At 44.8% G+C, this 72089-nt stretch overlaps 1 long non-coding RNA gene across 2 annotated transcripts; it reads left to right on the top strand.

Moving 5' to 3' along the window:
* Positions 1–28074: 28074 nt before the first annotated feature.
* LOC122433153 lies at positions 28075–52718 on the top strand. 2 transcript variants are annotated; one of them, XR_006267044.1, is made up of 3 exons: positions 28075–37111; positions 38495–38628; positions 52354–52718. It is a non-coding gene; the product is annotated as an uncharacterized LOC122433153 (long non-coding RNA). The 2 variants fall into 2 exon arrangements; XR_006267043.1 differs by lacking the exon at positions 52354–52718 and adding an exon at positions 41457–42365.
* The last annotated feature ends 19371 nt before the right edge of the window (positions 52719–72089 follow it).

Genomic DNA, 72089 nt, shown 5'->3' with positions numbered 1-72089 from the left:
GTTGGGAGAGTAATGTCTCTGCTTTTTAAGATGCTGTCTAGGTTGGTCATAACTTTCCTTCCAAGGAGTAAGCTTCTTTTAATTTCATGGCTGCAATCACCATCCACAGTGATTCTGGAGCCCAGAAAAATAAAGTCAGCCACTGTTTCCACTGTTTCCCCATCTATTTCCCATGAAGTGATGGGACCACATGCCATGATCTTAGTTTTCTGAATGTAGAACTTTAAGCCAACTTTTTCACTCTCCTCTTTCACTTTCAACAAGAGGCTTTTTAGTTCCTCTTCACTTTCTGCCATAAGGGTGGTGTCATCTGCGTATCTGAGGTTATTGATATTTCTCCTGGCAATTTTGATTTCAGCTTGTGCTTCTTCCAGCCCAGCATTTCTCCTGATGTACTCTGCATACAAGTTAAATAAGCAGGGTGACAATATACAGCCTTGACGTACTCCTTTTCCTATTTGGAACCAGTCTGTTGTTCCATGTCCAGTTCTAACTGTTGCTTCCTGATCTGCATACAGGTTTCTCAAGAGGCAGGTCAGGTGGTCTGGTATTCCCATCTCTTTCAGAATTTTCCACAGTTTATTGTGATCCACACAGTCAAAGGCTTTGGCATAGTCAATAAAGCAGAAATAGATGTTTTCCTGGAACTCTCTTGCTTTTTCGATGATACACTGAGTTTAATTCAAACAATTTTACTTGTTCCTTCTTATTTTTTAAAAACTTTATTGCATTACAGTCAATTTTCAATGTTTTGTTAACTCCTGCTGTGACTCAGTTATACATACATATATATACATTCTTTTCCATTATGATTTATCACAGGATATTGAATATAGATCCCTGTGCTATGCAGTTAGGACCTTGCTGTTTATCTTGTTTATTTTTTTAAATGTGATGACTAGGAAGTTTAAAGTCTATGTGGTTTGCATTTGTGCCTCACAGTGTATTTTTATTGAACAGCACTTCCGTAGGAATTTTCCTCTCTTTCTTTATGGAAAAGAGTCAGGGGTACCCAGAGCACATGTCCCGGTGGCTTCCCTGCGTCTTCCTCCGGACCTGCCATCAGTCAGTCTCTGTCCTTTGACAGACGGTGCTGTGGAGCTGGTAAGCGCACAGTGTGGAATCAGATTGCCCAGCCTCAAATCCAGGCTTTGTCTCTTGCTAGCTGTCTGATTTGTGGTGAGTTTCTATATCTCTCTGTGCCTCAGTTTCCTTATCTGTTAAGTGCCTCAGTTTACAGATGGGGTGAGCTACTATATCTCTCTGTGCCTCAGTTTCCTTATCTGTTAAGTGGAGTATTAATAGAAACTACTTCATATGATTTGTATGAAGATACTTTGAGTCAATGTATGAAGCACTTGGGACTGTGTGTGGCTCAGAGGAAACACTGAATTATTGTCAGCTACTTTATTCTCCATTAAAGCCTCCGAGGGAGACAGTCTTTCACTCTCTGCCTCTTAGGAGATTTGGGTGTCATATTTATGTCCCCTTTAAGCATCTTCATTTTCTCTCTCTCCTTCTCTTCCAGTTTTATTTTTTAAATTCAATTTTTATTTTATAGTATAGTTGATGTACAATGTCGTGTTTCAGGGGTACATCGAAGTGAATCAGTTCCGCACATATCCATCTTTCTCAGCTTCTTTTCCCATGTAGGTCATTCCAGAACACTGAGTGGAGTTCCCTGTGGGCCACAGTAGGTCCTTGTTGGTTGCCTTCCAGCTTTAAACAAGCACCACCGAGCTCCGCTTGAAAATTCTGAATATCCTGGGCCTTCAGCTGACTTCTGTATTTGTTCACCTTCTTATGCCCGTCCTGTTCCCCTTGTGCAATGTGTTTTTCTTCAGGAGCATGTGCCACACACATTCTGACCATGTGGTTGAGGACCCAGGGCGGGGAGACAGAAAGGGTCAGGTCGTTTCTACAGGATGGGGAGCAGGGACACCAGTTCCAGGGTCTGGACCAGAGCTGGAGTCCCAGAGAGGGGAACAGTCAGCGCATGCAGTGGGGAGTCAGCAGACAGCGGAAAACTCTTCTAGGGTCTGAGACTGGACGTGCAGAAGAGGAGAAAGTGGGTTCTGGCAGAGTCTCGCTCTGGGGACCCCAACAGAATGAGGCACACTGTCTGAGGGTGGCTTTGGCTCACCGGTAGGCATGGGAATGGCCAAAACCATGCCAACTTGCCTGTATAAATTACAAAAGCCAGTCAGTGGCCTTTTCTCATCTTCCTGAGCCTTTTGACAGCTGACATCCTCACTTTAGGCTTCTAAAGCTGGCATCCTCGCTTTAGGCTTCCTTCTCTCCTCTTGTCATGCAGTGGGTGAGGGGGCCCCCAGGCATTCTGGGACCTCAGTGAGTCAGGCCAGTAGACAACCAGGGGAGGACTAACCTGTCAGGTAACACCTGGATGCAGAATCAACCGAGGAGTGTTGCCTGCAGTCAAATAATCAAGGGACACAGTAGCTGGGGGAAGCGAGACCCGTCCCAGTGAGGCATTTGAATTTGATGTGTGGTGGTGGTGGTTTAGTCGCTAAGTCGTGTCCAACTCTTGTGACCCCATGGACTGTCGCCTGCCAGGCTCCTCTGTCCATGGGGATTCTCCAGGCAAGAATACTGGAGTGGGTTGCTATGTTCTGCTCCAGGGGATCTTCCCGACCCAGGAATTGAACCCAGGTCTCCTGCATTGCAGGGCAGATGATTTACCAACTGAGCTGTGAGGGAAGTCCGAATTTGATGTGGCCTCAGGGTAAATCTGTAGACCAGGCAGGGACTGAGTCCCGGGTGCAACTATTGGGTTGGCCAAAAAGTTCATTCAGGTTTTTCTGTAGCATCTTACTCAGAAAAGCCAGAGAAAGGAAGACCCAGCATCAGTCTGGCCTTTCTATAGGACCATGATTCTCAGATTTTGGCAGCCTCAGAATCACCCAGGGCCCTTAATACCATGTTGCTAGGCCCTGAATCCATCCACCAATGCAGGAGGTGAGGAGACGCAGATTCACCCTCTGATTTGGGAAGATCCCCTGGAGGAGAAAATGGCAACCCACTCCAGTATTCTTGCCTGGAAAAAAATCCCATGGACAGAGGAGCCTGGTGGGCTACAGTCCATGGGGTCACAGGAGTCAGACATGACTGAGCATGCCACAAGGCCCTATCTACAGAATTCCCCAGTCAGGAGGACTGGGCTAGGTCAAGAATGTGCATTCCCAACTCTAGGAATGGCAGGAACGCTTCTGATCCCAGGAGAACCCTCTGGGAGGCATGGCTCAGCCCCTAGGGTGTTCTCAGGGAGGGCCTAGGGTGTTCTTCAGGGAGGCCCTAGGGTGTTCTCAGGGAGGCCCCGAGGGTGTTCTCAGGGAGGCCCGAGGGTGTTCTCAGGGAGGCCCCGAGGGTGTTCTCAGGGAGGCCCCCTATGGTGTTCTCAGGGGAGCCCCCTAGGGTGTTCTCAGGGAGGCCCCAGGGTGTTCTCAGGGGGGCCCCCTAGGGTGTTCTCAGGGAGGCCCCTAGGGTGTTCTCAGGGAGGCACTAGGGTGTTCTCAGGGAGGCCCCTAGAGTGTTCTCAGGGAGGCCCCTAGAGTGTTCTCAGGGAGGCCCCCTAGGGTGTTCTCAGGGAGGCCCCCTAGGGTGTTCTCAGGGAGGCCCTAGAGTGTTCTCAGGGAGGCCCCTAGAGTGTTCTCAGGGAGGCCCTAGGGTGTTCTCAGGGAGGCCCTAGAGTGTTCTCAGGAGGCCCAGGTGTTCTCAGGGAGGCCCAGGGGTTTCTCAGGGGGCCCCTAGAGTTTCTCAGGGAGGCCCTGGGTGTTCTAGGGTAGGCCCTAGTGTTTCAGGGAGGCCCCCAGGTGTTCTCAGGGAGGCCCCCTAGGAGTGTTCTCAGGGAGGCCCTAGAGTGTTCTCAGGGAGGCCCTAGGGTGTTCTCAGGGAGGCCCCCTAGAGTTCTCAGGGAGGCCCCTCAGGGAGGCCCCCTAGGGTGTTCTCAGGGAGGCCCCTAGAGTGTTCTCAGGGAGGCCCCTAGGGTGTTCTCAGGGAGGCCCCCTAGGGTGTTCTCATGGGGGGCCAGGGAGGCCCAGAGTTAGGGTAGAGTGTCTCAGGAAGAGAGCTCAGGAGGCCCCTAGAGTGTTCTTAAGTTCCTCAGGGAGGCCCTAGAGGCCCCCTAGAGTGTTCTCAGGGAGGCCCTAGAGTGTTCTCAGGGAGGCCCTAGAGTGTTCTCAGGGAGGCCCTAGAGTGTTCTCAGGGAGGCCCCTAGAGTGTTCTCAGGGAGGCCCCCTAGAGTGTTCTCAGGGAGGCCCCCTAGAGTGTTCTCAGGGAGGCCCCTAGAGTGTTCTCAGGGAGGCCCCCTAGGGTGTTCTCAGGGAGGCCCTAGAGTGTTCTCAGGGAGGCCCCGAGGGTGTTCTCAGGGAGGCCCCTAGAGTGTTCTCAGGGAGGCCCCCTAGGGTGTTCTCAGGGAGGCCCCCTAGGGTGTTCTCAGGGGGGCCCCTTAGGGTGTTCTCAGGGAGGCCCCAGGGTGTTCTCAGGGAGGCCCTAGAGTGTTCTCAGGGAGGCCCCTAGAGTGTTCTCAGGGAGGCCCCCAGGGTGTTCTCAGGGAGGCCCCTAGAGTGTTCTCAGGGAGGCCCCCTAGAGTAGAGTGTCTAGGGACAGGCCTAGAGTTTCTCAGGGGCCCCAGAGTTGTCTAGGGAGGCCCCCTTAGGGTGTTCTCAGGAGGCCCCCTAGGGTGTCTCGGGAGGCCCTAGAGTGTCTCAGGGAGGCCCTCTCAGGGAGGCCCCTAGGGTGTCTCAGGAGTCTCAGGGAGGCCCCTAGAGTGTTCTCAGGGAGGCCCCCCTAGGGTGTTCTCAGGGAGGCCCCCTAGAGTGTTCTCAGGGAGGCCCCCTAGAGTGTTCTCAGGGAGGCCCTAGGGTGTTCTCAGGGGGGCCCCTAGGGTGTTCTCAGGGAGGCCCCAGGGTGTTCTCAGGGAGGCCCCGAGGGTGTTCTCAGGGAGGCCCCTAGAGTGTTCTCAGGGAGGCCCTAGGGTGTTCTCAGGGAGGCCCCCTAGAGTGTTCTCAGGGAGGCCCTAGGGTGTTCTCAGGGAGGGCCTACGCTGTGCTCAGGGACGCCCCCTAGGGTTGAGGAGCTGAAACCTCCAGCGGGGGCTGCTGGTCTCCCCCCAAGTCAAGTTCGCGGGCCGCACGTGCAGAGAGCCCTTAGGGCGCTAGCCACCCTGAACCCACGCGGCGGCAGGTAGAATCCATGGGGTCACAAAGGGTCGCACGCGGCTGAGCGACTGACACGTGCAGAGAAAATGGTCACCCGCCTCCCTGCGGCGGAGGTTCAGGGCCCCGAACCACGGCCGGACCGCCTCCCCCGCCGCGGGCCCTCACGACACTGCTGCCTCGGACTCTTCTCAGGTTGCTCTGCTCCGCCTTCCCTTCCTCCTCCTCTCGCTTTCACAGACCCGCCTGTTTGCCCCGGGGAAATTTTGTTTCATTGATATAAGTGGACTCTTTCATCATTTACTGATCATGAACATTGTGTTTACAATTTACCCTTTTAAAGTCATGATGTTAGATTTAGCTTTCTAAATCATTTTATGAAGCTGATTTACCATTAATACCAAAACCTAACAAAGAATCAAAACTGAAACACCATCAACTCACTTCTCTTATAGACACAGATGCAGAATTCTTAAATATAATTCCAACAAATAAAATACAGCATTACATTAAAATAGCCATACATTAATATAAATAACCAACAGCTTCCAGAAATTCAGAGATGACATGAGAAAGTATATCAAAGCAATTAGTCACGTTAATAACTGAAAGGAGAAAAAATCAGATGCTGCAAAGGATTTGATAAAAGTCAATATCTATTTTTTTGAAGACTCTTACTAACTTGGGATGAAAGCGACATTCTTATCAACATCTTTGAATGCTTATTCACACAGTACATATGACATGCAATAGCTACCACCTGAAACATCTCTATCAAAGTCAGGATCAAAAGCAGGATCCTCACTTGGCACCTCTTTTATTGAACATTCTTCTGGAATATTTAGTCAAAAGATTTGAAAAAGAAACAAAAAGCGTTGGCCAGATTGTTCTTTGATGGTAATTTTATTACTGACCCCAAGGAATCAGTAGAAAAATTTCAAAAATCATTAAGAGAATCATAAAAAATCAGTATTTTTCCTTTTCCTAGATAATAACCGGATGGAAAATGTAATGATTCCAATCACAGTAATAAAACAGATATAAAATGCTTAGTTGAAAACATAATAAGGAGTATATACAATTTATGTAGGAGACTTACCTGGTGGTGCAGTGGTCAAGAATCTGTTTCCCAAGGCAGGGGACGTGGGTTTGATCCCTGGGGAGGGAACTAACATACCACATGCCATGGGGAAACTAAGGCTGTGAGCTGCCACTAGAGAGGCCTGTGCCCCCAGTGAAGACTGAGCAGAGCCAACCTCCTCCCCAAAGACACTACCCCCCAAAGAAACTCATGTAAACTTTGCCACATGAACAATTGAGTTGAAATATGGAAAATGTATTATGAGTTTTGATCAAAAGACTCAACATTAGAATGTTAATTAGCCCGAAATTAATTTACAATTTTGATGTAATCCTTCTGAAATATTATTGGTAGCTTTGGGGGAAAATGAATTCATAAAAACTTTACATGGAAAAAGTAAATGAATACAAGTATCCAAGAAATTAATAAGAAGGAATGTGTGTGTGTGTGAGATAGTGAGAGAGGGAGAGTATTTGTGTGGACATGAAAGCGTATTTCAGTTACAATACTTAAAATAACAGAGTGCTGACGAAGCATATAGGAATATGACCAGAATAAAATGGACAGATTCAAACCGTCCCAATTCAAGTAGATCATATAACTTAACAGTGACGTTTCAAATCTGATGGCGGAAAATGATTTGCAAATAGTGCCCTGTGAGGTCTTGAAGGCTGATGCGGAAAATTCCCTCCTCTGCTCCTTTCTCCTCACCTCCGGTTCAGTGGACACAGCGCCACTTTTACTTGTAATACATACAGTGGCTTATCATGTAAGATTTTGTTTGAGGAAACTACTCCACTGTTTGAAAAAAGAGTTTAAAAAATCAAATAACTGGGAGTTATTTGGTCAAGAGTTTAGTTATATGGGAAGGAATAAAGTTAAAATTTTGCATTACCAACATGAATTCTAGGTGGATTATGGGCTACATGTTAAAATTTAAATCCATTAGAATACTAAAAAAGACAATGTAAGTAAGTATTTATATGATCTTGGGAGTGGGAAAAGCCAATCTAAGCATATAAACAAAGTAAAAGATTAGAAAATATTGATAGGTTTAATTATCTAAAAATCCAAAGACACTGTATGTCTAAAAGCATCAGAACGGTTATAACTCAAGTGACAGATTGGATAAAACCACCTGTATTATAATATTTTTAAAGTCTTAATAATATGGATAGAGTATCCTTATGTAAGGAAAAACTCAGCAGCCCACTAGAAAAATGGACAGGCAACTGGGAAAGCAAGAAATTCATATGACAAATAAATATAAAGAAATGGCATGACTGGTAGTTGGAAAAATGAAAATAGAAATAGATACTATTTTTGTTTAATCAATTTGGCAATGGCTCAGTGGTAAAGATCAGCCTGAAATGCAGGAGACGCAAGAGATGCATGTTCAATCCCTGGGTTAAGAAGATCCCCTGGAGTAGGAAATGGCAACCCACTCCAGTATTCTTGGCTGGAAAATTCCATGGACAGAGGAGCCTGGCGCGCTGCAGTCTCTTGGTTGCAAAGAGTCGGACAGCACTGACTGAGCACACGCAGCCCAGGGCGAGGGGCTAAGCTGATGGCTCAGCGGTAAAAGCAGAAAGAAAGCCCAGAGGAAGCCCGCACACCTACGGGCGTCTTACCTTTGATAAAGGAGGCGAGGACATACAATGGAAAAAAGACCGTCTCTTCACTAACTGGTGCTGAAAAGCCGCACAGCTACATGTAAAAGAATGAAATTAGCACGCTTTCTAACACCAGACACAAAAATAAACTCAAAATGGGTTAAAGACCTAAATGTAAGACCAGAAACTATAAAACTCTTAGAGGAAAACATAGGCAGGACACTGTGGGACGTAAATTGCAGCAAACCTTCTATGACCCACCTCCTAGAGTCAAAATGAAAATAAAAACAAAAATAAACAACTGGGGCCTCATTAAACTTAAAAAGTGTTTGCATGGGAAAGGAAACCATAAAGGAGATGAAAAGACGACCCTCAGAATGTGATAAAATAATTGCAAATGAAGTAACTGACAAAGGATTAATCCCCCAAATATACAAGTAGGTCATGCAGCTCAATATCAAGCAAACGACCTAACCAAAAAATGGGCAGAATACCTAAACAGACATTTCTCCAAAGAAGACACATAGATGGCCAAGAAACACATGAAAAATATACAGCATCGCTGATTATTAGAGAAATGCAAATCAAAACAAAAATGAGGGATCACTTCACACCAGTCAGAATGGCCATCATCAAAATATCTGCAAACAATAAATGCTGGAGAGGGTGTGGAGAAAAGAGAACCTTCTGTACTGCTGGGGGGATTTACTGGTGGGAATGTAAATGGATACAGCCAGCAGGAGACCAGTGTGGAGATTTCTTTAAAAACTGGGAGTAAAACTACCATATGACCCGACAAACCCACTACTGGGCATATCCTCTGAGAAAACCATAATTTAAAAAAGATACATGTACCCCAGTGTTCATTCCAGCATTGTTTACAATAGCCATGACATCGAAGCCACCTAGATGTCCACTGACAGATGAATGGATAAAGAAGTTGTGGTAATATATACAAAGGAATACTACTCAGCCATAAGAAGGAATGAATCTGAGTCAGTTCTAGCGAGGTGGATGAACCCAGAGCCTGTTATACAGAGTGAGGTAAATCAGAAGGAGAAGAATAAAAATTGTATAATGACACGTGTATGAAATCTAGAAAAACAGTACTGATGAACCTATCTGCAGGGAGAAATAGAGACGCAGACCGTGTCCTCACTTGTGGACACAATGAGGGCAGGAGCGGGTCGGACGAACTGAGAGAGTGGCACTGAAGCACACACGTCACCACGTGTGAGACACACAGCTCGTGGGAAGCTGCCGTAAACACAGGGCGCTCAGCCCGGTCGGGACAACCCGAGGCTGGGGGTGGGGTGAGGGGTGGGAGGGGGGCTCTGCAGGGAGGGGCCACATGCACACTTATGGCTGATCCAACTCATTGCGAGGCAGAAATCAACGCAACCTTGTAAAGCAATCACCTTCCAATTAAAAAAAAAAAAAAACGCTGTACATAGGACTGGAAAAAGAATGAGAGTGTGTATTCAAATGTTGAGTTTTTTTTGGATGTGCCCCATTTTTAAAGTCTTTATTGAATTTGTTACAATATTGCATCTGTTTTATGTGTTGTTGCTTGGCCAGGAGGCATATGATCAAATTCTCTTGGCTCCCCAACTAGGCATGGAACCCCCACTCCTGCCTTGGAAGGTAAAATCTTAACCACTGAATCACCAAGGGAAGTCCTCAGTTTTCTCTAATTTTGAATATTGGATTTTTGGGTGCTTCTTTTTATTCTTTTAGGGATTTTTTATGTTTTCCAAAATTTCTACCACAAACATTTGCTATAGTGTTAATCATAGCATTTTTTTGGAAATTACTTAGCTATGTCATATTTTAGCTTTTACTTAATCCCATAGTGATTTGGGGTTGAGATTCCACCTGTAATCTTATTTCTTTACTTTGTTGTGCTCTGTTGTTACTATCTACATTTTCTTCATAAAGGGAAGATAGCATTTTAATTTTCTGAGACAAATGTGGAGCAAATCACTTACGTCTGTGTTTATAATTTTGCATTTATTGTATGCTTTTGGGAAAACAAACCAAAATAAAGTTTTCCATTTTTCATTAGCTCCATAATTACTTTCTGCAGTATTCTGCCATGATAGCAGAAAGCTTAAAAATGTAATTAAGAAATTCTCAAGCACAGCAGGAATTTTTACTGGAAAAAAAGAACCTTCAATATGCAACTCAATGATCAAGAGAAACTAGACCTTGAAGGCTGTTTCTAAACCTTGACCTCTGAAGGAGAAAGACTCATACATGCACCAAATCTGTGGCAATTATAGTAAAAACAATTCATCTTTTAATCATTACCTTATTATTAGATGCAGCTGTTACAATGGTGATTTCCATATTATTTTTTCCTCAGATACTTGAGTTTGTCTCATTTCATTTTGCAAAGTCTACCTGTTGCACCATCTCAGGGAATCCAAGATGCAGCATAATTGAAAAATCCTGTGTAATTTGGGGGGTTGATTTGATCAAAGGCAGGAGGAAAGCTGGAAACCTGTCCTCACCAGTAGCTACGTACAGTTGAGAGGTTGTATAGCTTTTATCTGCTGAAATCCCCACGTGTCCAAGTTTCTCAACCATAAGTAATCTTGGCTATCCAATTGGAATATGCTTTCTCCCTTGTTTCCTTACAGAAACTTATTGGGACTTAATCTTGCCCCAAATCCCATTGACAAATCTATTTTTGCTGAGTGGTGGATTTCCATTGTTGTTGTTGAGTTGCCAAGTCTGACTCTTTGCAATCCCATGGACTGTAGCTCGCCAGGCTCCTCTGTCCATGGGATTCTCCAGGCAAGAACACTGGAGTGGGTTGCCATTCCCTCCTGCAGGGGATCTTCCTGACCCAGGGATTGAACCCATGTCTCCTGCATTGACAGGTGGATTCTCTGCAACTGAGCCACTGGGGAGCCTGGCGGATCTCCATACTCTCTGCTATTAGCTGAGATCTGTTTCCAAACCAGATGGACCGAGTTTCATGAGACTCATCCATTGACTTTCCTGAACCACTGACGACTGAAAGTGCTGAGTAGACTCTTTGGGTGTCCATGTCAACCACATCAAATTCACACTTTCTTAAGACATATGTATACCCACAGCTGATTCATGTTGACACATGGCAGAAACCAACCCAATATTGTACAGTAGTTATCTTCTGATTAAAAATAAACAAATAGATTAAAAAAAAAAAAAAGAAATCTTTAGTGTGGACTGCTGACCACCAGCTTCAGTGCCTGCCCCAGGTGGAAGCGGCTCCCCTGCTCCGGTCCTGTCTGAGTCAGGCAACGACTTTCTCTCCCTGCTCCCCTGCTGACCCCCTCCCCAGCCTCCTGCCAGCCTTCATCTAGAGCTGATGCGGCCTGAAGTATGGCCCCCCTTTTTTCAGGATATTGAAGTGTGGTTTTAAAAGGAGCAATTGGTAAAGTTCTAGAGAAAAAAATGTCTATATTGTTCTTTAAAATAAGCTATGTAATATTTTGGGCTTCCCAGGGAAAGGGCTAGTGGTAAAGAATCTGCCTGCCAATGCGGGAGATGTAAGAGATGGGGATTCCATCCCTGGGTCAGGAAGATCCCGTAGAGAAGGGACTGGCTACCCGCTCCAGTATTCTTGCCTGGAGAACCCCAAGGACAGAGGATCCTGGTGGGCTACAGTCCATGGGGCTGCAGAGAGTTGGCATGACTGAGCTACTGAGTACACACACACATAATATTTTACAATGGTAATAGAGATTACATAAATCTGAGTAGTTCTTTTTTTTTTTTTTTTTTACCATGGAAGGTGGGGGGAGGTCAGACTAACCTCCTAATATCCAGGATAAAGTCTCACTATTTTAGCTCCTTTGGAGGGCATAGGGGGAAATTGGTCATTTAGAGACAATTTTATTTCATAAAGTAGTGTGATAGTTAAATAACTGTTTTAGATAAAGCCTGCACATTTCAATGGACAAATAAATAGATAATGTCAGAGATATTTATTACAAAAATCTATCCTCATATTTTATTTAGTCAGAGTCGTTCATAACCTTAAGGAAAAAAACTGCTGGCTTGAAACGTTCATAAAGTAACAAACAAATACCCTTGGGCGGAGAGTCTACCCACATAAATTGATTTCTAAATAAAGATTCAATTTAGATTTAAAAGTCTTGTATGCACCCAGAGGTACCTATTACATCTGTAATTTCCTTGTGGGGTTCTGGTGCCTGATTCTGCTGCCATCAACTTCTTACTAGCTGCTTTCACATGGAAGAAGCAAAGCTTCCAATTAGCACAGCTTTTTTAACGAACATGTGTTGGAAATCCCTGCCACTATATATCTTACAGTGATCTTTATCAACCCCCCCCTTTTTTTCTTTTTTTTTTTTGCTTTTACTGTTTGGGATCACCTAGCCTTAGATTATGATACTCCTGAGATAAAATTAAAAAATGAGAAAATATATATATTTTTTCTATTCATTGGGAAATACCATGATAGCCTTGGATCTTGGTTGGATTAAATTTTAAACATGCACAGTTATTATTATCAGACATTATTTTCAGCTTGGTCGTGAACCTTCCATACTCCTGAGGGTGCAGGTGATGCTGAAAGCTTTCGGAGCGGAGCCGCACCCCGAGTGGGTGCCTCGCCCAGGGTCCTCGCCCCCGCAGCGGATCCTCTGGGAGAGCCGCGGAGCCTGCAGGGCATGGGACCATCTCGGGGCCACACTGCTTTCACGCGGGGCCACTTTTCTTCATCCCCCTGCATTCCTGGTGGCGCAGTGGGAAAGAATCTGTCTGCCAAGGCCGGAGGCGCAGATTCGATCCCTGAGCCGGGAAGATCCCCTGGAGGAGGAGACGGCAACCCGCTCCAGTATTGTCGGAAATCCCACAGACAGAACCTGGAGGGTTACCATCCATGGGGTCGCAAAGACGTCGGGCACAACTTAGTGACTGAACAACGGTAACAACACCTCTGCTTTCATCAGGGATAATAAGAACACCCTCTTGAGTATCTATGTGATTTTTCCCCTTGACATCAGTCCTGGAGTACATGAACCACATGCTTCTCTCACTTCGAGTCACGCGTTTCCAATTCATTAACACAGCCCGAAGGGCAGGTGTTCTGTTGGCTGCCTGGCTGAACCTCAGCCCTGCACAAACTTTTGGCCCAGCTTGGCCTTTGTGCTGACTTCCGCAGGAAATGGAGTCATGTTGGGCACATCCCAGGGTTTGTAATTTTGTGGAAGGTGGGCAGGGTTCTGGCAGGAGGTGCATTGCAGGGTGTCTCATTTGAGAGGTTCTCATCACACTTCTCTCTTCCCGAGTCTTCCTTCTGCTGGTCTCACTGCCAAGAGGGGTCCTTGCTGCCCTTTATCCATGTCAGCTGTTCCTCTCCCATACCCCGCTCTGTTCAGGGTTAATCACTCAGCAGACAGTGAAAATGAACGTGAAGTCAAGGATGCGTCCTCCGGATGTTTCTGTCTAGGCCTGGAGGAGTAACCAGTGCATCACAGTGAACTCTCAGTAAATATTTGAGGGATAAATAAATGAACAGACTGTTAGTCACTCAGTCGTGTTTGACTCTTTGCGACCCCATGAACTGTAGCCTGCCAGACACCTCTGTCTGTTCGATTTCCCAGCAAAAATACTGGAGTGGGTTGCCATTCCCTTCTCCAGGGGATCTTCTGGACCCAGGGATTGAACCTGGGTCTCCTGCTCAGCAGGCAGATTCTTTACTATATGAGCCACCAGGAGATGCCATTAACTGTGAAGATTTACTCTTTTCACTTTGAAAGGAGTGGAGAGTTTCTTCTTTGCGTTCTTTCCTGGTTTATCTCTATTGTTATCAGTGTTTATGGTAGTAAGGTGAAGTGGGAAAGTAAAGCAATTCAAATATTTAAAGAGCAAATCATATTGAGGGAATCTGTTAATTCACTCCTTCAGCCAATAATTTCTGAGAGCCTCCTGGGGGCTGGCAAAAACTCTCCTTGACCGAACTTTAGCCCAGCTCCTCCAAGCCCTCTCTTCTTCTGTCTTTGTTTTGGTCATGCTGCAGGGCTTATGGGATCTCAGTTCCCTGACCAGGGATTGAACCCACGCCCCCTGCATTAGAAGTGCAAAGTGTAACCACTGGGCCACCAGGGTCAAACCACCAAGCCCTTCCCTTGACTAGCTTTAGCCTTGGTCCTCATCCCATCTGTGGTCTGCTGAACCCAGTCTTAGCAAAGCATCCTGCCAACTCATCCCCTATACCCTTGATATCTGATCACCCTGGCCTGCCTTCAGCAAGAATCCTGTTAGGTCAGTTTATCAAGAATCCCTCACCCTGAGATCTCCTCTTAGTAATTTTCCATTTTCTATCCCCCACCTTCAACATGCTCACTGATGGTAAATTCCCAGCTGTCTTTGCCATATTTGGAGTTAAGCTCCTTCTCTGTTGCAACACCCATATTGAGATTGTCTCAAATGAGTGTCTTCTCTCCTGTTTTAACAAATGTCAGAATAATTCTTTAGTTAACAGTGTCAGGCAAAACAGATAAGTCACTAGTTTTCATGGAGCTTAAATTCTAGCTGATGTAGAGAGAAAATAAGCAAAAAACCAAAACTAAAAGAAAAAAGCATAAAACCAACATAAAAAAATAACAAGTGGATTAAGGCTTCCCTTTATGTGGATGGAGGGCTTCTTTAGCTTGGGCTTTCACAGAGGACCTCTCTGAGGAGAAGACCTGTCAGCTGAAAGCTGGAAGACAAAGCCATCACGGAGGATGGGAAAAAAGGTCCTGCAAGGCCCAGAGCAAGGCTGGTGCGACCCCCCGGAGATGGACCAAGTGGAGCCCTGGGGACACCCTGGAATGCAGGGTAAGGAGGAGGGTCGCCCAGGTGCCACCAGGAAGTGAACAGTAGTCAGGCCATGATGAGCTGTGAAGGCTGGGTAAGGGGTTTGGGAAATCAGATTGATTATATTTACAGCCAAAGATGGAAAAGCCCTATACAGTCAGCAAAAATAAGACCGGGAGCTGACTGTGGCTCAGATCATGAACTCCTCATTGCCAAATTCAGACCTAAATTGAAGAAAATAGGGAAAACTGCTAAACCACTCAGGTTGAATCTAAATCAAATCCCTTATGATTACATAGTGGAAGTGACAAATAGATTCAAGAGATTAGATCTGATAGACAGAGTGCCTGAAGAAATATGGATGGAGGTTCGTGACATTGTATAGGAGGCAGTGATCAAGACCATCCGCATGAAAAAGAAATGCAAAAAGGGAAAATGGCTGTCTGAGGAGGCCTTACAAATAGCTGAGAAAAGAAAGGAAGTGAAAAGCAAAGGAGAAAAGGAAAGATATACCCATTTGAATGCAGAATTCCAAAGAATAGCAAGGAGAGATAAGAAAGCCTTCCTCAGTGATCAGTGCAAAGAAACAGAGGGAAACAATAGAAAGAGAAAGACTAGAGATCTCTTCAAGAAAAGTAGAGACATCAAGGGAACATTTCATGCAAAGATGGGCTCAATAAATAATAGAAACGGTGTGGACCTAACAGAAGCAGAAGATATTAAAAAGAGGTGGCAAGAATACACAGAAGAACTGTACAAAAAAGATCTTCATGACCTAGATAATCACGATGGTGTGATCACTCACCTAGATCCAGACATCCTGGAATGTGAAGTCAAGTGGGCCTTAGGAAGCATCACTATGAACAAAGCTAGTGGAGGTGATGGAATTCCAATTGAGCTATTTCAAATCCTGAAAGATGACGCTGTGAAAGTGCTGCACCCAATATACCAGCAAATCTGGAAAACTCAGCAGTGGCCACAGGACTGGAAAAGGTCAGTTTTCATTCCAATCCCATAGCAAAGGCAATGCCAAAGATTGCTCAAACTACCACGTAATGGCACTCATCTCACACGCTAGCAAAGTAATGTTCAAAATTCTCCAAGCTAGGCTTTAATAGAACATGAACCATGAACTTCCAGATGTTCAAGCTGGATTTAGAAAAGGCAAAGGAACCAGAGATCAAATTGCCAACATCTGCTGGATCATTGAAAAAGCAAGAGAGTTCCAGAAAAACATTTACTTCTTCTTTATTGACTATACCAAAGTCTTTGACTGTGTGGATCACAACAAGCTGTGGAAAATTCTTCAAGAGATGGGAATACCAGACCACCTGACCTGCCTCTTGAGAAATCTGTATGCAGGTAAAAAAGTAACTGTTAGAACTGGACATGGAAAAAAAGACTGGTTCCTAATAGGAAAAGGAGCATGTCAAGGCTATATATTGTCACTCTGTTTATTTAACTTAGATGCAGACTACATCATGAGAAACGCTGGGCTGGATGAAGCACAAGCTGGAATCAAGATTGCTGGGAGAAATATCAGTAACCTCAGATATGCAGATGACACCACCCTTACAAAAGAAAGGGAAGAACTGAAGAGCCTCTTGATCAAAGTGAAAGAGGAGAGTGAAAAAGTTGGCTTAAAACACAACATTAAAAAGACTAAGATCTTGGCATCCAGTGCCATCACTTCATGGCAGATAGATGGGAAAACAATGGAAACAGTGACAGACTTTATTTTGGGGGGTCCAAAATCACTGCAGATGGTGACTGCAGCCATGAAATTAAAAGACGTTTGCTCTTTGGAAGGAAAGTTATGACCAACCTAGACAGCATATTCAAAAGCAGAGACATTACTTTGCCAACAAAAGTCTGTCTAGTCAAAGCTATGGTTTTTTCAGTAGTCATGTATGGATGTGAGAGTTGGACTATAAAGAAAGCTGAGCGCAGAAGAATGGATGCTTTTGAACCGTGGTGTTGAAGACTCTTGAGAGTCCCTTGGACTGCAAGGAGCTCCAACCAGTCCATCCTGAAGGAAATCAGTCCTGAATATTCATTGGAAGGACTGATGCTGAAGCTGAAACTCCAATACTTTGGCCACCTGATGCAAAGAACTGACTCACTGGAAAAGACCCTGATGCTGGGAAAGATTGAAGGTGGGAGGAGAAGGGGATGACAGAAGATGAGAGGGTTGGATGGCATCACTGACTTGATGGACGTGAGTTTGAGTAAGCTCTGGGAGCTGGTGATGGACAGGGAGGCCTGGTGTGCTGCAGTCCATGGGGTCGCAAAGAGTCGGACACTACTGAGCGGCTGAACTGAACTGAAATGAAGGAGTTTGGAGTTTGTTTCATGTAAGGTTATTGTGGTCTTAAAATATTTGCGTGTCTTCTGAGTCTGTCACATTCTGTCGCTGTTGGTGGTGGGTCTGAGAAATTGTCAGACTTCTTCTTCTCACTTCTACTGAAGCCTCTCCCTCCCTGGAGTTACTGGTTTACGTAAGATGACTCAAAGAAGAGAATTATTGCACAGGGATACCACTGTTTTCTTGGTTGTCTTTAATGCTCTGTGGCACAGTAAAAAAAAAAGAATATAGAAAAATAGCCATTATGAAGGTTTTGCTTGGTTGCTTTTAATTGTTTCTTATACCATCAGCTTTTCTCTGGGACCCCTTACCTCCGTGAGGGTCTTTCATAATAAAAGATAGTCTATTAATTGTTTTCTCTCTGCTTGCCTAGTCCTTGCTGATATGAGAAAATATTGAATGTTTTAAGCCATCCCTACTAAGTTTCATAACCTGGTCATTCTAAACATTTACCTTTTAATTTCATTTTCTCACATTCTTAATTCTTCCTAATTATTGTTAGAAAAGATTGTCTGCTTACTGTGTCCTTTTTCAAAGAATCTACATATCTAAGTTCATGATGTTATCATCATTCAACAATTCATATCATTTTCAAAAAATTTCAGAAGTCTTGTAATAGCCTATTTACTTGAAGAGCTTACTACTGTATGAAGTTTTTGTGAACTATTGGATTCTAATAGGCATTTTTCCCTGAGTCATCAGATGGTTATATGTTTGTTTAACTTTATAAGAAACAGCTGAACAGCTTTCCAAAGCAGGACCATATTTTCCTTCCATCAGCTAAATCTGATGTGCTAGGAATACCGCACCCTGTAGGACAGGGTTATAGAGTTGCCTGGGCGGCATGCTTCAGGGAGGGTTATCTCTGCAAGGTGTCAATGTGTTGACCCATGAGACGTGTGTGTGTGTGTGTGTGTGTCTGTGTGTGCACACGCTCAGTCACTCAGTTGTGTCTGACTGTTTGCAACCCCCTGGATGGTAGTCTGCCAGGCCCCTCCGTCCATCAGATTCTCCAGGCAAGAATACTGAAGTGGGTTGCCCTTTCCTTCTCCAGATCTTCCTGACCCAGGGATTGAACCCATGTCTTTTGCATGTCCAGCATTGGCAGGCAGATTCTTTACCACTGTACCACCTGGAAAGCCCCCTTCTAAGTGGTCCAAATTCTTCTTTTTGAAAATCACTCTTCATTTCACTCTTTTAAATAAAAGAGTAGGTAAACTGAGAATGAACTTGTGTCTAATCTTGTATGAGGTGCTAAGGAGGGGCAAAGAATTGCACGTTCTCTGTGGCCCAGCTAGTTATGTCTGATGACTCCTTCCAGGGCAGGAGCAGAGAATTAAACTCATGTTTGGTTTATTCTGTTTTTTTCCCTCTGGTTTTGTCATGCGTAACAATGAGGTTGAAAGAAGGTTAGAAGTAATACTGCTTAGAACTACAATCGATGCCAAGCTTTAGTCATCACTGTTTTAATATTTAGGGCTGAAAGTACTCTGGCAAGTTGCTTTTACAGATGAAGAACATAAAACCCATGGCAGAAAGTAACTTGTCAAGGTCATTCATCTCATTGTTTACCCCAGCCAAGGCTAAAACTCAAATCCTGACTCATCTGTTTAGTACTCGTTTTGATTCTACTTAAGAATATCCATTATCAGTTCTCTGAATAAGCCTGGAATTTTCTTCATAGTTCTTTGTGAAAAACGTGCTTTTGTTCAGAAGTACAGGTAGTAAAAGATAGAAATTGTTCAAATAGATTTTTAAAAATTGTTGTAAAATAAAAAGACACTTGTAAAATAGTTTCATGAAGTAACTGGGTCTGAAAAGTTTTGAATTCCCCCCTCCTCCTCAATCTATATGATGTTTTTATGCTGTTGCCATGGGAGTGCATATGTTAGCTGCCAAAAACCTGAAACAGATCTTGGATGTTAAGCAGGTAAGATTAAGTCATAGCATTTAATTCTTGTTGAACAAAATGTGACATCTATTTGAAGCACCATGTATTTCTGTTCTTTCCATGCATCTGGGAAATTTAGACACCTTTACTGGCCTATTCAGATGCAAGAGTAGTTTTCCAAAGTCCACATTTGTGGGAGCCCTCAAAGTGGTTTTTCCAAGAAGGCTTAAAAAGCAATCCTTCAGGCTAGAACTTTTCAAGCACTGTTTACTTTCATATCAAGAAAACCATCTGTGGTCTCTGAATAAACAAACGCCATTTGATTTTATCACACTGTTGAGTGTGTGGTTCAGTGTACTATAACCACAGAATTAGGAAGTGGATGACAAGTGATTTTTTTTCAAGAGCTCATGGGCTTTGAAATAAAACCAATAAAACCCTAAAGCTGCAAATAGTTTTCATATCTTACTTAGAACGGTTCTAGGAATTAAACCATGTACTAGTATCCTCTGTAGGGTGAAGTCTTGTATAATCTTCCATTTTATGAACTGTCCATTCAACTTCAACTCCATCCAGCTATTTGGATCTTTGGCTTTTTCAGAACACGTAGTGGGGGAGACTAGCTTTCCCTGTGGGAACCTCCTATATTTCCATGTGGGCAGAGTGCCTTTGCTCCCAAGGGATGTTGCCTGCACCATTGTATGCACATTCCTCTTCAATGGAAAATAATAGACATCTCTCCCATGCTTAATGAACTGATAAATTAAACGGAACTTGACCTAGCATGTGTAAATATGAGTAAGTACATTAACCAGTAAGCCTATCGAGACGACGATAAATCTGGCTCATGTTTTCTCCAGGTCCATCTAAATCAGGGGTCAGGAACCCTTTTCTGGAAAGGACCAGATATTAAATATTTCTGGCTCTGCGGGCCATATGGTCTCTGTCACAAATACTCGTCTCTGCTGTGCCAAAGCCTCCACAGACAATATGTAAACAAATGGATGTGGCTGTGTTCCAGGGAAACTTTATTTACAGAGACAGGTGGCGCGCCCACAGGCTGTAGCTGGCTAACCGCTGGTCCAGCTGCCAGGATCGCGCTGTAAAGGCATGCAGGCAGGACCCGATAAAGGGAGGACCCAAGCCTCAGGAGTCCTTTGGGCTTTTATTTTGGCATTTTTCTGCCTTTGTCCATGGAGTCAAGGTATCTCTATTTCCCAGTCTTCCACGAGGATGATGTGAAAGTCTCTTCCATGTTTGTTCAGGAGAGAAAGCAGGGGCCTTGAGAGGCAATCCACTTCTGTCTATGCTGTGTTCTGTAGAGCTTAGCATGCTGCCCAGGATTAATAAATGTTAAATAACAATCATTTTTCAATTCACTGCCCTACCCTCTATGGAGTCTCGTTTGGCACCCTCAGAGGTGTTAAACGACGTCGCTCTTACAACATTCCATTACATGTTGTCCGCAGCACCTTGCTGAGAAATCGCACACAGGAGAGGGTTAACTGCAGAGCCGTCAGAGTTCCCGACAGCTTGTTTCTGCACAGGTTTGGCTTCTCTTATGTAAAGATTAAAAAACCCCTACAGAGCCGGTAAAAGGAGCAGCACACGTGGAACCGCCGAGGCACACCTCACCAGAGGCGCTTCCCTGAGAGTCAGAATCTCAGGGAAGGGGGTCGAGGATCCAAGCGGGGCTCTGCCTGCCCAGTGACGACGTATCTCATGGCTCTGGGGGAGGGACGGCGAATCCTTCTCAGACACGGACAACGTCATCTAAGAAACAGAAAGCTTTCTTTCACGACTGACTCAAGAACTTCACTTTCACAACCTCACCTAGACAGATCCCCTCTGGAGTAGGAGATGACAACCCTCTCCAGAATTCTTGCCTGGAGAATTCTATGGACAGAGAAGCCTGGCGGGCTCCAGTCCATGGGGGTCACAAAGAGCTGGACATGGCTGAGCGCACACACACAAATACACACACTAGAAAGATCCAAGTTAGTAGTCTTATGTTTTGCATTTGCTCTGAAGATGAGCTTTTTTCTTTTTCTTAAATTTTTATTGAGTTATAGTCAATTTACAGTGTTGTGTTAGTTTCAAGGGTAAGGCAAAATGATTCTGTTGTCCATATACATGCATTCATCCTTTTACGGATTCTTTTCCCATGTCAGTCATTGCAGAATATTGAGTGAAGTGCTCTGTGCTGTAGGTCCTCTTTGATTATCGATTTTATATATAGTAGCATGTACATGTCAGTCCCGAACCTCCTAATTTACCCCTCCCGCCTTGCTTCTCCTTTGGAATCCATAAGTTTGATTTCGAGATCTGTGAGTGTTTCCGTTTCCTACACAAGTTGCTTTGTATCATTCTTTCAGATTCCACATGTGAGTGAGAGCACTGATATTTGTCTTTTCATCGTGAACGTGATTTTTCTTTTCCTCTGTTCTTACTGCCGTGGTTCATATTGTCATTCTGATGTCCTCCCGGATTCTTTGCTTCAGCTGGACGTGTGCCCAAAGCAGCAGGAGACATTGTCCCATAAAGCCAGAACATTTTATAAGTCCTGGCAGGAAAGTTTATTACTTCATCCCTAAACAGCACAGAGAGCAGCCGGGGAGCTCCCGGGAGGAGAGCGGCCGAGGGGCTCATCCGGGGGAAGCGCTGACAGTCGCGGTGCGGAGTCGGCCCCAGGCTGAGCCGCTGCAGCTGCGTGCCCTGGGTGGTGATGAGCAGGATGGGCAGTGAGGGCCTTGGTGCCCTGAGTCAGGATGGAGGTACTGTGTGACAGACACACCCAACCATCAGGCAGGACTGGGGCCCACCAGGAAGACTCTGCGAGTTGAATTCAGATAAGTGATTTTGACAGTCTTAATACAAAATAGCATGGCTGGTAAGACACAAGTTTATATATATATATACTTTTTTGGGAATTCTTTTCCATTATGTTAGTTGCTCAGTCGTGTCCATGTGTCTGACTCTTTTGCGACCCCATGGACTGTAATCCGCCAGGCTCCTCTGTCCATGGGCTTTTCCAGGCAAGAACACTGGAGTGGTATGGTACTGGCACAAAGACAGAAATATAGATCAATGGAACAGAATAGAAAGCCCAGAGATAAATCCACGAACCTAAGGACACCTTATCTTCGACAAAGGAGGCAAGAATATACAATGGAAAAAAGACAACCTCTTTAACAAGTGGTGCTGGGAAAACTGGTCAACCACTTGTAAGAGAATGAAACTAGAACACTCTCTAACACCATACACAAAAATAAACTCAAAATGGATTAAAGATCTAAATGTAAGACCAGAAACTATAAAACTCCTAGAGGAGAACACAGGCAAAACACTCTCCGACATAAATCACAGCAAGATCCTCTATGACCCACCTCCCAGAATATTGGAAATAAAAGCAAAACTAAACAAATGGGACCTAATGAAACTTAAAAGCTTTTGCACTACAAAGGAAACTATAAGTAAGGTGAAAAGACAGCCCTCAGATTGGGAGAAAATAATAGCAAATGAAGAAACAGACAAAGGATTAATCTCAAAAATATACAAGCAACTCCTGCAGCTCAATTCCAGAAAAATAAATGACCCAATCAAAAAATGGGCCAAAGAACTAAACAGACATTTCTCCAAAGAAGACATACAGATGGCTAACAAACACATGAAAAGATGCTCAACATCACTCATTATCAGAGAAATGCAAATCAAAACCACAATGAGGTACCATTACACGCCAGTCAGGATGGCTGCTATCCAAAAGTCTACAAGCAATAAATGCTGGAGAGGGTGTGGAGAAAAGGGAACCCTCTTACACTGTTGGTGGGAATGCAAACTAGTACAGCCGCTATGGAGAACAGTGTGGAGATTTCTTAAAAAACTGGAAATAGAACTGCCATATGACCCAGCAATCCCACTTCTGGGCATACACACTGAGGAAACCAGATCGGAAAGAGACACGTGCACCCCAATGTTCATCGCAGCACTGTTTATAATAGCCAGGACATGGAAGCAACCTAGATGCCCATCAGCAGATGAATGGATAAGGAAGCTGTGGTACATATACACCATGGAATATTACTCAGCCATTAAAAAGAATTCATTTGAATCAGTTCTAATGAGATGGATGAAACTGGAGCCCATTATACAGAGTGAAGTAAGCCAGATAGATAAAGACCAATACAGTATACTAACGCATATATATGGAATTTAGAAAGATGGTAACAATAACCCTATATGCAAAACAGAAAAAGAGACACAGATGTACAGAACAGAATTTTGGACTCTGGGAGAAGGCGAGGGTGGGATGTTTAGAAGAACAGCATCGAAACATGTATATTATCTATAGTGAAACAGATCACCAGCCCAGGCTGGATGCATGAGACAAGTGCTCGGGCCTGGTGCACTGGGAAGACCCAGAGGAATTGGGTGGAGAGGGAGGTGGGAGGGGGGATCGGGATGGGGAATACATGTAAATCCATGGCTGATTCATGTCAATGTATGACAAAAAGCACTACAATATTGTAAAGTAATTAGCCTCCAACTAATTAAAAAAAAAAAAAGAACACTGGAGTGGGCTGCCATTTCCTTCTCCAGGGGATCTTCCCGACCCAGGGACGGACCCTGGGTCTCCTGCCTTGCAGGCAGACTGTACGGGCTGAGCCCCGGGGGAAGCATCTTCACAGTGGAGCGCCCTGGGCCCAGGAGGCGGGCTGTCCTTCAACACTGACCACAGCTCCCTGCGCTGCACAGTAAGCCCTGGGTTTTTCTAACGTCAGCCCCGAACTCCCGGTTTATCCCTCCCCGCCGTTTTCCCCTTTGGTAACAGGTTTATTTTCTATGTCTGTAAATATATTAAAAGATCATTAAAAGACATATAAAGTGTTTTTTTTTTTCTTCTGATTGAAGAATCCCTGGCCCTGAGGTAGACCGCCCAGACCTAACGCAGGCTGACAGTGGGCTTGTTTCAGCCGGGGCTGCTTGCTGGGTTCCGCCCGCCCTTCAGATTCACTGAAATAAACCTGCGCTCTGTCCTTCCTGAAACTGTCAGCAGACTGTTACTGACACGCTGAAGATCCCTCGGTGCTGTCTGTTTCGTTACGGCATCAGCAGGGGCCTGTGCTTACCATCAGGCTCTCCTGTGTTTGCCCTAAAGGATAAAGACGTTTAAGCACCAAATAACATGCTCCAAGTATTTTATTAAAAAGAGGAGGAAATGACATTTATTTATTAAAAAAGTTACATCTGTTTTGAATGTTTCTCCAAAGAAGACATACAGGTGGCTAGCAAACGCATGAAAAGATGCTCAACATAGCTTATTATTAGAGAAATGCAGATCAAAACCACAATGCGATGTCACCTCACATGGATCAGAATGGCCATCATCAAAAAATCTATAAACTGTAAATGCTGGAGAGGATGTGGAGAAAAGGGAACTCTCTTGCACTGTTGGTGGGAATGTAAATTGATACAACCACTATGGAAGACCGTATGGAGATTCCTTAAAAAACTAGGAATAAAATGACCATCTGACCCAACAATTCCACTACTGGGTGCATACCCTGAGAAAAGCATAATTCAAAAAGACACATGTACCCCAGTGTTCACTGCAGCGCTATTTACAATAGCTAGGGCATGGAAGCAACCTAGATGTTCATCGACAGATTAACAGATAAAGAAGCTGTGATACATATGAACAATGGAATATTACTCAGCCATAAACGGGAATGAATTTGAGTCAGTACTAATGAGGTGAACGAACCTAGAGCCGATTGTACAGAGTGAGGTATATCAGAAAGAGAAGATCAAATGTTGTGTATTAATGCATATATACGGAGTCTAGAAAGATCATACTGATGAAGCTATTTGCGGGGCAGCGATGGAGACGCAGACATAGAGAACAGAATTACAGACCTGGGGAGCAGGAGATGGAGAAGTTGGGGCAAATGGCAAGAGCGTCATGGAAACATATGCACTACCATCTGTAAAACAGAGAGCCAGTGGGATTTGATGTATGACACGGGAAACTCAAACTGGGGCTCTGAGACAACCTAGAGGGGTGGGATGGGGTGGGAGGTGGGAGGGAGGCTCAAGAGGGCGGGGACATGTGTATACCTTTGGCTGAGTCAATGGTATGTTAGAAACCTATGCAATATTGTAAAGCAATTATTGTTCAATTAAAAATAATTTTAAAAAGTTATGTCTGTTTTGCCACCAGCAACAGCCATGGTGAAGAGTCTTTTATATGACCTTCAGGTTCTTTTGTGAATTAGAAAGCAAGCACAGCTGATCACGTGGACGTTTTCTGTTTCTCCTCTCCCTCCCCTCCTGTCCCACGACAGTTACGTTAGTGGGTGTATCAGCGAGGGGCCCCACTGGGGGCGGATGAGGTGCAGAGTCTTCAGTGAAGAGCTGCTTAAACAGGCGTGGGCAGAGTGTAGAAAATCACAAGGACGTCAGGGTGCTGATGCCCTTGGCCCAAGGGGAGAGAGCGAGCAGGTCCCAGACTCCAGAGGAGAGAAGGTACAGGTCAGCAGCCTCGAAAGGAGCTGTGCCCTCTGCTTGAGGGACATGCCTGCCTGAGGCGGGGCTCAGGACACAGGAGCGGATGGACACCCCAGCTCCACCTCTCTCCTGCCCTCTGACTGCTTGTCAGACTCCCTGGGTCTGCACCCAGCCCGGAACCAGAGGCACTTGTGGTCCATACAGACCACACTCCCAAGGCAGGGAGGATGCTGGGAAATGGACCAGCGAGGCCGAATGCGGCAAAGACACAGCAGCGTGGACCCTGGACGCGTGCTGACCCTTGACCTTAGGCATGAAAGTGTGATAAACAGTATATCGGGGCCCTTCTTCTCTATAAAAGGCCAGACAGGAAACATGTTTGATTTTGTAGGCCACATATAGTCATTGTCATACATTCTTCTTTTTAAATTTCTTTTTGTTGTTCAGTTGCTAAGTCATGTCTAACTCTTCGCGACGCTATGGACTACAGCACAAGCAACCCTGTCCTTCACTGTCTCTCGGAGTTCACGTTCATTGAGTTGGTGATGCTATCTAACCATCTCATCCTCTGTCATCCCTTGGAGTCCTTTCAGTCCAAGGGACTCTTGAGAGTCTTCTCTGGCACCAGAATTTGAAAGCGTCAATTCTTTGGTGCTCAGTCTTCTTTAGCATCCAACTCTCACAACCTGTACATGATTATATGGACATTTGTTGGCAAAGCAATGTCTCTGCTTTTTAATATGCTGTCTAGGTTTGTCATAGCTTTCCTTCCAAGAAGCAGGCATCTTTTAATTTTATGGCCGCAGTCACTGTCTGCAGTGATTTTGGAGCCCAAGAACATAAAATATGTCACTGTTTTCACTTTTCCCCTTATATTTGCCATGAAGACTTGGGACCAGATGTCATGATCTTAGTTTTATGAGTGTTGAGATTCAAGTCAGCTTTTTTACTCTCCTCTTTCACTTTCATCAAGAGTTCTTAGTTCCTCTTCACTTTCTGCCATAAGGGTGGTGTCATCTGCGTATCTGAGGTTGTTGATATTTCTCCTGGAAATCTTGATTCCAACTTGTGCTTAGTTCAGCCTGGCGTTTCACATGATGCACTCCGCATACAAGTTAAATATGCAGAGTGACAATATACAGCCTTGATGTACTCCTTTCCTAATTTTGAACCAGTCCATTGTTCCAAGACCAGTTCTAACTGTTGCTTTTTGACCTGCTTACAAGTTTTTCAGGAGATAGGTAAGGTGGTCTGGTATTCCTGTCTCTTTCAGAATTTTTCACAGTTTGTTGTGATCCACACAGTCCAGGCTTTGGCATAGTCGATAAAGCAGAAATAGATGTTTTTCTGGAGTTCCCCTGCTTTTTCCACAATCCAACTAATGATAGCTGTATGATCTGTGGTTCCTCTTCCTTTTCTAAATCCAGCTTGAACATCTGGAATTTCTTGGTTCACGTACTGCTGAAACCTGGCTTGAAGGCTTTTGAGCACTACCTTGCTAGCCTGTGAAATGAGCACGATTGTACCGCAGTTTGAGCGTTCTTTGGCATTGCCTTTCTTTGGGATTGGAATGAAAACTGACCTTTTCCAGTCCTGTGGCCACTGCTAAGGTTTCTAAATTTGCTGACATATTGAATGCAGCACTTTAATAGCATCATCTTTTAGGATTTGAAGTGGTTCAGCTAGAACTCGACCACTTCCACTAGCTTTGTTCATAGTAATGCTTCCTAGGGCCCACTTGACTTCACACCCCGGGATGTCTGACTGTAGGTGAGTGACCACATCATCAAGGTTATCTGGGTCATTAAGGCCTTCTTTGTATAGTTCTTTTATGTATTCTTGCCACCTCTTCTTAATCTCTTCTGCTTCTGTTAGGTCCTTACCATTTCTCTCCTTTATTGTGCCCATCCTTGCATGAAATGTTAATTTTTACAAAGCTTTAAAAATGTAAAAACCATCCTTAGCTTGTAGGCGGTATAAAAACAGATCATGGCCTTGACTGAGTCCACGGTCTGTGGTTTGCTGACCCCTAGCATATATTACTCATCTTGTGTGTTAAAAATGTTTGCATGGTTTATATGACACCCTTCTTTTCCAGTGCTCTGCAACAAATGTCACAGACTTAATGGCTTACAAGAATACCCAATTTATTAGTCACATGGTTCTGTAGGTCAAGTTCCAGATAGGCGCACAAATGAACACTTAAGTAGAAGCAATTGATATCTTCGTTAGTGGCTTTCATGCTGGAAATCTACTAGAGAGATTTTTGTCCATGGGACTTGCCAACGAGCAACAGTTTACTGAACCAGACACAAGGCTGAATTTAGCCATTGTCAAGAGTGAATGTCAGACAGAGGAAACGAACTTCTGGTTATTAAAGGGGAAAGAGTCGGGGGAGGGATGAATTAGGAGTTTGAGATTAACAGATACACTCTACTAAATGTAAAATAGATAACCAACAAGGACCTACTTTATAGCTCAGAGAACTATACTCAATATCTTGTAATAATCTACAAAGGAAAAGATTTTGAATAACGAATATACATGTGTATATATATGTGGGTGTGTGTGTGCGTACACACTCAGTTGCATCACTGGGTCGAACCCACATCTTGCATCTCCTGCATTGGCAGGCACATTCTTTATATATAATTATGTAATTTTATTATAAATATATATATTACCTATATATATTATAAATATATCAACCTCTGACATTTGTACACGTGAAACTAACATAACATTGTAAACCAAATATACTTCAAAAAGAAAGAATAATATGAAGCTGAAAACATATAAAAATAGATGATATCCTTAAGCCAAAAAAAGAATGAACGCATGACACTGCTGTGAGAATGCATATGTTCTGTTCACGCAGGTAGCACTAACCGCCTTGGAACCAGCATGATGGTGATCCTTGTGCTGGGGGACCTCCCACCAGTGATGGAAAGATGTTGGTCATTCTCTGAAAATGCCTGAAACAGATGATAACAGAAACGCGAGAACTGGGATGTTTTCTCTTGGGGTAGGCTGACAGGGTACCTAGAAGGCAGTAAGGAAGCTCTGAATGAAACTGGATTAAACAGAGGAGCTGTGTTTATCTCACAGGGTAGGAAGTCCCAGTAGCGCTCTGGAGCAGGGGTGGACGATCTGCGTGCCCATGCAAGGAGACATAAGAGACGTGGGCGCCTTCCCCGGGTCGGAAAGGTGCCCTGGAGACGAGAGGCAGCCCACTGCAGTGTTCTTGCCTGGAGAAGCCCGCGGACAGAGGAGCCCGGTGGGCTGCAGTCCACGGGGCTGCTGAAGGGTCGGACACGGCTGAGCACTGCCCCGCACGGCAGCGGGGGAAGTTCCAGGAGGTTCAGAGGAGTCAGCAGCCGCCGGGTGTGGTCAAGGACCCAGGGACTTTCTGCCTCTTCATTCCGCCCTCCTCAGTGCTGGTTTTTCCTCAGGTTTCAGCAAAATGGCTGGAGTAGTTCCAGATCTCGTGTTCAGACAGAGAAATTTCAGGCATAAGGGTCTGCCTCTCTTTTAGAGGAGAAGAAGCTTCCCCCAGAACACCCCTCCCTTAGCAGGATACTTTTCATATCTCACTGGCCAGAGCTGAGCTGTGTGCCAGCTTCTGAACCAAACTCTGCCAGCGGGAGTGACAGCACCGTTAGACCATGAAGTTTATTTCTAGAACTGGAGTCGGTTTTCCCCGAGACGCTCAGCTGCTTGCAGAAGTGATGGGCATCTGCACAAAGGCAGAGCTCGTTAGGGGAAAGCAGGGGCTGGACAGAGCAAAGGCTGCAGGCCGAGAGCGGTCCCCTCTGCACCCGGCCTTTGCTAACACATGTCCACCGCTTTCTTAATGTATGTTCAACGTGCCCATGGCCCACACTACATACAAGTTCTCTACAATTATGTAGAAGCTGATGTGCAATCATCTAGGTGATATAGCTTTATACTTCAAAGGTATTTAAGCAGTTTTCATTTCAGTTTTGCAGGTTTCTCTTCATATTTTAGAGTCAAGACATCTTTCATCAGAGGTTCTTCCAGAGCTGGCAGACTATGGACCCCGTGACTATGGGACCACTTTCTGGCTGGAAGTAGGGTAACGAAGACAGAACTTGAGTCATTCATAGGTGGTGAAATACATGCTCATCTATCTGTTTTGAGTACAAAGAGAAGGATCATTTTCTTGTGCAGGGAAACAACTCTTTTATTTCACAATTCATGATAAAGCTCAAAATACAAAATTCTGAAGGTAACACTTCAAGTTTTACAAAAACCACATTGACAGCTTTCAAAAGTGGGAGGATAAGAACAAGAACCATGGACATCACGGAAGTATTAATAGGCAAGGAGAGCCTGGGACACTAAGCTAAGCTGTTCTTGGTGCATTTGTGCAAAGTCGCCTCATTCGTGTCTGAGTCTTTGCGACCCTGTGGACTGTAGCCCTCCAGGCTCCTCTGTCTGTGGGATTCTCCAGGCAAGGATGCTGGAGTGGTTGCCAGGCCCTCCTCCAGGGGATCTTCCCAACCCAAGGACTGAACCTGCATCTCTTAGGTCTGCTGCATTGGCAGGTGGGTTCTTTACCACGAGCAACACCTGGTGGGTAGGTTCTAAGTGGTAGATCTTACACCAAGCCCACTGCACGCGTTAACTCCATACCTATTTAGTGAGCAATGCTATGTGGCAACATACCCGAAAGACATGGTGAGGGATTTAAAAAAGCATGTAATCAAAATTATTTTTCCTAAGGAGGCTGCCATCTTGAAAAGAAGGATCGATGTGATTTGGACTATTTAATGTTCAAATTCAGTTGAAACTTTCTGATATAGGCTTGTATGTACCAAAGAGGTTTTGTTTTCTGCTCTTAGGACCTCCTCCTTTGCACAGTAGTTAATGTTTTTTTGCTTTGATATTTTTATTGATGTAGAGTTGATTTACAATGTTGTGTTGATTTCCACTATACAGCAAAGTGATTCCATTGTACATATACACATTCTTTTTCAATATTCTTTTCTATTATGGTCTATCATATGGATACAGCTCCCTCTGCTCTACGGTAGGACGTTGTTGTTTTTTCCATCCTATATATAAAGGCGTACGTCTGCCAACCACAGCCTCCCACTCCATCCCCCCATTCCTCACCCCTTGGCGGCCCCCAGGCTGTTCCTGTGTCTATGGGCCTGTTTCTGTTTCCTGGATGTGTTCCTTTGTGTCATATTTTAGATTCTACATATAAGCAGTATCATATGATATTTGCTTTTCTCTTTGTAACTTACTTCACACAGTACGACAGTCTCTAGGCCCACCCACGTTGCTGCAAACGGTGTTATTTCACTGAGTAATAGTCCTCTGTGTACATGTACCACATCTCCTTTATCCATTCTCCCACGGATAGACACTTGGATTGTTCCCATGTCTTGGCTGTCGCACAACAGTTACCTTTCAGCTGCACCTGTGTCTCCCTTACTGACGGGGGAGCTCTTCAAGGGTAAGGATTATGCTTTCCATATCTTTTAGTGCCTAGAAGAGTACCCTGCACAGAGAATGTCATAAAGCCTACGTTGCTGCTGCTAAGTCACTTCAGTCGTGTCTGACTCTGTGCGACCCCATAGACGGCAGCTCACCAGGCTCCGCCATCCCTCGGATTCTCCAGGCAAGAACATTGGAGTGGGTTGCCATTTCCTTCTCTACATTAAGTGCATAGAAAATAATATGGCACCTGGCTCCAAAACTGACCAGCTAACCAGCCAGGCAAACCCAAGCAGAACATCCCCAAAGAGCTGAATGTGCTTTATTGCTCCCTCGGGGCAGACTTGTTAGGCAACTGAACTGAAATTAAAGAGCACTGGCTTTTAAGAACATACATACATATATGTCACATATGTCATATGTAGCTGTACCTAACTGTTCTCGTTTGAACGTGTTGGCTTTTCTCTCCCAGAGCAGAGCTCCGGAGATCCGTAAGGGGAACCTGTCTCGCGTAAAGGACGCCGCGTCACCAAGGGGGTTGAAGCGGATCGGCCGTCTCCACCCCAAGCCGGGCGCGCCTGGCTGCTCCTCCCGGTTCTCTTCCCTGCGTGTGTAAAAACCGTTAGAGCAGTTTGCTCCCCGCTGAGCTAGAATCAATTTAAAGCAGATTTTACATATTTATTTAAAGTGGGCCGTAATGCATTTTGGAGCCCGTATTGATTCCTCTTGTCTTCGTGATGACGTCCCTGACCGCTGCCTTGGTGGTGCTGCAATTGCTCGGTGAAGTAATAGGTCCTCAGATGCTGTCGGCGCCTACTCTTTTTATGTTGCAATTGCTTGATAATAATTCGATTGTGTCTCTGCCTGATGTTTTAATACTCCTGTCTTCCAGATTGCTCTTACTGAAGAGGTGTTTACCCCAGTGGGTTGCTACACTCTTATAAAAACAGACAAAGCAGGGAGGCATGTGGCTGCACACACTTCTTTGTGTGACACTTGTCTGGGCTGACTTTTGCAGACATCCTATGGAAGTTCCAGTTGTCTATTGCTATGTAACAAACCACCCCAAATTTTAGTAGCATAAAGCAACAGCCATTTTACCATGCTTGTGGATTTTTATGGGCGTTTCAAGGATCGACAAAGGGCAGAGCAAGCATTTGTCTCTACTCCGTGAAGCTCGGTGCCCCTGTGAGGAAGGCTCAGACAGCTGGGGTGACATTGATAGCTAGGTGCTGAAAGTATCCGGAGGCTTCTTCCATCACGGGTCCGGCTCATGGGCTCTGATGACCTGAAAACCGAGCTCTCCTCGGTCTCTCCTAACGCGCGTGCCATGTGGCCTCTGCACGTGGCTGGGGCTTCCTCCCAGAGCGGTGGCCTAGAGTATTTGCTCTTTCTTACACTTCGGGGCTCCACGAGTAAGCGTTCCAGGGAACAAAAAGGACGCTGCATGACTTTCTCTGACTTAGCCTCCAAAGTCACAGAGTATCACTTTTGCTGTACTGTTTTGGTTACAAGTGAGCCTCTCAAGCTAGCCCAGATTCAATGGGAGGGAAGTTAGACTCTTAACTCTAGATGGGAGGAGCATCAAAAAATTGGTTGCCATCTTTAAAATCTTTACAATGAATGCTTTATCCTATTGTTGAATCTGGTTTCCATCATTCTGAATTTAAGAAAAATATTTATTGGTTAACAAGCAAGTTCTTTAGCAACTATTAAAACATAGTAAGGTGTGATAAGGAGCAAGATAACAGGAAAAAAAAAACACCTTCTTGTCTTACAAAGAAGCTTGCAATTTAATCACAAAGGTGGTATGGAAATATATAAAAACCTGAATAACAAGTTTACAAAGGAATGTATCAAGGAGTACAAATCAATATGCTCTAGAACTCTACAGTAATAGTTGTGGAATTTTTATAAGATGCAAATATTTTAGATCTCACTTAAGTGAATGTATCTAAGATAACTACTTTTCGCTAGTGGCTGAGTTGGTAAAGAATCTGCCTGCAATGTGGGAGACCTGGCTTCGATCCCTGGGCTGGGAAGATCCTCTGGAGTGGGGCATGGCAACCCTCTCCAGTATTCTTGCCTGGAGAATCCCATGGACAAAGGAGTCTGGCGGGCTACAGTCCATGGGGTCATGACTGAGTGACTAAGCACGCAAGCACAGGAGCGAATATTCCCGAAGAAACCTTTGCAAAGCTCAGAGACTCGAAGAAGTCTATGAAAGGAGTCAGAGAATAGAGGAGCTTTGAGTTGGATGGAACTTCATAGACTATTTATTCTAAATGTTTTAATATATAGCTGGAGAACTGAAATTCACAAATTCATTATCACAGGCAGTCCTGGAAGGAGGAACGAATACTGTCTTACTCAGCTGGGAATAAGCATGGGAAACATAACTTCTAGGGGTTTCTTGCCTTCTTGCACTGCCTAGGACATCAGTGGTAAGAACAGAAGCATGGGACACATAACTTCTGTACGTTTCAGTTAAATCTTAAATTAGGTCAGTCTGATTTTATCAGTTAGCTTTGGCTGTTATGCTACGGTAACAAATCGCCCCCAGATTTCAGCGACCTTCCTTCTTGCTTGTGCTGCGGGTCCAGGCTGGGTCAGACTTGGCTCGCCTTGGTCAAGATCTTTGCTCCAGGGCTGGGTCCACCGAGAAGCCTCTATTTGAGACACTGCTGGTTGACAGAGAGGTAAAGAGATCGTGGTGAAAGAATACGGGCTCTTAAAGCTTCTACTTGGAAGTCACAGGCTTAGTCTAACATCAGAGGAGCAAAAGGTATGACTTCTCTCCAGGGAAGGGCTTGCCTGCAGGGAGGGGCAGTAAGTATTTTGAAGAAGAATGCATCACAGTGATTGGGGTACAAGTGTTTAGTGAACAGGAGCACGCCAGTGAGTGCAAGCGACTCTTGATCACCTCAAAGCCCATCAGTCAGTCAAGGGTGGGAATGAGGCTGTGACTCAGATTGCTCGAAACCCAGGTCAGCGTGCTGTCTCTGAAACGAGTCACTGACGGCTTTCCTTCATCTTTCTGCTCAGCATTTGTTTAAGGACTGTCAGTCAGCGCAGTCACCGTGCCGAGGACATGGACTCTTTTCCTAAGGGTGAGGCTGGTCCTGCTCCTTCTCTTCCCTTTCCTCTCCTTCCTCCGCCTTTAACTCCTCTTCTCCTCCTCCTTCTTCTGTTTTTCAGCAGCATGTATTATAAGCAATGTTGCAACTTTCATTTTGATTCATTATTTTATACTACACGTCAGAAAGTCGTGTCTTTAACTTTTAAAAAAAAATTTAATTTTATTTAAGTTTACTGTTTTGCCCACCTCATGTGGCATGTTTCCCCAACCAAGAATCGAACCTCTGCCCCACTCTGTTCTGTGTGGAAGCAAAGAGTCCTAACCGCTGAACCCCCAGGGAAATCCCTGATTTTTTATTTTATATTCGACGCTAGTGGATTTATAACGCTGTGTTAGTTTTAGGTGTACAGCAAAGTGGTTCCATTATATACATGTGTCTATCCTTTTACAGATTCTTTTTCCGTTTATGTCCTTATAGGATGTTGAGCTGAGTTCCCTGTGCTACACAGCCGGTCCTTGTTGGTTATTGATTTTAAATACAGCGGTGTGTACCTGTCATTCCCAAACTCCCCGCAAATCAGCCAGTACAACCTTATGTATTTTATATGTGAAGAGGGGACTTCCACTGTAAACCTTTTATTTTTTTACTGACAGAATTTGTCCTTGAAAATATGTAAATTGCATTACTAGCTACATGTCTCCCATAATTTCCTTGCTTGTCTCTAAATTATGTTTCGAGGAGGCATGATAGATGATGTATGATTTTCTATGTTTTCTGGAAGAGTTAGATGCAGAGATCTTGGAAACTGTTGTGCTCACGTCCTTCTTTGTCAACTAATCCGGGCATCCAAGCTTGAGGGGGAGCAGTGTGGCCAAGATGACAGAGTATGAAGGCCTCACCTCTCACAGGCCCCCAAATTACAACAGAGAAACTACTAGTGAGAAAAACTGGAAGTCTTGCCAGAAAGGTGTTCCGCACCTAGAGATACAAGGAAGCAATCACACCAGACAGGTGAGGGGCGTGGGCTGTGGCACAGCCGAGACTCCCAGCTCCAGGTAAGTGACATGCAACGGGAGGATCCTGACAACTGCAGAACGTCTCCTCCAGGAGTGAGCCGTCCGAGCCCCACACAGGGCTTTGTAGCCTGGGGGGTCCTGCCCTGGGAAGACAAGCCCCCAGAACCTCTGGCTCTGACGGCCAGTGGAGCTTGCACAAGGAGAGCTGGAGGGCTGTAGGAAACAGATGCTTCTTTCGAAAAGGTCTTCTGTAAAACCTTGCAAACTCTGAGTCCCGGTGCAAGGCCTGAATTGAAAGGATCCACGGGTCAGACCCGCCTGCTGATCTTGGAGTGCTTACCAGAGAGGCAGGAGGTGACTGGGTCTCTCCTTGGGGACACAGATGCTCATGGCAGCCATTCTTGGGAGCTTGTCCAGCCACAAGCACGCTGGTGTAGCAAGTGTCATTTTGGAGTTCCCCTCCTAGCCTGTTACCATGAGGGCTTTCCCACCAGAGGCCCAGGACCCTGCCCCAGTCCACCAGCAGGCCAACCCCAGCCCTGGGGCCCCCCGTCTCCTGCAGCCAGCTCCCTGGGCCCCAGCTCCACCTACAAATGGCCAGGTGGCTTCTGCAAGGGGAAGGCATTGCAGCAGACTGGGCCACTGTAGATGGCCTCCATGACAGACGGGCCCACGGCGAGCACGCGGGGCAGCCCGAGAGCTCAGAGCTCTGGGGATGAGAGGAATGTGCATTTGGGCTCCAGAGGATGTTTCCTGAGGAAGACCACTTCCGCAAGAGCAGGAAATGTAACGGAACCACCTGATAGAGACAGAAACAGACCCAGGAAAATCATGTGACTGAGGACTATTTTCCAAGTGAAGGAACAAGTTAAAACCCTTGGAGAAGAATTAAGTGAAGTGGAGATTAGCAGTCTACCCAAAAAAAAAAAAAAAGAGTTCAAGATAATGATCACAAAGATGCTCTTGAGTTTGGGAGAAAAAGGGACCATACTGCCTAAAGCCATCTGCAGATTCAATGCAATCCCTATCAAAATACCAATGGTACTTTTACAGAACTAGAAAAAAAAAATAATTCTGAAATTTGTATGGAAACACAAAGACCCCAAATGACCAGAACAATTTTGAGAAGAAAGAACGAAGCTGGAGGGATCATGGGGCCTGATTTCAAACTATACTGCAAAGCTATTATCATCAAAGGAGTTGAGGCTGGCACAAAAGCAGACACATAGATCAATGCAACAGAGAGCCCAGAAATAAACCCTCAATTATATGGTCGCTTAATCTACGATAAAAGAGGCAAGAATATATATCTGTCAGAATGGCTGTCATCAAAAAGACAACAAATAGGTGTTGATGCAAATGCGGAGATAATGTTGGTGGAACTGTAAATTGGTGAAACTACTGTGGAAAACAATGTGGCGTTTCATCAAAAAATTAAAAACAGAACCACCATATGGCCCATCCATTTCACTTCTAGGTATTATTGGAAGAAAACAAAAGCACTATTTGAGTACTTGTGTGTACTCTGATGTTCACTGCATCATATTACAATAGTCAATGGAATGGCCAACGCGGAAGCTTTTCATCAAGTGGTTGATTAGATGAAGGAGACGTGGAGTGTTACTGAGCCCCAGAAAAGAAGCAAATCTTGCCATTTGAGACACCATGGATGGACCTAGAGGGTGTTATGCTAAGTAAAATGAATGAAACAGAGAAAGCCAAATACTACATGATTTCACTTATATTTGGAATATAAAAAACAAGCAAATGAACAAACGTAACAAAACCGAAACAGACTAGTCGTTACAGAGAAGAAACAGTGCGCTGCAGAAGGGCAGGGCGGGTGGCTGAGGAATGAGTGGAAAAGGTGAGGGGGACTAAGAGCAGCTCACCTGCAGCTGAAAAGTGAACGAACCGCAGGGTGAGACGTACATCGTGCGGAACGGAGTCAGTCATATCGTAACAGCTTTGTGCGGTGAGAGTTGGGAGCGAGACTTATCTTGGTGATCGCTTGGAATGTTTACAAACAGCCAATCACTGTGTTGTGCATCTGGACAGAACACAGTGTGAACAGTCGATACTTCAGTTAAAAAAGAAAGGTAATTGAGAACAGAGAACCTTTGCAATTTACTTAATATCATTGCCTGGCTTTAATCTTAGGATAATAGTCAATTCCACTAGCTTTTAATGCTAAATACCTTCTTTCTATGTTTGCTGGCCTAAATTTGTTTTACCCTTTCCAAACAAACAAAAACTTAAAGAAAATGCTTGCTGTTGGAGCTGATCTGCAGGATCAATCAGGTTGTTTGCCAGACTAGAAGAGCCGTGGTGTTTTGACCCTCAGAGCACTTTTGTTGGAAACCTTTCATGTGGTGTCACCAGCTGCTTCCAGATGCAACATCCGTCCATTGAAGCAACGTCTGTCCGTTCACCAGTGAGCGTTTGAAGCCCACTCCCTCTCCCCTCCTGCTTTACGCAGACTGGAGGGGGCAGAACTCACCTGCTCTTTCCAAGGGCAGGTGAACTGAGTTCTGGCTTTTAGCTGTAGATGGTTACTGCTGCTGCTGCTGCTAAGTCGCTTCAGTCATATTTGACTCTGTGTGACCCCACAGACAGCAGCCCACCAGGCTCCCCCATCCCTGGGAGTCTCCAGGCAAGAACACTGGAGTGGGTTGCCATTTCCTTCTCCAATGCATGAAAGTGCAAAGTGAAAGTGAAGTCACTCAGTCGTGTCTGACTCCTAGCAACCCCATGGACTGCAGCCTACCAGGCTCCTCCATCCATGGGATTTTCCAGGCAAGAGTCCTAGAGTGGGGTGCCATTGCCTTCTCCGTTAGATGGTTGGGTAAGTTGCAATATGGCTGTCACCCACTAGCCCTGTGGTGACCTACAAGTAGGAACTTTTATGTATTTTGCTAAGAAAACATAAATCCCATGAACCTTTTAGCATTGCCAAAAGCCAAACTGTGAAAAACCTTTCAAATCGACATTAAAAAACCATTGCAACACTCTTTTCACATCAGTCAGTGAATTATAAAGGGAGGGGTATTAACTTTAACAGCCCAGCTTTCCCTTCACGCACCCCCCTGCCACCCCACCCCAGACACATTCAAAAGGCAAGTTCATGCTAAGATGCCATGATTTTCACAAGGTAATAAACAAGGGACAAAGTATCAGGCCACTTCTTGTTTGAAGAGTAATACGGTCCCTATTGACCCATTAGCTCCCTTCTCAGTTCAAATTTCAATGTGTTTTCTCAAATGGTCCTGCATTTGACATGTGGGAGTAACATCTGCAGGGAGCAGCCTGCTAAGCTTTTGGAGCGAGCAGAATCTGTCGCAGCAGCAAGCTGACGTCCAGGATCACTCACAGGAGCTGGGAGCTGGCTAATGAACGATGCTCTGCAGTGATCCACGCCCGCGCCTGCACTCCCCAGGGGCCTCAGGAGCCGTTACTGTAACTGTTTCCCTCTGTCTTTGCAGGAAAAAGACCAAAGTATGCCACGGCTCTGGAAAACCATCCGGAGTCCGGAGTCCATGTTTATTTACAGCTTCTAAGAGAAAGATATAAAGGAAACGTTGGAGTACTACGCCGAACATTAACCTGGTTACAATTGGTGGGTGCCTTTAGAATATCACTGCTGTGCGTTAAAATTAATTTTAGACTTGATCTAAGAGCTTTAGAGTTATTTAGCTTCTGCTTTATATTATCTAGGAGGAAAGGAACAGAACTGATAGCAACTTCAATTTTTCTTTATGCTCGCCTATTCCCCTGGCATGAAGACTATTGTGCTTCTGTTTCTTGTATTCTTCACTCAGTTTGCATTCAGCTTCTATGTATAAACCTGAGCTTATTCTAAGATGGTGGGGAACAAAGAGACAACTTCAGTACTTCTGGATTTATTTTACGTAGCATCTGTCAAGAAAATGCTATATCTCTATCTGTATATAACATTATACACATGTATGTATTATATATACATTTTTAAAATACACTTAATAGAAACTGGAGATTTTGAGTGCCCAAAGTAAAACCTCAAGAGCTTGCCCAAATTCTGAGATCATGGGATGGACTAGGAGCTACTTCTCCAGATGCATTATAGCATATAGGAGTGGGGTTTCCCGGCAGTGAAATGGGACAAAATCCCAAGAAGCAGATTTTAAACAAAGGGAAAAGGAAAGAGGTGAGAGAGTGTGAGCAGTTAGCTCGAGCTGTGTAACAAACAGAACATGTTCCATGGCTCTCTGGCCGGGGCAGTCCTGCTGAGCTCCGGTTGGCTGGTGTGGCCTTGGCCCCAGGCTGCAGGCTCCATTCCCCTCTGACCAGGTGTCTCAATCTCCTGGGGCCAGTGGGCTGCCCAGAGCTTGTTCATTTCATGGTGACAGTAGATGCTCAAGGGCATAGCCCAGCTGCACCAGTCTCTGCAAACATCATGCTTGCTAACATCCCACTGGCCAAAGCGAGTCTCATGGTCCCTTGCAAAGTCAAGGGGGTGGGTATATAGTTCTCCTGTAAGTGGAGAGAGAGGAGTGGCTATTAGATAAAAATTGATCCAGTCTTCCACAAATGATCTGCATGAAATCCTGAATATATTGTTCTTTTATCTTGTGGTAAGAGGCTGACTTGATGCCTTAGTTGTTCAGATGAGGCTAGAGAGATAGGGAGGGACTCGTAGGTCATGTAAATAACAAAAACAGCAGTCACAACAATGATGCATGACATCTATCATACATCTAAGGTAGGATGCCATAGGTCATGCTAATAATAAGTAATAATAGTAAAAGTAGCATACATACTTACTATGCCTTAGACATTGTTCTAAGCATTTTATAAAAATTAACACATTTAATTCTCACATCAACCCTATGAAGTAGATGCAGTTTTTAGATGAGGAAAATGAGACATGTAGAAATGAGGTGACTTGCCCAGGGTCACTAACTCTACAAAGTGGTGAGCAGAGATTTAAATCCAAGTGGTCTGTCTTGAAAGTCTGTGTTCACAACCCTTCCCCTCCTCCTATGGTTTTGTGAGCTGTGGGCTGACACAGTCTAATTTACATTTTGAAAGATCATTTTAGATTTTTTTTGGTAGGAAGAAACGAGAAAAATGTGAAAGCGATGCTATCTGTTAGAATGTTTTTTCTCAAAGTGTGGTCCTTGGCAGCAAGTCTACTATTCCCCCATGCACGACAAAGTCGATGTAGAAACGGACAGGAAGTGTGTAGGAACTTTTAGAGAAAATTTGACATTGTTTCAAGACTCAAGTGCATGATCATTTTCCTAGTAATCCGTTTTTATTGAACGTTACAAAAGTGTGGGTTCATAAGGGATTGGAAATTCAGCACAAAACAGAACAAAACAAAAAGAAAAAATGAAAACCAACTTCTCCTTCAGCCTCAGAACCCTTGGGAAGAAGGTGAGTGTCTTCATCCAGGCTTGTGTTTAGTGACCATGCCTTCAACCAGGATGGAGTTTGTAGAGATCAAGAGAAGTGGATGGATTGGGTGAAAATTTGAAGGGTGGATCTGTTCTAATTATCAACCTCTCACAGAGATTAAGAAGGAGGTCAGATTTAGTCAGACCAGCATGCTATGGGTAGCAGTGGTTTTAAGGAAAAATTATAAAGGAATACAATTCTATTTCGAATCCAGGAAGTAGAAACTTAGAGGAAAATTTTGGTGGTTTTCAGGGTGGGTGCAATGTTTGTTTACTGTTTTAGGGTGTTCAGCTTGGTTTGCCTGGGACTTTCCCAGTCTGGGCCCTGGGACCACATTGTAAAAGTCCCTTCAAGTCCCAAGCAAGCCCAGATGGTTGGTCAAACCTTGATTTTTTTTTTTTTTTTCAAACCTTGATTTTATATTGTAAATTTTATTTTTATATTAATACCTATCTTTTCCCACTTTGCTAGGACCCATCTGGTGAGGCTCTCCACTCTTGGAATAATGGCATGAGAGAGGAGGATTTAGTAAGGTCTCCTTAGAAGAGATTTCAAAAGTGGAAAAGCTACAAGAGACAGGACTAAAATCAGATGCTAATTATTCAGATAGCTCCTGGAGTCTTTTTTCTGCAACCTGGTTTCACACACAGTCTTGACTCTGCTGATTCCTCCTTTTCCAGAGGGCAGAGAAAGCAGCAGAGGAAATGACTGGGTTACTCGTGGGAACTGGTTGGGAGTGTGAGTGTGCTGGGCATTGAAAGAGGGTGTGAGAGGATGTGAGTGTCAGCTCAGAGTGCGTGCAAGTGGAGAGACAGAACATGGCGGCAGGGACCTGTGACCGCCCTTCGGCCTTTTAGAGAGGCCTAATTAGCTAACGTGCTTCGGTCCCGGGGCTGTTTCAGCTGCCGGTTCTGCCGTACAGATCCGGTCCTCACGAGAGGCCGAGTCTTGGCTTTTGAATGTGACATTTCTACTTTCTCTTGGACCATATCTTTGTTCTCGCCTTAGGGGACTGTCTTCTTTTGGAGGACCAGATATATCTCCTAAATCCCATATGCATATTAGGGATCTGCTGAAAAGGATCGTGCCAAACCATGATCTCATCACCTTTTCTCAAGGGCCAAGAGTGAATCTGGGACTAAGCCCGCACCTGTACTTAGCCTGGTCTCACCATCATTTGAGGTCTCCTCCCTGGGCCCTTGCCCCCTTAGCCCTCACACATACTGCCCATCTTGGTCACCTATTTCCATCCTCGGGGGTGAAGATGATGCTTCATCTGGCTTTGAGCGTGTACCCACTAAGCAAAACCTCCGGGCCTAGAAACTCTTGAATACTGACACCAGCTGCAATCAATACTCTTCGGACATTCAATGCTAGGTCACTGGTTACTCCTCTTCAAGGGCCAGCCCCCCTGCTGGACCGGGTCTCCTGCCACAGAACTGGTTTCCTCGCTTTTCCACCATGTATGCATTCGCAGGGTCCAGCATGGCCCCCCGCGCCCCAGTGATGACAGCTGGACCTTACAAAATGCAGAGGACAACAATCAGCTGTGTAGCTACCAGGCGGAGGAGGACGAGGGCAGCTGCCAGGACATATGGTACAAGAGCATCGAAAACAGAGGGGGCAGGACGGCTTAACGCCGTATGTGCTTCTGGCTTCCCTCTTAAGAATAACTGTCACCTGTGGTTAGGAGAGGAGTGATGCCTGGGGCAGATGATGAGTGATAAGAGGGCACCTCGGTGTCTAAAAGGAAATTGTCATACGTTCGAGGAAATTCCTCCAGGGTACTGACAGAGTTTTCATATGGGGCGATTTAATCTTTTTTCATTTGTATCAATATGCATTTTTATAGTATAAGTAATACATTAATATAATGTACTATTAGTATATTATAACAATATACTAATGTATACTGGCTGACTGTGATGAGTTCTTTCAACTCTAACATCCAGTGATACCTGTCCCCAAAGCGTTGCTGCCTGGATGAGTTTGCTAATGGTGCTCAACAAAATCTTTCTGTTGTTCTTATCCATTTAATAGCTTTATCCTCAACTCTGGAGACTTAGGGCTTCCCTGGTGGCTCAGATGGTAAAGAGTCTGCCTGTAGTGTGGGACACTGGGATTCGATCCCCAGATGGGGAAGATCCCCTGTGGAAGGAAGTGGCAGCCCACTCCAGTATTCTTGCCTGGAGAATCCCAAGGACGGAGGAGCCTCACAGGCTATAGTCCATGGGGTGGCAAAGAGTCGGACACAGCTGAGCAACTAACACTTTCACTTTCTGGAGACTTAGAAGTTGGTAACATTATCAAAGACATGTGTGGAGAGATGGGTAATATACAAGACTGCAGAATCAGGCATTCAAGAGCATCTCAGGGGACTCCGATAAGAGACCAAAACAAATAAGGTAAAACTTAACAAGGATTATTTAAAGTCTAGCATTTGGGGGTAAAAAAAATCAATTGTACAAGTGCAGAAGGACGGTAATCAGGTCTGACAGCAAATTATGTGAAAAAGACTTGAGGGTTTGAGTTGATTACAAGATCAATATGAGCCAACAGTGTTTCCCTTATAAAAACAAAACCAAAAGGTATCAAGTGCAATCTCAGGCCATGTTTGTATAAATATAGTCCTAGTAATGGACATAATAGTCTTAGGAAACTTTGCACCATGAGGAGAATATGAGAAGTATTTTGGTTTCGTCTTAAGCATTTTATTTGGTTGAGATTGTCACATTTTAAGAGGAGCATTAGATACTAGGCAAAATGTTGAGGATACCAGAAATGATTCATTTTTGCAAACTATGTGTTTTAGATACTGACAGTGTTCTTGGCCCTGTCCTGGGTGTTAGGGGTGTACCAGTGAACAAGTGTATCCCTGCGTGCGTGCTAAGTCACTTTAGTCGTGTCTTTACAACTCCATGGACCGTAGCCTGTCAGGCTCCTCTGTCCATGGCATTCTCCAGGCCAGAACACTGAAGTGGGTTGCCATTCCCTTCTCCAGGGGATCTGCCCAACCCTGGGATAGATCTCACATCTCTTATGTCTTCTGAGTTGGCAGGGGGGTTTTGTACCACTAGTACCACCTGGGAAGCCCAAATAAACATACCAAAATGGCACACCAAAATCCATGCCATCTGGAATTATCAAAGGAAGTGGGGATAACTTACTTTGAAAAGGAATTTACGTATATATATGTATATATATAAATTGTATATAAATATATATATATATTTCCCTCTCATAAACTGGCATTTTGAAAGCCGTTTTTGTTTCTTCTGGGCTGTTCTGGGTCTTTGCTGCTGTGCGTGGACTCTCTCTGGTTGCAAAGGGGGGGACTGCTCTGGCTGTGTGAACGGGCTCCTCGCGCGGCAGCTTCTCTTGTTGCAGAGAACGGGCTCGGACACGCAGGCTGCAGCAGTTGCAGCTGCCGGGCTCTAGAGCACAGTCTCAGTGGCTGAACCTCCCTGGGCTTCGCTGCTCCGTGGCATATGGGATCCTCCTGGATCAGAGACCAAACCTGTGTCTCCTGCATTGGGCAGGAAAATTCTTTACCATGGAGCCACCGGGGAAGCCCCTGGAATATTTAATGATGTTTGGTTATCACACACATTTCGAGCAGTACAGAAAGTTGAGAAGAAGTGGGAAAAGATCGCTCATAATCCCACTATTCATTGGTACTCATATTTTCTCCCGCTTTTACTCTATGCCATTCTTCAAGAACCCAGAGCCGGTGTGGAGAGAGGCGTGAGTGCTTTGCGTGGCCATATCTGGACCATCTTTATCATTTTCATCCACAATGAGCGGGTCAGAACTGGCACAAAACCTGTGAAGGAAGTGTAGCCTTACCTTAGTCCAAGAATTTTTTAAAAATGTATTTTCTACTATAATCAGGGACCATTTGTTGCATCCTTGGCATTCTAATTGGCTTTGTTTTGGTCGTGATTTGGTGTACCTGCTATTAGAAACATCATTCTTTATTTAAAATTATTTTTCAGATCAGAACGAGTTAGGTCGCCTCTTTTTATAGTTGCCATTTTCTCTTGACAGCTTTTACAGAGTTGTGTTCGGGCTGATTTTGACTCCTGGGATAGCTGAGTACTTCACCTCCTCATTTCCTTCAGCGATCCTGACTTGGGTGGTTTTTATAGGCTGCGCCTAGTGAACGTGGCACTGCTGTCTGGGCTCTTGAGATTGCTTTGACATCCGAGGAGGAAGCTTATGATCGCCCTTCCCTCTAGCCCCCAAGTCTCCCTTTCCAGTCTCACTCACTGTTTCTCTGCTTCTTCAGTTGTGCTGTAATAACGTCTTCTCTTACACGCAACTCCAACTTGTCACTTTCAGAGACCAACCACGTTCCCACCTTCTGTGGGCTGATCACTGATCCTCTTCAGTTCCTCCAGACGGGGCTGTTGAATTGGATCCCTCCACGCTTCATTAAGGGGATGACAGGACGTCTCTCCTGAAACTTTAAACTTGGGGGATTTCCCAAAGCTTGCAAAATAGCATTTAATGGAGGGTAACTGCAGCACCCCAATTTAAAGACAAAGTTAACCAAATCCTTTCAATGATAGACACAAGAGAACTTCCTTGTTTCCAAAACAGTGTTGTGGCTTAATAACCTAACAGGTTGTTCTTAACGAAGTAGTGATAATGAGATATTTGACCTGTAGTTCTTTAGAAACATTTTTCAGTATAATCTGTGTGATATGCCTGCATTTGTGTTCATTTTAGTCCAGACACCAGAGGGAGCTGCTGAATGACACCCGCCAGGATGACTGGTCAGCATTTAATCAAGGGGCTACCTTCCAGAGATAGCTGCTCTGAGCAGTTCACTAGGTGTTGATTTCTGATCGGATACCACAGGCTTTGTTAATGAGTACAGGATGGGCTGGAAGTAGACTTTTTTTTGGTGAAATTAGTGGTCAAGATAGAGGAACTGTCTAGAAGACAGCCCCCACTGTTGCATGAACAGGGCGAGGCTGAAATTCAGCTAGGACACGTTTGGAGCGCTTACGCTGGTGGTTTTTAGTCAGCATCCTTTCTCCTTGGGTGATTGGACTGTATGTGATGTTGAATATGTGAGCGTTACATCTTGGAACAAGGGATAAGGATGAGAGAACCCACAGTCCGTAACCTTCGGGATGCCAACAGACTCTCTGCCTTGGGCTAATTTTAATTTTTTAAGAAGTGTATTATGTATTTTCCTTTTGGCATGCTGGATCTTCCTTGCCGCCTGGGCTTTTCGTTGGTCGTGGCCAGCAGGGGCTGCTCTCGGCGGCAGGGCAGGGCGTTCCCGCGCGCAGGCTCTCTGGGCAGAGCCCAGGCTTCCTCTGGGCTCCTCCGGACCTGTGCCCCGCGGGCTCGGGGCGGCACTTGGGCTCCGCAGCGCAGGCTTGTGGCTGTGGCGCGGGGGCTGAGCTACTTCTCAGCCCGTGGGGTCTTCCCGGCTGGAACCCGTGTCTGCTGCACCAGCAGGCAGCTTCCTCACCGCTGGGCCCCCGGGGAGGCCCTCTGCACTGGGCGATACAACACTGCGTGATCACAGCTGTTAGCAGCCCGGAACATCACCCGGAGTGCGGTTTGGAGGCTGTCCTTCCTCCACCCAGTAACTGGAAAGTTGCTGGCTGCCTAGCTTTGTCTGAGAATTACAGGAGTCCGGGTGTTTGATTTGCAGCATACTGGCTTGGGAAGGACGTTACTATAAGGTGCTGTTAGACCTCTATAAAGACAGAGAGCTGGGATTTCATCCAGTTTAAAGACAGGGTACATGAGTGTATTGGGACAGCCTGCTAATTAAAATGGTAAGGTTCTGTCAGACACTTGCTTTCTTTGTTACCTTGTAGGGAGATTTTAAGACAACCTAGAGCTGGCTCCTGTCTCTAATTAGGGACTCTTCCCCTGCAGTCTCTGGACGTTTTGTGCAGGTAGAATTCAGAGTCCATGGTCTTGGATGCGAAGGCAATTCCGTCCTCATCTTCACTAACTCTAACTGAAATATAGAATTTCCTCCAGGTATGAGGGTAGGCAATACACCCTGGTGTTGCTAACTTCCCTTTGTCACGAACAGAAGTCACATTTGTTCTCACGGCATTGCTGACGTTGTAGATATCTCAACGTGTTATTTAATCTCATTATTACTTTGAAATTACAGCAGTAGTAGAGCCACTAGTAGGTTCAGTTTTAATTTATTAATAGGGACTCTTTGTATTTTTATATCACAAATAGTTAAAAAATTTTCAGCAACTGTATTTCAATATATTTTGCTTTCTTTTTAATCCCTATGCCTTTTACTTTATGCATTTAAAAATGTCATTCTGAGAAGACATAAAAATGATTAAGAACATCTGCTGTCTAAAGGCAATTGATATACATATTTTCAAAATATGAAGTATAGTTAATTTATAGTGTTATGTTAGTTTCAAGTGTACGGCAAAATGATAGTTTTATATACATGTATATTTTTCAGATTCTTTTTTATTATAGGTTATTACAAGATAGGGAATATAGTTCATTGCCTTGAATGCATAAAGATGTATGTGTGTGTATATATACATGTATATATATATACACACACAGACACACACACACACACGATGAAATAGTACTCATCCGTAACAAAGAATGAAATGTTCCCAATTACAGCAACATGGATAGACCTAGGATCATCATACTAAGTGAAATAGGGCAGTTGATATTTGCAGCAAAACCCCTACTAGTTGTTCACGACTAAACTGACAAAAGTCAGTTCCCAGCAGTGGATGATCTACAAGGTGAATAAGAGAGTAAGAGAATAAGGCTTATGGAAACAATGTGGTCGTAGATTAGAGCCCTCATATTGTACCTGGGGTGGATGATTCTAGGCTGGGTTAGAGACATATCAAGGTTCTAGCATCTGAGGAAGTACCTCTGGGGCTGGGGCATAGCTGCATGCCTGGGACAAGACCTGTCCCCATGCTTGGAGGGGAGGAAGATGGCGTGTGTCTACTTTCTTTTCCTGCCATGCAGTCTTGCTTTCATATTTCAATTTAATTTTTTCATGACAGCTTTTTATTCTCTATTTTTATTTTTTAAGATTGAAGTAGAGTTGGTTTATAATGTATTAGTTGTAGGTATACAGTAAAGTGATTCAGTCACATATGCATATGTGTATATATATGTGTGTGTGTATGTATGTGTGTGTGTATATACATATACTTTTTCAGATTTTTTTCCCATATAGGTTATAACAAAATATTGAGTAGAGTTCCCTGTGCTATGCAGCAGGTCCTTGTTGGTTATCCATCTTATACACAGTAGTGTGTGTATGCTAATCCATACTCCTGGTTTATCCCTCCCTGACTTCCCCTCTGGTAACCATAAGCTTGTTCTCTATGTCTGTGAGTCTGTTTCTGTCTTGTGAAGAAGTTCATTTGTATCATTTTTTAATGATAGAGTCTTTTATGATTTGTCTTTCTCTGTTTTCAGATAGTTTTAAACACCATCATGTAAATGTGTTTATCTAATTTCTAGATTGAGAAGGTACTAATTTCGGAAAATGTGTTGAGAAGGAGACACCCCTTTCCACCTATTCTACTTTTGGGTTAGACATTCTGGGAAGTAAATAAAGTCTATGGGACTATAGGGAATGTCTTTCAAGATGTTTTACAGAATGGCTTTCTATTTTAAAGGATAGAAAGAAAGTCTTTATTGAGTTTGTTGTAACATTGCTTCTGCTTTATGGTTTGGGATTTTGACTGGGAGGCATGTGGGATGAGTTCCCTGACCAGGTGTTCAACCCACACCCTCTGTGTTGGAAGGCGAGGTCTTAGCCCCTGGACTGCCAGGTTGTCCATCCATTTCACTTTTCAACTTATGAAAACGCTGGGCTTAACCAGCTGAACTGATCTTACAACTCACTTCTATGTCAGAACCTGAAGTTTGAAAAAAATATTAGCCTAGGTCAGGTTGGTTTTTTGATTTCTAGACGTAGTTCAGAAATGACACGCTCCATTGTCTCTTCCTGTCTCTGCAGCACTTAGTTGTGAAACAAATTGAGTGAAGGAAGGGGCTAGCTGGACGACCTGACGTTAAGTACTTCCTAAATGCTAATAACATTACATGTTTTGTTATCTTGTCTACGCCTCTAGCCAGTCTCGAGGAGTAGAAAAATCTCAGCTTCATAAAGGCTCAAGCGCTCTCTCCTTTTTCTTTTTCGCTTCCGTGTCCCCAGCACAGGGAAGAATGACTGCTATATACCAGGCACTCAGTAACGAAGTTGAATTGCTCTCCTCACCTCCAGGAATTCTGAAGTTCAGAGGCTGTGTGACTCCCTCAGTGTCTCAGGGGATCAAGGAGGGCCCTGCGGCTAAGAGCATCTGCCCAATCCGCAGGTGGTGGGCGCGCGCCGCGAGCGGGCCCTGTGCGGTGGGGCGGTGTCGCGTGCTGGGACACCGGTGCGGCGGGAGGACAGGCCGGGCCCTTCGCTCGGTTCCTGCGTCTGGACAAGTGTCTCCCTGAGCAACAAAATACAGAGCGACTCTAAGGGGCTAAAAGTAACTCAGCGCATGTGCAGTTGGAGCAAATTACGGACAAAAGGTACAAAAAGGCCAAAAAGCCCGACTGCCGCTTCTGAAGCGTCAGGAGCATGAGCAGGGCACTGCGCATGCGCCCGGCACTCAGCACCCCCAGAGGGAGGGCGGGCCCCCGGGGACACCCCTCCAGCCCCAGCCCTGGACACCCCCCCCCCTCACCCACACAAGGAAGAAAGCTCGCCCCTCCTCGGGGAGTGAGCAGGGGAAACTCGTATTTGCTCTCACTCCCTCTGCTGCAGCAGGGCCCAAAGCCTTGCCTGAGCTTCTTGTCTGGCCTCTAGTCATTTGCTGCTGATTAAGGGGAACAGGAGCCCCGATTGGTAATTGGTCTAACACCCTGTTTCCAAATCAGATCTGGTCCTGAAAGCTTGGGCCATGTTTTTATATGTTTGATTAGTCGTTCATGCCGAGGCAGTCAAACCTGAGAGCATATGAATAACTTTGGTGACAAATCATATATTTTGACTAAAAATTTTCCCCATCACCACCCAAAAACAAATATATAACTCTCCCCTTGGCAGACTGGCTTTTGCAGTTATCATGCCTCTGACTTTACTAGAACTGGGGACTCACTAGGTAAACACAGTCCAAGTCATCCAAGGGGTAGGTCTGAAGACGGGGCACACCCTGGCGGTTCTTCAACAAGGTCTAACCTGGTGGCATGAAGTCTCTGGGATAAGGTCACTGTTTATGCTTGAAGAAGGCAGAGACCTTCTCTACATCAAGACCTAAGCTTTCCAAATAAAATCATTCTGGCCAAGAGAAACACTGAGACAAATTCCCAGCATCTTCTTTCTGCCATCTCTTAGAAAGTGTTGGCAAGGGGCTTTCTCCAATAAAGATGGCACGGCCGCCATCTGGGTTAGAGCCCCTGCCCCGTTGCCTAACAACAGGCGGCTTTCCGCCCCAGTGATGGGCAGGGGTGGGCAAGGGGACCAACACATTCAACGGCCACTCACAGGCTTCTGAGACGGAGCAGCTCAGAAACTGCCCAAGCGGTACTGCGTCTAGCCACCTGAAGAGAAATTTGATTAATGGCTTCGGAAAGTTTGATGGTAGCATCCAAGCTGAGAATACAGTTATCAGGATGTGAGGCTGGCAAATTGCCTCTGGCTGAGCCTGGGTTGAGCGTCAGAGGACACTCAAGGCATAGTGACTGGTGTCTTACACCTTTATTTTCTGTTTTTGCATGCAGTCCATTTATTGGGGTGAGTTCTTAGAATCCATCTCTATTGAAGGAGTGAAGGAGACAGGCTTGTGTAGGGAGAGTAGTTGGATTGCAATACAAAACAAGGGCCTCGGTTAATCCTGTGTGAACTCCAGCTGGAGGAGCCTTCAGAGGGATCTTGAATTGAGGAGGGGATGGTGGGTCTTTCTACTGTGATAGTCACAGAAGTGGCAACCCACTCTAGCACTCTTGCCTGGAAAATCCCAGGGACAGAGGAGCCTGGCAGGCTACAGTCCATGGGATTGCAAGAGTTGGACATGACTTAGCGACTAAACCAAAACCAGAACATATATTTAGATGCCATTTCCACCTTAGACTAGTTTCTCACTAGTTTCCCTGCATGTTTAGAAGAGGTAGGTGGTACGATCCCCCACTGCAGGACTGCAACGTTCACTCTCCCAGTTGCCTGGAGGGTTGGCTGCCTCCAACCAACCAGCCAGTCCCTCTCTGGGACTTGTCCTTGGTCAAAGATGGATGCCTCCCAAGGTCATATTCCTTCTGAGAGCAGCTTACATTTACAAATCTGTATCTGTCTTATGCCTTTAAATGTGGGTTCCCACGGGCTTAATGCCTGGTGTAAGGTACAGTTTTGGATACTGAGACCATCAAAATCAGAGCGTTTGTGTTTATGGCTCAGTGCACTTCATTCTCAGAAAGATCTTTGGGAGAAATGAATAACCAAAATCTGATGAATAAAAAAATCCATGTGAAAGGACTTGAGCTTCCTCAGGACATATTTTCCTGGAGAAATGCTGTCCCCGTGTCATCAGTTTCTATGGCGGGGCTCCACCTGCACTAGAGGTCAGAGACAGGACCAGGGCCAGTCTTCTCTGACCACACAAGGGCTCATCTCTGGCTGAGTAAAAAGAAGCTGTTAAGAGATACTTCGGATCTCTTACAGGTTCAGTTTCTGAGCCCTTCCGCTTTGCCTGCTTGTTCCAGGCAGTGCTCCTGGACCTCCTGGACCTTGCCTTCTGGGGAGGGCCGCCTAGACCATCGCGCCATTATCCAGTTCGGTGCATTGACGGGCGCCCAGTGTCCAGTCTCTGCCTCTGTCTCTTTGGTTTTCATTTCTTCCATGAACAGCCCCCAAGCGCTTTATAGCGACATTCGGGTTTGATTTCCCGTAACTGGGCTTTTACCAAGAGTCCCTATTTGGTGACGGTTTGCGCTAGGATTTGGGACTCAGAAATGTACGTTAGCATTTCCTTCCTTTGACAGTACTGCTGCCATGCTGATAAATAGAAGGGACCAAGCCTTCTCTAAAGTCTACCGTGTGTCGGCCTGCACCAGAGGCTCCAAGGGAATGCACTGAAACAGAAATTGGCCCAAAAAATATGTATTTTCAATCATAGGTGTTTGTCACCTATTGGTAATCTTGTGCATCATGATGGCAATGTTGTGTGTTTTAATGTGACTTTAAATATCTGTGTCTATCTATCAGAGATGATCAAGGCTTTTGAACTATTTTTATGAACCTTGGGATACTTACAAGATGATACAATGTTTCTGTTCTTTTCTCACATGCTTGAAGTTTATTTGTTTTTGGCCAGTTAGGCTTGCTTATCTTGTTTGCCAGTCTTTCATGAATTTAAGTTTTGTCTCCAGCTCCAAGTTTTCCAGAGGCAAACTCTTAAAATGGGTGCTTCCAACTACCAGTTCTTATAATGATAAATTTTATGTGTGCTAGTGTGGTTTTACACATTATATTTTATGTATTGAAAACCACAGTTTTGGAGACCTATGCCTCCATTTTCTCTATCATCTTGCTTTTTAAGATCCAAAATTCGTTTTTACCTGATGATGGTAACTTTTTTAGATAAAGTCTCACCGTTTTGATAGCATATTTCTTCTACATATAACAGCTTTAATAAGAAAAGTTTATCAAAAAAGCAGGTTTGAAGGAATAACAATTTTTGGATGCCTATATCTGAAAACAACATTAGATTATTAATGTTATTTTAACATTTGTAGATCAAGTATTTCAATATCGACAGGCATTGTTGAGTTTTTTATTTTAAGCATATTCTCTTGGCCTATCAGGTGGCTATAACAACAGTGCCACAGACCCAGTGGCTTATAAACAACAAACGTTTATTTCTCACAGTGCCAGATGCTGAGATGCCAAAGATCAAGCTGCCTGCAGATCTGACGTCTGGTGAAGAGCCCTCCTCCTAGCCCATAGACAACTGTCTTTTTGCTGTGTCTTCACGTGGCAGATGGAAGAAGGGAGTTCTCTTCTCTAAGAGTCCCACCCTCACGACCTAATCACCCTCCAAATGCACTCACATTAGGGGTTAAGATTTAGCATGTGAACATTCAATCTATAGCATACACCAGTATTGACTTTGACTTGATATTACCATTTTCTCTTGAGTAATCTGGTGTAAAGGCAAAAGTGCCATCACTGTTACCATTGCAAGTTTAAAAATTTTAAAGTCACTTCATTGTACAGCTGGAACCAACACAATATTGTAGCATAATATATACTTCATTAAAAAATAAATGAATTTTTTAAAAGAAAGCTGTTTTCTATCTCTAAACTTGGTGCTTTGCACACTTTATCTTACCACTATACCAAATATAGCAGGAATTATTGTGTGCATTTCACAGGAAAGAAAATTAAGGCTCAGAGAAGTGAATTAACTTCTCAGGGGTCTCTGACACAAATCAAGACAAAAGGCAAGAGTGAGACTGAATTCTTATGCATTTGAACGCTGTTCTTCAAATCTCTTAAAAAGCATGGTGACCTTCTTCAGTTTGACAGGTTCTCACAACAAGTTTAGATGATTCCACTCAGATGGACTGCATACCACTTAGAGCTCCGTGTTCTGTCCCATCTCTCAGGGCTCCTGGGTTTAGGTGCCCACAGGGGTAACCTGCGTGATAAGATGTTCTGTGATGGTGGCTATAGACCAAATGCTTGTGTCCTCAGCCCGAATCCATGTGTTGCCATCTAGCGGATGACTTGATGGCATTAGGAGGTGTGCCCAGGCTGAAGCCCTGGGCTCTGGTATTAAGAAGATGGTCGCCATCCTCCTGGCCAGTTATCTCTTCCTTCATCTTGTCTCCTCTATTTCTGTTTCACTTGGTTTCACACTTCACTCCATACCCACTGACTTGACGTTTTTTTACTGGCAATGCATTTGGGGCTGACTACACCCACTTGATAGAATATGGATGTCAAAGGGATCCCACCCAGGGGTAAGGGAACTTCTGTACTTGTCCACTAGCTCTTATCTGTCATGGTTTGAGGGCTGGGAGAAGCATGCATTCCCAGCATCTGTTGCCTATAGGGACGTACAGATGTGAGCAGTAAGGAGCTGGCTGGTGTGCCTGGGCATTTGAAATGCAAAAGAGATGAGACTCCAATGCTGAGCACGTCTACTACCTGTGGGTCTCCTGAAGTAGCATTTAATTATTTAGGTAGTGAATATATACAGTCTATCTAAAGACGTCTCCAGGAGGAGAAGATTAGAAAAAGGATGTCAATATTAGAAGGTGAAGATCGTTGGGGGACATATAGGGAAAACTTTTTAGGGCATTTTCTTTTGCTTATACACATAAGCATAGTATTCTTCTGCCATCAGACATGTTTTTTCCCCCTGTACCAAGTAATCGTCTGTGACATCAGCTGGATGTCCTGCAATTTAATTAAATTCTGATACTGATCTGAGTTAGTGCAGCCCCATACGTTAAGGGATAACCCCGTAAGAGTGCCCTCATTTTAAAAGTCAATAGTAAGTAGTAAGTCTCCAGGTTACTCTCAATTTCTGATTTGGCTACAAGTCAGAGGTCCTAAGACCCCTCCTTGGATTGAATCACATGGTAGAACTGCTCAAAGAACTCAGGAAAACATATTCAGCAGTTTAGTGTATAATAAAGGCTATGATAAAGCATACAGATGAATAGCCAGATGAAGAGATGCGTACAGGAAGACTGGAAGGGTCCCAAGCAGCTCTTGACCCTGTGGGGCTGGCGCGCCCCACCCCTCTGGCACGCAGATCTGTTCAACACCCTGGAGGCTCTCTGAACCCCATACTTCAGGGCTTTTTGTGGCGGTTTCATCATGAACTATTAGCTCAGTTCTCAGCCCCTCTCCACTCTTTGGGGACTGTTCACAGCAAGTCTAGGGGTTACACAGGCTAATGCCATGGTCTGTTACAAACACCTATCCTAGCAGGTTGCTGTGAGAATTAAACGTTACACACACATAGTATCCCAAAATTTATAATTTCTTAGAGCTAACATCAATGGGGATACTACCAGTTGCTAATGGACATGATTCTTGGAGGGAGGCAATCATGAGACCATAAGTTAGAGAAGACCAGTATCCCGAAGGGTTCCACTGGGTATATTTTTAAGAGACTGCATTAGGATTTTGGCCGTCATCTAAAATATATGGGTTTCTTGGCTCCGTTTATATCAACCCTATTCTCCTAAACCTTAACAGACATTTAGCGATCCTGATATTAAATTCAAGAATAAAGCAAATACCAGTCCATTTATTTAAGAGGGAGAAAGAATCAATTGGATTTACATGCATAAGACGAGAAACAGAGGGAGCCGGGTTCTAACCCTGTTATAAATGGAGAACTTGGGTGGGGAAGGCGCACACAGATTAATTCATAAGATCCTGCCAACAATGCTACTTTAAAAATAGCGCTTACAGGCTCTGTGGCAAAACAAAAGGGAAACCAGTGGAAGGGCTCCAGCCTTAGGTTTGTAAAACCACCGGAGCGCATCCAGTACACAGAGGCACATTCCGACCTGGAACCACGCCTCCTCCCCCACACTCTTGCACCATCCTACGCATCCCAGTGCTTACAAAACTATTCAAACTTGGTTTACGAAACCACGACCTCAACCCACACTCACCGCAGCCACAGCGTCTTATCTCCCTTCCTTTGGCCGTTTCCCAATAGCCTGACTTCTGCCTGCCTTCGCAGGCCTCGCGAGTCAGAGCAAAGCTTGTCTTCAGAAGAGTCGTCCAGAAAGGACGGCACATAGGATGGAGCCTGTGTCGCGGCGTTCATGACCTCCGTCCATATTTGGATCCATTCTTCAGCTTCCAAAGGAATATGAGTCAACCAGTTAGGAATCCCTACGGTGGCGTCCTTTGTTTATTCCAAATATTTTGAATGCGATTTTATGCCAAGCAATGTGCCAAGCACCGTGGGTACAGCAGGACATGGTCCCAGCTCTGTCTCTTAGGGGGAGTCTGGCAGGGAGAGAAATAGGTACACAGGGGTGCCAGCACCGCACACACACACAGGAAGCGGGCCGGGCAGGAGTGGTCGGCAAAGGCTCCTTGAAGAAGGTGACTCTTCCCCTTCCTCTGTGAAGTGAAGGTGGAGAAGGCAGATGTGAGAGGGATGGAGGGAATCACGGATGCAAAGTCCTGGGGGTAGAAGTCCATGTTAATTTGCCAGCGAGGCTCTTTTGAGAGTTAGGAGGGCAGAGTATCCACGGGTCCTGAAATCCTGACCCACAAACTGTAGGGGTTAAGGAAGCCCAGCAGTGCTGGTAGAGGCAACGGACTGAGACCAGGGTGAGTTATCCTGGGCAGGCAGAGTATGTTTGAAGTTTGAGTTTGAATGTCTTAGGAACTGTGGGTTTTTGTTTTGTTTTGCAGTTTGCCCCCATTGCTGATAGTTTCTAGTGCTGTCAATGAGTGGTTTACAAATTACGCTACCTCCCTGACCCCTGGGAGATCCTGACCCCTAGTCTCTGTCATCTCCTTGATTTTTAATATAAAGAGCCTAGCTGCTAGATACACGGATCATTCATCCATTGAAAAAATAATGATTTTGAAACTATGACGGGGACTAGACATAAACTGATTATTTTGGCTTTCATGTACCTTACATTCTGAAATACAAGGCAGATAAGTAAATAAGCAAATGGGTGTATAATATTTAAATTATGACAAATGTTTCGAGGGTATATTGTCACTGTGCTTATTTAACTTATATGCAGAGAACATCATGACAAATGCTGGGCTGGATGAAGCACAAGCTGGAATCAAGATTGCTGGGAGAAATGTCATTTACCTCAGATATGCAGATGACATCATGCTTATGGCAGAAAGTGAAGAAGAACTAAAGAGCCTCTTGATGAAAGTGAAAGAGGAGAGTGAAAAAGTTGGCTTAAAGCTCAACATTCAGAAAACTAAGATCATGGCATCTGGTCCCATCACTTCATGGCAAATAGATGAGGAAACAATGAAAACAGTGACAGGCTTTATTTTTTGGGCTCCAAAATCACTGCAGATGGTGACTGCAGCCATGAAATCAAAAGACACTTGCTCTCTGGAAGAAAAGCTATGACCAAACCAGACAGCATATTACAAAGCAGAGACATTACTTTGCCAACAAAGGTTCATCTAGTCAAAGCTATGGTTTTTCCAGTGGTCATGTATGGATGTGAGAGCTGGACTATAAAGAAAGCTGAGCACAAAAGAACTGATGCTTCTGAACTACGGTGTTGGAAAAGACTCTGATAGTCCCTTGCACTGCAAGGAAATGAAACCAGTCAACTCTAAAGGAGATCAACCTTGAATACTCATTGGAAGGATTGATGCTGAAGCTGAAGCTCCAGTACTTTGGCCACCTCATGCGAAGAGTTGACTCATTGGAAAAGACCCTGATGCTGGGAGGGATTGGGGGCAGGAGGTGAAGGGGATGACAGAGGATGAGATGGTTGGATGGCATCAGCGACTCGATGGACATGAGTTTGAGTAAACTCCAGGAGTTGGTGATGGACAGGGAGCCTGATGTACTGAAGTCCATGGGGTCGCAAGGAGTCAGACACAACTGAGCGACTGAACTGAAGTGAATTGAACTGAGATGTAATAAAGGTCTGCATTAGACTCTCTGAGGGAGAACATTCAAGCAGAGACTGGATGAGAAGAGTCTTTGGAAGAGTGTGGAGGAAATGTTTTCCAGGCAGCAAAGGTGAACAGGCTGGGACTTGCACAAAGGTGCTTCTGCTCACCGAGCCACGCACCCTGGGACTGGGCGGGGTCTGGCCAGAGGGAGGGGTGTGCCCGTTACAGAACGAGGAGCAGACGCCCCTGGAGAAGGCCCTGGCTAGGGAACAAAAGACAGTAGATCTTTGCACCTGGGAGAACGTTTGTCCCTTTAAAGTAAAAGAAACACTTGGGAGGGTAGAGCTGGGGCACAGATCACGCTGCTGATATTGTGGGAAGTCCAGTTAATGCTGAGGAAGGCAGTCTGTGGAGACCAGGGTGGCAAGGATACAGCAGGGAAGGTCTCTACTTGGAAGACCCAGTGAGACACATCATCCGGCTTCTGGGTAGATCAGTGCCCTGGGAAGCCAACACGTGGTGATACAAAGAATCTAAGGAACAACGCCAGCCTCAGGCTGATGGATCCTGGCAGATACTGGTCTCAAGCTCCATGGGAAAGAGGAAGGAAATAGAGGGGAAATGTACAAAACTAAGTAACAGAGCAGAAACCCAGTCACCAGAACTGGGTCCTAGGACCAGAGGAGGAATAGGACAAAGCTTTCTGGTCTTGGTGTTACTGGTTTCAGGGCCTTTAAGATCTTTTCATATGGAAATTCAAGGAGAACAAAGCTTGGTTTGCACAAAGGGATTAAACTCCTTCAGATTGGAAGATCAGACCGGCAATGGGGAGGTAGTGATTCAGGCAAGTCATAGCGTAATCGTCCCATCTGGTGCTTTAAACAAAGCGTATTGTGAATTTAGCTTGCCATGACTCAGTCTGGGTGCACCAGTGGCAAGTCTTAGTCACTCGTGCATTCTTCTCTTGATTGCCTCAGACAGTCCTTATCCACCACCTCACGTCCTCTCTGCCACTCCTGTCCCTGGGGCCCTCCGCCATTTGTTTTCGCAGCTGCTATGGCAACTACATTCTGGTGGGTACAGCCCAACCATGCCCTGCTTCCCGCCCCAGCTGAACACTGCTTGACTGCCTCTCTGGACTTTCCTTGTGGCCTCTAAGGTGTGAGATGTGGTAGAATCTGACCTGGTGTCAGGCTATGTGCAGTTTGAAAGTGTGGGAGAGTCAATGTTCTGTGAAGGAAACTTGGCTCAAGGTGAGATGCAAGCCAGCTGATGAATTCTTCCTTCTATTGAGACACAGTAGCCTACGGGTCTCAGAAGATGACTGCAGGAGATGGAGCAAAGAGTTGTCCTTGTTCATAGGCTGTGGCCAAGTCGGGGACCTTCCTTCCCTGCCATACTCCCGCTTTGTCTGGAGTCTACTTCCTGACATCTCAGCTTTAATGAAGTAGTAGAATATAAGCTTTTGCTTCAGGCTCTGCCAAGATACAATTAATTCTAGAACTGTGCCGGGGTTAGTAGCTTATAGGTCAGTACCTGTACAACCCAATATTAGCCAAGAGCTACATGTGGCTATAGACCACTCATAATGTGGCTGGTCCTAATTCAGATATTGTATAAGATACATGGGCTTCCCTGGCGGCTCAGATGGTGATGCAGGAGACACAGGTTCGATCCCTGGGTCAGGAAGATCCCTTGGAGAAGGGAATGGCAACCCACTCCAGTATTCTTGGACAGAGGAATTCCATGGACAGAGGAGCCTGGCAGGCTGTAGTTCATGGGGTCACAAAGAGTTGGACATGACTGAGTGACTAACACACACACATATACACATACACACACACACAGATGCACACACACAAGATACATGTTGGAGGTGGTACCAAGACGTCAGAGCGAGACTTCGAGCTCACCTCTTCCTGTGGGCACACCAACATTAAGACTATTTGAAACCAATTACTGATGAGAAGGACCCAAGGAATAGGAAAGAAGATTTTCCACAACTAAAGATATAAAGAAGGAAACATACACAGATGGGGAGGAAGCGCGGGCAGCTGGTGCAGTCAAAATCCATCCCCCCGAGAAGACCCACTGTGGGAGGGTACTTGCAGCTGCAGAACTTCTCTCCAGGGCGAGAGGGGTCCAGCCCCACCCCAGACTCCCCAGCCCGGGAGTACTGCACTGGAAAGAGGGGCCCCAGGGCAGCTGGCTCCACAGGCCTGCAGAGCTTGGACGCAGGAGCCGTTGGAGACAGAGACTCTGCTCTTAAAGGCCTCATGCATACCTCACGCTCTCTGAGTCCCAGCTCAGAGGCAGTAATCTGAAAGGTGCCTGGGTCAGACTCCTCTGCTGGACTCACCCTTGGGACAGAATTTTGGTGGTGTCTATTCTGGGGAGCTCATTCCATCACGAGGACACTTGAATTGCCAAGTGCCATTTAGGCGTCTTTCCTCCAGCCTATTAATGCAGAGCTTACCTGTCTATCGTAGGTCAGCACCAGTCCAGGGCCCCCAGGGCCACACAGCCAGCTGTAAGGGGGCCTGACCCCGTCCACCACTGGGCAAGCAGCCCCTGAATGAAACAGGACTTGGCGGCCAGCCAGGGGGTGGGCAGCTGAGCCTTGCAGTCGTCTCACGGCAGCTGGCCCGTCACGGCAGAGGAGCCCGCAGCAGGGCACATGGAGGGTGCTCAGTGTCTCCACGGGATGCCTCCTCCATCAGCCTCTTCTGCAAGGTCAGGAGACATAACCAAGATGCCCACTGAAAGTGAAAATCACTCAGTCATGTCCGACTCTTTGCGACCCCATGACTATACAGTCCATGGAATTCTCCGGGCCAGAATACTGGAGCAGGTAGCCTTTCCCTTCTCCAGGGGATCTTCCCAACCCAGGGATCGAACCCAGGTCTCCCGCATTGCAGGTGAATTCTTTACCAGCTGAGCCTCCAGGGAAGCCCAAAAATACTGGAGTGGGTAGCCTATCCCTTCTCCAGAGGATGTTCCCGACTCAGGAGTCAAAACAGGGTCTCCTGCAGTGCAGGTGGATTCTTTACCAGCTGAGCTACCAGGGAAGCTCAAAGATACAACTACATGGAAATAAATACAAGAAGCAAGGCAATCATGAAGCAACAGAGTAATGCATTGCAAATGAAAGAAAACAAAACAAAACTTCAGAAAAAGAACTAAAGAGAGTGGAGACGAGCAATCTGCTTGATAAAGAGTTCGAGGTGATGATCGTAAGGATGCTCAGTGAACTTCAGAGAAGAAGAATGGATGAACACAATAAGAACTTTAACACAGAGGCAGAAAATATAGAGAAGAGCCAGACAAAGGGGAAGAAGATAATAACTGAAATAAAAAATGCACCAGAAGGGACCAGTAGTAGATTTCATGAGACAGAAGAATGGATCAGCAAGCTGGAAGACTCCGTAGCTGTGATCACCCTAGTAGAACAGAAAAAAAATTTTTAATGAGGATAGTTTAAGATATCTCTGGGGCAACATCAAATACATTAACATTGGCTATATAGTGGTGCCAGTAGGAGAAAATAGAGATACTGGGGCAGAGGACTTAATGTGAAGACAGTAGCTGAAAACTACCCTAACCTGGAGAAGGAAACCAACATCCAGATCCAGGAAACACGGCAGTCCCCAAGAAGATAAACACGGTGAGCTTCCAACCAAGATACATTATAATTAAAGTGGAAAGTTAAAGGCACAGAGAGACTGTGAAAAGCATCAGAGACAAGCAATGGGTATGTACATGGGAACTCCCATAAACTGATCAGGTGAATTTTCAGCAGAATTTTGCAGGTAGAAAGGAGTGATATTTTATATTCAGAGTGATGAAAGGAAATACATGATACTATGTATTAAAAACCCTAAAGATGCCACCAAAAAAATTTAAAACCAATAAATGAATTCAGTAAAGTTGCAGGATACAAAGCTAATAAATTTATTTCATTTCTATAATAACAACAAACTGTCAGAAAAATAAATTTAGATAATGATCTCATTTAAAATTGCATCAAAAAGAATAAAACACCTCGGAGTAAATCTAACCCAGGAGGCAGATTACTTGTACTTGGAAAAGTACCAATATAAGACATTAATTAATGAGATTAAGGATGACATAAATGGATGGAAAGGTATACCATAGCCATTGATAAGAAGAGTTAATATTGTAAAAATGATCATAGTACCCAAGGCAAACTAGATTCAGTGAAATCCCGATCAAAATACTAAATGCATTTTTCATAGAACTAGAACAAATGATTATAAACTTTGTATAGAAACACTAAAGACTCAGAACAGCCAAAATGATCTTGAGAGAGAAAAACAAATCTGTAGGTATCATACTTCCTGATTTCAAACTATACTAACCCTAATTTGGAAAGATATGTGCCTTCCAATGATCATGGCAGTTCTATTTACAATAGCCAAGGTATGGGAGCAACCCATGTCCATTAACAGATGAATGGATAAAGAAGATGTGATGTATACATACTGTATGTATGCACCCATATACACACAATGGAGTATTACTCAGCCACTAAAAATAAAATCTTGTCATTGGTGGCCCCACAAGTGGATCTAGAGGGTATTATGCTAAGTGAAATATGTCAGAGAAAGACAAATACTGCATGATCTCACCTATATGTGAAATCTAAAAGCAAAATAAAGCAGTGAAAACAGATTCATAGATAGAGAACAAATGGGTCACTGCCAAAAGGGTGGGGTTGAGAGGATGGGAGGATTAAGTGATGGGGATTAAGAGGCATAAACCTCCAGTCATATATAAATAACATAGGGTGTGTAACATACAGAGCAAGGAATGTGGTAACACTGCAATGACTTTGTTTGTGAATGGATGGTTGACAGAGAGTGTGCTCATTTCATGATTTTGATATGTGTGCATGTGTGCTTAGCTGTCTCAGACTCTTTGTGATGCTGTGGGCTGTAGCCCACCGGGCTCCTCTGTCTGTTGGATTCTTCAGACAAGAGTACTGGAGTGGGCTGCCATTTCCTTCTCCAAGGGATCTCCCCAATCCTGGGATCAAACTGGAGTCTCGAATGTCTTCTGCATTGGCAGGCAGAGTCTTTACCACTGAGCCACCTGGGAAGCCCATTTCATAATTTTTGCAAATATCAAATCATTGTGTAGTACACCTGAGCTATCATAGTATTGAATGTGACCTATATTTCAACAAAAATATATAATCATATTTGGACACATGAAAAAAGGATTAAAAATATTTTACCAATAATTGCTTATATTTATTACATAAAATGGTAATATTTTGGATATATTGAGTTAAATTAAAATGCTGTTAACATTTATTTCATCTGGCTCTTTTAACATTTTTTATTATAGCTATGATATTTCCATTGGACAGCCCTTGTATAGAATTTGTGGATTTACCTGTTTCCCCATTGAAAAGTTCTTGGTACTTGCTTTCTATAATTTCTTCAAGATTAGTGATCAGCAGTGCTTTCCCTGGTAGCTCAGACAGTAAAGCATCTGCCTGCAATGCGGGAGACATGGATTCAATCCCTGGGTCGGGGAGATCCCTTGGAGAAGGAAATGGCAACTCACTCCAGTATTCTTGCCTGGAAAATTCCATGGATGGAGGAGCCTGGTGGGCGACAGTCCATGGGAATGCAAAGAGGCAGACACGACTGAGCAACTTCACTGATTCACTGGTTAACAAGTGATAATTCCAAACCAAGGGACCATTTTTATAGGGGTCAAAAGAAGCAGTGGCTTGTGCAGTTTGTCTGTGTGAATATTAAAATGACCACCTGTATTTGTTAATGCCTAATATGTAGGGTGTTGGGTTTATAATGTGGACAGTACCTGATCAAGGGCTTCTAGTCAATGCCTTACTAAGCACATTAGATTAAGTGTAACAGATGTTGAGAAGGCTAACAGTTTTGTAAGCGTTAATCTTCTGTATATTTTATTACATGTATTTTTCCATGCTATAATTGAATATCGTGAGCGTAGTGCCTAAGGATTAACGTTTGTGCTTTTTTTTTTTTTTTGGTGTTCACTGCTATTATCAATTACATGTTGTGTTTTGTCAGGCTAAATTAAATTTGTTGCAGGATTTGGCCCCGATCCTTCTCTTGGAATTTCCTGTGGCTTTCTTGCCCAAGGTATTTCATCACCAAACTGTCTTACTAAGCTCTCCGGCACATGACACTGGGGATGCACCACTTACTGTCCAAGGCAAACTGGATGCTACTCTGTTCTATAAAAAGATAAGGTTCTGGCTTTGAGTCATATTCCTTCCGTTGGAATTTGGTTCTGGCTGGACTGAAATACTGTTACGGAATAGTTTGGTGAGAAGCGGCTTGAGGGACAAGAGTTGAGTGGGTTTGTGTTTAAAAGGAATGTGAGTTGAGAAGGCGGGCAGAGAAGAGGATGAGGATTCAGCTTCAGGCTGAGCAGGGAACCGAGGGAATGGATTTTAAAGATTCAACAGGAGCAATGGTTTCACACCAACAAATTGTTAGGATTAACTTTATTCAAACGCACAAGTAAGCACAGAGTGGGGACAATCACAATAAATCAGGTATTTCCAACCAAAGTCCCTTAACTATTTTGTAGCCATTTCAGGGAGTTTAGAGTTATAGGCAGAACAGCAAGAGAAGAATAAATGTCTAGTCCCATTTTTGTCCCACAGAATCTTTATGCCAGAGAAGTTCACTCACAAAGTTGATTTAAGCCCATTCAGCGATCAATGGAACTGTGACAGCCCTTTCAGGGCGGTGACAGTCCCCCATGGGATCCAGTCAAGTCCAGTCTGGTTTTGTTTTGTAAAATAACATCTTTTAAAAATTACTGTTAACAACTTTCTCTGCTCATAAAACTAAGATTACTCTGTTTATGACCCAGAGAGGTAGGTTATCACAGGCAGAAAATGTGAAAGGAAATGAATTATAGCTTGGATTTGTTTTTTTATCAACCAACTTAAAGTACAGACTTGACAGCCAAGATCATCATGGTAGTCACTTTTGAAAAAAGGAATTAGAGGGGTGGTATTCATGCTAAGCTTAGAATATAGGTCTTGGCCAACCTTGAGTCGGGAAGCCAGGGGAAGGTCCGGGCCTTGGTGTGTGACCAGCCAGGGCTGAGTGTATTTTATCCTTGTTGTCCTCCAGCTTCCAGATAGCCCCCACATAGCAGGCCCTCGTAGACGCCTGTAGAGGGGAGGGAGGCTGGGTGCGCGCTGTCGGGGAGCATCGCAGGCCGGGCAGCAGACGTACCCGAGGTGTGATGGGTGTGAGCCAGGAAAGCGGGCAGGGGACGCTCACGAGGCCGCGGAGACGGGGGAGAAGCTGAGCCTTTCTGGGCCCGCCTGGACCTTCAGAACCGCACGTGTGCTTTCCTGGGAGGCTCCCTGGAGACGCTCCACGGGGAAGACGGATGGAGAAGAGACACACGTCAGAGCCACACAGATAAGGAAAGCTTTGAGTTGTGGCTGTGTTCATGGGAAGCAGAAAACACATTTCAAGACCACATAAGGAACCTGGGCAGAATAAAATAAATAGAAATCTACAGAAAACATTGAACAAATGCTAAGTTCATCCAGGAAGAAAACGGTTGCGTACTGAGCCTTCAAAAGGGGATGACAGTTAAGATCATAATGGCATTTGCAGTATTTATTCTAACGGTTTTCAGTCTTAAACATAAAATGACGTTTGGACCATCACGTTTAGTCTAGACACCAACGAGGAAGGTGGATTGAAGGCTGAGGGGAGGAGACTGAGATTCTCTGGGGCCAGGTCTTTGGATGAAGGCTTTGCAGGTACGGGCCCCTCCGACCCTCATGGTGTGTTACAGTGCCTCATAGAGAACATGCCAGAAAGCCTTCTTTCCCTTATAATAACTCTACAAGTAATAGGCAAATACATGGCTTACTATGTTTCAAATACCAAAGCATTTCTCTTCCATTCTTGTTACTTTTCATAATCTCATTTTCCCTTCAGGTATTACATACACAGTCGCTTCAGTTGTCTGACCCTTTTCGACCCTATGGATTGTAGCTCACCAGGCTTCTCCGTCCATAGGATTCTCCAGGCGAGAATACTAAAGCGGGTTGCCATGCTCTCTTCCTGGGGATGTACTCCACCCAGGAATCAAACCTAAGTCTCCTGGGTCTCCTGCACTGCAGGCGGATTACTGAACCACCTGAGAAGCCCTTTACATATTAACAATTATTAATAATTAACAATTCAATGCATTTCGAATTCTTTTTATTTGCATCTCTATGTATACTTCACTTTTTATATTTTTATTTATTATTATTTATTTTTTTATACTTCACTTTTTAAATGTAAAAATTTATTGAGGGGCACAATTAATTGGAGCATAAATATTAAACAATTTCATTTTTTAAAAAGTGACTGTGATTTTTTTTTTTCTTTCTTTCTTTTTTTTTAACCGTGCAGCTTGTGGGATGTTAGTTCTGCAACCAGGGATCAGACCTGTGCCCTCTGCTTTGGGAGTGCAGGATCTTAACCACTGAACCACCAGGGAAGTTCGATAAATGGCTATGATATTTTAAACTTCCCTTTTTCTTTTGGTGGTGCCTGGGCTCCTAAATGAAATCTCAGCTCCTCTTCATAACTTGCCTGTTATGTTCAGTGGTTAGAAGGGTTTCATTTCAATATTCAGGGTTCTATTTCTTTGAAGACTTCAGTCTCAAATGCAGTTCAGAGAAGGTCTCCTCCCCACGCCCAGGGAAGGCCTGCAGTGCGCGTGGCTCCAGCCCGTCCCTGTGGGCGAGCGGCTGGGAGCTGGCCGGCGGCCTTCGCTTCCTCGGCTGCGTCTGCCGTCCCGGCCCGTGTGAGCTCAGCGAGGGTGAGGTCTGCACACGCCCCTCGCCGGACGGCCTGCTTCCAGGCCGCACTGCGGGCGCGTGCAGCTCCCGCTCACACCCGGCTGCCTCTTCCGGACCAGCGTGGCGTCCGCCGCCAGTCGTCCATGGGCCTCGCCTCCTAAACACCCAACTCGGCCGCTTCTCAGAAGGTGCTGCAGTCTCAACCGGCGGACACCGTCCTGAAGGCCGGCGGACACCTGCGGGAATCTCACCTTCCCTGTCCTTCAGAAATCGGGAACCCGCGGGAGAGGACTTCTCTGGTGGGCCCGGGGTTAGGGCTCTGCGTTCCCACTGCCGGGCTGGGAGCTAGGACAACGCAGGCGGCGTGGCCAGAAAACCAGAAAGAAGCCCGCGCGGTGGGGCCTCGACTCTCCGCCGGCCCTCTCGACCCCCACTGGGCTCCGCTCTCCGGGCGTCTCCCCCGGCGCGGGGGGCCGCGGGCCGTCCTCAGCTCTGCTGGCCGCGCACACGTCCCGGTAGGAAGCCACATGCCCGTCTCTGCGCCTCGCCGCCGCCCCCGTCTTTCCAGGCCGTCCCCGGAGCCGCCCCAGAGGCCGCCTTGTCTGAGGCGCGAGCAGACGCAGCCTTCTGTCCCTCCCGCGTGGGGGCGAGGGAACGCGCTGTCCTCAGGAGGGCTTGCGGGCCTCGGACCGGCCCCGCGCCGGCAGCTCGCCGTGCCCGCCTCCCGCCCCTCGGGCTCTGCCCACCCGGCCCGCGCCCCCGCCGCCTGCTGGTGCCCTGACCCCGCGCTGCCCCTTAAGCCCACCCGCGCCTCTGAAAGCGTCCCTGTGTCAAAACGGTCTTACTTAGATTCTTTAAGTGCGTCCTCCGCTTCCTGTCGCGACCATGGCAAATATGACCGCGTTTCCCCTTAGCAAAATATCCGCAGGTCTTCGATGTCATCAAGTACACATTTACTTACAGATGCGTAACTGAGCCAGAGAACCATCAGGCAGAACCCAAACTGAGAGGCGTTCTGTGCAAAAGAGCCAGATTGTCCTCTGTAAGGTCACGAGACAGAAGACCAAGGGACGCTCCCAGATTAAAGGGACCTCAAAAATAAATAAATAAATAAATAAAATAAAGGGACCTCAAAAGACCTGACAAGTGAATGCCATGCCCACTCCTGGAGCAAAAAAAAGAAAAATGAAATTTATTTATCTTTATTTTGAAAAGTTAATTTTACTGAGGTATAGTTAACTTACAAGGGTTTATTAGTTTCAGCTGTACTGTAAAAGGACTCATGAATGTATAGTGTATATACACATTCTTTTCCATCATAGTTTATCATACGGCACCACCACATTGAATATACAATTCCTGGTGCTGCACGGTGGAGTCTTGTTGTTTATCCATTCTAAATGGAAGAGTCTGCATCTGCCAACCTCAAACTCCCACCCTATCCCTCCCCCAGCCCTGCTCCCCTCGGCCGTCGCGAGCCGGTTTTCTAGGTCTGTGAGCCTGTTTCTGGCCCATTGATAGGTTCATTTGTGTCATATTAGATTCCACATATAAGGGATATCATGTAGTATTTGTCTCTCTCTGTCTGACTTACTTCACTCAGGATGACCACCTCCAGATCCATGCATGTTGCCGCAAATGGCATTATTTCATTCCTTTTTGAGGACTGAGTAACATTCCCTGTATTTTTCTTCATCCAGTCATCTGTCAGTGGACATTCAGTGTTTGCTTCCACGTGGTGACTAGTGTAACAGTACTGCTGTGAACACTGCGGTGCACACAGTTTTTTGAATTATGGTTTTCTCTAAATATATATCCAGGAGTGGAACTGCTGGATCACATGGTGTTTGTAGTTTTCTGAGGAACCTCCAGACTGTTCGCCATAGGGGCTGCCCCAATTTACATTCCCACCAACAGTGTGGGAAGGTTCCTTTTGCTCTATGCCCTTTCCAGCGTTTGTTGTTTGTAGACTTTTTAATGATAGCCATTCTGACTGAAGTGAGGTGGTACCTCATTGTAGTTTTGATTTGCTTAAGAAGTGTTTTTAAATGTTGCTGTAAATGACAGGTTTGCTTGTGTGTGTATATATATATATATATATATATATAGAGAGAGAGAGAGAGAGAGAGAGAGAGAGAAAATAAAGCAATTGTAATAAATTGTTGCCATTTGGGGATTCTCAGTTCAGGGCATATGGAAATTCGTTGTACTATTCTGCAACTTTTCTGTAAATCAAAGTCACTTCAGAGGGAAATGAGCGTGCAGTGTCCGTGATTCTGTCTTACTGCCGGCTATTTACTCAGCTTGCCTCGTGTTTTCCTACATTGCAAACTGCCCTGCAGCGAAAAACCTCCTGTATACACACCCTTCTGTACTTCTGCCAGTATTTGTTGAATGGAATGGAAGAAGTAGAGCTGTTGAATCAAAGGTCAAACACATTTTGAATTTTGGTAGATTTTGCCAGGTTGCCAAAGATTTGCAGTAAATGCCTACAATCTGCTTTATGTTGCTGCAAAAATATGAGAAAAATAAACAGATTGCAACCTGTACAAATGAAGTCTTTCAAACTGATGGAATTTAAGTCACTAGAGTTTAGGAATTTAGCCAAATCTAGGTTATTATCATACATGTTAACTGCTTTTTCTGCCCTTTATCGCCAACATTTTCAATGTCTTGTGGATTTCCTTTGGCCTGGGGTTTGTGACCCCTTTTCTTGTGGCCTATTTTGAATTCCATTTGATCAAAAATGCTAGTTAATTTTACTCAGGAGGGCAAAAAAGTTAACATACTAAAAAAATTTTAAAAAGGAGAAAAAAAATGTTAAAACATTATTTTAGAAACAAATTGTACCTGACTTTTTGTATCAAGAATGACATTGCTAAAAAAAAAAAAAAAAAGAATGACATTGCTTTCTTCCAAGAACATATATAGCCTAGGGTTGACAGTTATGATCCCTTGCAAGATCATCAAGAGATCTAATATTGAGGTTGAGTCTGGAGATGTGACAATATTACTGTACAGTTTAAAGAATGCATTTACTCGTTTGCTCGTTGGCTATAATCACATATTCTAGCAGGAAAGAAAGTGAGAGGCCATTGGGTCCACTGACTTCCTTTGTAGAAGTGGAGACTGATTTGCAGAGTTTGATGTTTGAGCTGGAATCACAGTGCTGATAATGCAACGCAGTGGCTAAGCGCCGGTCTTCCTTTTTTATTTTTCTTTTTGACCATGCTCTGCAGTATGTCGGATCTTAGTTCCCTGACCAGGGATCGAACCCACACCCTCCACATTGAAAGCACAGAGTCTTAACCACTGGACACCAGGGAAGTCTGTGGCTTTCTGACTTTTTAAAGTGCTCTTTTCCATCTTTATACCTGTACTCTTAAATATCCTCTGTCCATGGGATTTCCCAAATAAGAGTACTTCAAAAAAAAAAAAAGAGTACTTCAGTGGGCTGCCATTTTCTTCTCCAGGGGATCTTCCTGACCCAGGGATTGAACCTGAGTCTCCTGCATTGGCAGGCAGATTCTTTACCACTTAGTCACCAGGGCAGCCTTATAAATGATTCATACAAAGCCCCTAATCAGGAAATATAACTGGGAAACTGGTTATTTCTCTTTGAATTGCTGAAAACTGCATCAGAACATATGAAAAATGCCATAAATATCAGAAATATATAATGTGTCCTCAAAAAGTTTTGCCCAAATGATAATTCTAGCATGCTTCATATACACAAGGTCAAGTGTTTCTTTATTTGGAAGTGATTAGATTTTCCTAGATAATTAGTGTAGCTGAAACTTGGGTGATTCAGTTTCTGATTCTCTTGACAGTGGCATAATTCAAACTAAGATTATGTCATTTAGCTTTTATAATTGAAATAACCATTTATTTGAGTGTTTTATGCCATAATGAGGACAGATAACCTGTTATCCAAGTATCAACACTGACCCATCTTATCCCTGCCACATCATCCACTTTGACTCTGGAAGTATATTTTTATACTCAGTTATCTGTAGGTGTGTGTAACATTCTGGAAGCTCAGAAAGTCTCCTATATAATCATAAAGTTTCAATACCACTATTAATAGATTCTATCTGTACCTGCTTCACTACTCAGGTGGGGTTCTTTGCAGAGCATATGAGGATTTGAAAAACTTTCCTGGATACAGTGGGAGAAAATTTTGCAGTGGGGGTGTGTATTAGTTGCTCGGTCATGTCTGACTCTTTGCGACCCCATGGACTGTAGCCCGCCGGGCTCCTCTGCCCATGTGATTTCCCAGGCAAGAATACTGGAGTGGGTGGCCATTCCCTTCTCCAGGGGATCTTTCTGACCCAGGGATGGAACCCGGGTCTCCTGCATTGTAGGTAGACGCTTTACTGTCTGAGCCACCAGGGAAACCATGGTCGTGGAGGGAGGGGGGACTAACTTGGCCATGAGTCTGATCGTTGAGAGTAAGAGGATTGCCAGTGAGGGAAAAGGCAAGTGTCTATCCCAGAGAACCCTGGGGTTTGACCCTGATTTGGATTACTGTGATCGTCTAAGGTGATCCATCTGGTTTGTGGGTGGTGGTAACAGGAATTCCTGTCAGTGGTGATAACCATTAGTTGGGTAGCTCCCAGTCTTCAGCTAGTATTTTTAGGCTAAAAAGAATTGATAATCACTGATACAGTGTTTTCTATTTAAAACAAAATGCCTAGAACACAACACTGTAAATCAACTATATCCCAATATAAAATAAAAATTAAACATAAATTAAAAAAGGATTTGCAGGTTAGGGAAGCTTGCGTCAGTGTTCTGGTGCATGGAACTGGATTTCTTCTCTCTGGAGAGCAATGGAGTGCCCAGTAATGAGTTTTGAGATGGGTCTATGTGTTAGGTGTGACCTTGGGCAGCCTGTATGTTGACGCTCAGGGCTATGTTCCTGTGTTGCTGGAGAATTTGCGTGGTATGTCTTGCTCTGGAACTTACTGGCTCTTGGGTGGTGGTTGGTTTCAGTGTAGGTATGGAGGCTTTTGGATGGTCTCTTATTACTTAATGTTCCGTGTAGTCAGGAGTTTTCTGGTGTTCTCAGGTTTTGGGCTTAAGTCTCCTGCCTCTGGATTTCAGTTTTATTCTTCCAGTAGTCTCAAGGCTTCTCCAACTATACAGCACTGATAATAAAACTTCTAAGTTAATGGTGAAAAGATTCTCCCCTGTGAGGGACACCCAGAGAGGTTCACAGAGTTACATGAAGAAGAGGAGAGGGAGGAGGGAGATAGAGATGAGCAGGAGGAGAAAAAGGGGGACTCAAGAGGAGAGAGACAGACCTACGCAGTTGTCTGTTCCCAGAGTGTTCTCCTTAGCCCAGACACCCACAAAGATTCACAGAATTGGATTGGGAAGAGAAGGGGAAAGGAGGAAATAGAGGTGTTCTGAGGTAGAAAACGGAGTGTCAAAAGTGGGGGAGAGTTATCAACACACTCCTGAATAAAAATGGGAACTGAATATTGGATTCTTAAATGTCCAAAATTGATATCAAATACTGAAAAATGAAAAAAAAAAAAAAAGGATTTGCATGTGTTTGACAAAAGAAACACAAACTGGCAAAAGAGCCAATGCTAAAAAAAGCATTTTAAAAAGCACAAATATCTGTTATATCCACTTAACATTAATTGATAAAATACTCTACACAGGTACTTTATAAAAATCAGAATGCCCTAACTATAGAATAAAAAAATGAATGGATAAAATTTATTTTAATATAGAATGCTTGCATGCAAACCCGCGGGAGCAGTGCTCCCCACACTTACCTGTGTGCACATCTCCTGGGATCTTGTGAAAAAGTAGATTCTGGTTCACTAGGCGGTAGGTGTGTTTTGTTCTGTGCTCAGTCGTGTCTGGCTCTTTGCGACCTCATGGACCGTAGCTCACCAGGCTCCTCCGTCCATGGACTTTTTCAGGCAAGAATACTGGAGTGGGTTTCCATATCCTAGTCCAGGGGATCTGCCCGACCCAGGGGTCGAACCAGCAGATCCTGTGTCTCCTGCACTGGCAGGCAGATTCTGGCCATCGTGCCCGAGAATTAGAATTTCTGGTAACTTCCTGATTATGTCAGTGCTGCTGGCACCGGCATACACTTGGAGTAGCTTGGCCCTGAAAGGTATAACCCAAAAGAGCTTATATCCGCAAA

The sequence above is a fragment of the Cervus canadensis genome, chromosome 32, assembly GCF_019320065.1.
Source record: "Cervus canadensis isolate Bull #8, Minnesota chromosome 32, ASM1932006v1, whole genome shotgun sequence".
In the NCBI taxonomy this organism is placed as follows: Eukaryota; Metazoa; Chordata; class Mammalia; order Artiodactyla; family Cervidae; genus Cervus; species Cervus canadensis.
This window is presented reverse-complemented; position numbering and strand designations above follow the sequence as displayed.